The sequence below is a fragment of the Coregonus clupeaformis genome, chromosome 6, assembly GCF_020615455.1.
Source record: "Coregonus clupeaformis isolate EN_2021a chromosome 6, ASM2061545v1, whole genome shotgun sequence".
Taxonomy (NCBI): domain Eukaryota; kingdom Metazoa; phylum Chordata; class Actinopteri; order Salmoniformes; family Salmonidae; genus Coregonus; species Coregonus clupeaformis.
The window spans coordinates 27600336-27672424 of NC_059197.1; the positions used below are offsets into that span (position 1 = coordinate 27600336).

Below are 72089 nucleotides of genomic sequence, written 5' to 3' on the forward strand. Positions count from 1 at the left end.
GTTTGTTGTGGTGCCATATGCGTAAAAAATTTTTTGCATGGATTTAATGGTGCTCCGTGGGATGTTCAAAGTTTCTGATTTTTTTTTATAACCCAATGCTGATCTGTACTTCTCCACAACTTTGTCCCTGACCTGTTTGGAGAGGTCCTTGGTCTTCATGGTGCCGCTTGCTTGGTGGTGCCCCTTGCTTAGTGGTGTTACAGACTCTGGGGCCTTTCAGAACAGGTGTATACAGTGGGGAGAACAAGTATTTGATACACTGCCGATTTTGCAAGTTTTCCTACTTACAAAGCGTGTAGAGGTCTGTAATTTTTATCATAGGTACACTTCAACTGTGAGCGACGGAATCTAAAACAAAAATCCAGAAAATCACATTGTATGATTTTTAAGTAATTAATTTGCATTTTATTGCATGACATAAGTATTTGATACATCAGAAAAGCATAACTTAATATTTGGTACAGAAACCTTTGTTTGCAATTACAGAGATCATACATTTCCTGTAGGTCTTGACCAGGTTTGCACACACTGCAGCAGGGATTTTGGTCCACTCCTCCAAACAGACCTTCTCCAGATCCATCAGGTTTCGGGGCTGTCACTGGGCAATACAGACTTTCAGCTCCCTCCAAAGATTTTCTATTCGGTTCAGGTCTGGAGACTGGCTAGGCCACTCCAGGACCTTGAGATGCTTCTTACAGAGCCTCTCCTTAGTTGCCCTGGCTGTGTGTTTCGGGTCGTTGTCATGCTGGAAGACCCAGCCACAACCAATCTTCAATGCTCTTACTGAGGGAAGGAGGTTGTTGGCCAAGATCTCGCGATACATGGCCCCATCCATCCTCCCCTCAATACGGTGCAGTCGTCCTGTCCCCTATGCAGAAAAGCATCCCCAAAGAATGATGTTTCCACCTCCATGCTTCACGGTTGGGATGGTGTTCTTAGGGTTGTACTCATCCTTCTTCTTCCTCCAAACACGGCGAGTGGTGTTTAGACCAAAAAGCTCTATTTTTGTCTCATCAGACCACATGACCTTCTCCAATTCCTCCTCTGGATCATCCAGATGGTCATTGGCAAACTTCAGACGGGCCTGGACATGCGCTGGCTTGAGCAGGGGGACCTTGCTGTGCGCTGCAGGATTTTAATCCATGACGGCGTAGTGTGTTACTAATGGTTTTCTTTGAGACTGTGGTCCCAGCTCTCTTCAGGTCATTGACCAGGTCCTGCCGTGTAGTTCTGGGCTGATCACTCACCTTCCTCATGATCATTGATGCCCCACGAGGTGAGATCTTGCATGGAGCCCCAGACTGAGGGTGATTGACCGTCATCTTGAACATTTTCTAATAATTGCTTCAACAGTTGTTGCCTTCTCACCAAGCTGCTTGCCTATTGTGCAGGTCTACAATTTTATCCCTGATGTCCTTACACAGCTCTCTGGTCTTGGCCATTGTGGAGAGGTTGGAGTCTGTTTGATTGAGTGTGTGGACAGGTGTCTTTTATACAGGTAACGAGTTCAAACAGGTGCAGTTAATACAGGTAATGAGTGGAGAACAGGAGGGCTTCTTAAAGAAAAACTAACAGGTCTGTGAGAGCCGGAATTATTACTGGTTGGTAGGTGATCAAATACTTATGTCATGCAATAAAATGCAGTGTGTGCAAACCTGGTCAAGACCTACAGGAAACGTATGATCACTGTAATTGCAAACAAAGGTTTCTGTACCAAATATTAAGTTCTGCTTTTCTGATGTATCAAATACTTATGTCATGCAATAAAATGCAAATTAATTACTTTAAAATCATACAATGTGATTTTCTGGATTTTTGTTTTAGATTCCGTCGCTCACAGTTGAAGTGTACCTATGATAAAAATTACAGACCTCTACACGCTTTGTAAGTAGGAAAACTTGCAAAATCGGCAGTGTTTCAAATACTTGTTCTCCCCACTGTATATACTGAGATCATGTGACACTTAGATTGCACACAGGTGTACTTTATTTAACTAATTATGTGACTTCTGAAGGTAATTGGTTGCACCAGATCTTATTTAGGGGCTTCATAGCAAAGGGGGTTAATACATATGCACGCACCACTTTTCCGTTATTTATTTTTTAGAATATTTTGAAACAAGTTATTTTTTTCATTTCACTTCACCAATTTGGACTATTTTGTGTATGTCCATTACATGAAATCCAAATAAAAATCCATTTAAATTACAGGTTTTAATGCAACAAAATAGGAAAAACGCCAAGGGGGGTGAATGTGGTCCTCTGTAGCTCAGCTGGTAGAGCACGGCGCTTATAACGCCAAGGTAGTGGGTTCGATCCCCGGGACCACCCATACACAAAAAAAATGTATGCACGCATGACTGTAAGTCGCTTTGGATAAAAGCGTCTGCTAAATGGCATATTATTATTATAATACTTTTGCAAGGCACTGTAGTGGTCATATGAGTATGTGTTATTACAGTTAAAGAGCCTAGCCAACAACTTACACACATCTGTCAACTTTTTGGCAAATCTAAGATAGGTTGCAGGCCTATATACAGTAGCTAGCCAGCAAACACACCACTACCATACAACATTGTTTCAATGTTGACTCAAAGTTGCGGGCCTCAACGTGCCATTGCTACTTTGTAACAACCATTGGATAACTTTTGTGTTGCGCTGCATGAAAATTGCTCATTGTTAGCTACTGCTCCCTACTGTATGTAATTCCCAGAAAGGGAGAGGGGGGATCATCTGACTACTTGTCTCCACATCACTGACATTAAACACACGTGATGAAAACACAAAGAACACAATATTCATGTGTTATTTATTTGTGCACAGATGAATGTATACATAGTATACAAATGCAGCTGATGAAAGAACAAGTATTTTGCTATACATAATGCAAAATAAAATGCAATAGCTACAATTCCAAAGAATACAGGAACCATCTTTTAGATGGAAGATGTGGTCCCTCCGAACCAAGACTGTCAAAATAGACAACAGAATTGTATCATGGGAGTGGATTCTCAATGCTAGGTAGGTCCCTTTTCATTTACAGTGGGTCTCAATGGAATGTAGAGCAAAACAAAATGCCTTTTGTCACTTTCTTATGTATTGTAATAAACCAATTATTATTACATAATAATGTCATAACACAGGCTTTATTAGAAAAGTCAGTAGAGAGGACAAAGTATCAGAAACTGCATTGCTGATGATGTGACATGGTCTTGTAGAGTTCCTATGATAATTTACCAGCATTGCATTGAAATAGCTGAACTGAACACACTGTAACTAATAGTATTTACTTGAAACTCAAATTCTCAAATGACCATCATACATAAGGGGACAAGGAAGAATAGCAGTATCCACTCTACTGCTAGAGGTAAGAAAGCTATGCTATGTCAAGTTCATGTAGTGAATCTGAGATTTGTCTCTTGCAGTACTAAGGCTTTCCTCAAATTCATTATCCTCATCTCTTTGGCGAAAACATGAATAAAAGGAAAATTATGCATTGCACAATACAAGTACATTGTTTCTTGAAACGAATCGTTAGTTATACAGTACATACAGTCCGTTTGATTCTCTATGTCTATATATATATATATATATGGTTTCTTTCTCTCAAAATATTTAAGTGTTTGGCCAAATTTAAACTGCTTTATTGTATCACTGGATTGATTAAAATCCAATTCATAATTGGTTTGATAATTGCCAATTGCTGATAATCTTTTCAAGTGTGTAGGATATTTAATTAACAATTTTTAATAATCATAATGTGACAAATATTACTATCAACTGTTTAATCATGGAAACAGATAAAGGTATATTGTAGAGTTTTTAACAAGACCTTAGCAAATTGTTTAGATTACAATTGTAATGTAATTTTTTTTATGTTGAACTTATGTCAATGTACCTAATACATTAACAATTAACAATATTAATACAATTCCATTGTAAATACAAAAATATAATTTGAAACTAGTGCATGAACCAAACAGGTGTTCTATTTTGCAGATACAGTACTGCACTTCACATTTCATTAAGAGTATTACTGAAAAGATGGGGATGGTGAATCACAGATGAAATCCTGCTCCAATGATAATCCAGTGACTGATTTGAAGTTGATTGAGTCTCTTGTGTCAAATATAGTAAATAGTCTATAGACCTATATAGACTGTACCTAGACCAGCGCTATGTGTTTTTTACTCTTTGTCTCACTAGAGGTAGAATGGCTGTGGCTGTGCCCAAAATCGTTCTTGCCCACTGCCTACTAAAATAATAAACTATGTACTAACCTTACTATATACTATTTAGAACATACTGTTTGTTACAAATGTCTGCAGTAAGCAACAGATATCAACATACTAGGCAAACCATACTGAGAGGGTGTCATCTAATGCATAGGCAGGTTGTTCCCTGCCTTTCGTTCATTTTGGTACAGCCCTTCCCCTTTTCTGATTATCAGCTGTTGTCAAACACATGTGGATCTAATAAACACAATAATCTTCCTCAATAGTGTGCAGCGTATTCATATTATATTAAAAGCTGAAAAAAGTATGGCATCCTGGCATTAAAAACACTCAATATTTGAAATGTCACATACAATAAAACGTTCTATTTTCGCATACTCAAAAACCCTACTATTTAGGACACAAGTACGAGTATTCGGGCACTGCCAGTAACTCCAACTCAACTGAAATTGTCCCACAGTTTGTACCTCTACCACTTGCTTTCCCTTAGCTGTTTCAAATACCATTTCGTCATCACAACAATGCCATGCACTACGGGAGTCCGTCAGAACCCAATAGGACAGCGAATGGGTTTTCTTTTCAAGAGCATCACTGGAACAACACAAAGAATCAGCAGACCTAGAACTTCTCTAACATGACTGCACTGTGCAGAAATCTAGTTCCTGTGGCTTCTTCATGCCAGAGCAGTGCTCTCTGGGTAGGTGCATGCCAGTCTGAGTGGTGCAACGCAGCGGCCGCCGTTTGAAGCCCCTCCCACATGTCTTAGAGCACAAAGACCACTGGCCTATGTCCCACATGGGACAGGGGTCCCCACATACCCTGGTGGCACCCGGCCTCTGTAAGCCATCACAGTCCGTGGCTGTTTTGCCCTCTGGGTCCGTACACTGAACCAGTCTACTCTGGAGCCCGTTCCCACAGGTCACGGTGCACTCTTCCCAGGCCCCCGTCGACCACATGTTTGGGGGCATGGACTTGTGCGACGGCCCCTTCAGCTCCACCTTGTTGCTGTCCATCAGGACGCTGTTCTGCGAGTGGCTCCTCTCCACTTTCTTCAGGATCTTCACCTCCTTGTGGTGCTCCCGGGCCAGGTAGAAGGAGTAGCGGACCCGGGGCGGGGTCATCTTCCCCACCGAGAGGACCTCCACGGTCAGGGCTTCCTGGAGAGGCCTGGTGGCCTGGAGGATCTCCACAGCACTAGTGGTGCCGCTGTAGCGCAGCAGGCTGCCCTTCACAATGATGTCCCGCTCCACCGCTGACACCACGTAGTTCCCGTTCAGAAGGTATTTGCCGTGTTGGTTCTTCACCGCTAGGTAGTTGTTGTCGTTAACCAAGCCCCTGTAGCCACGCTGTCGGATGTCGATGTTGGACGCTCCCACGGGCAACATCACCACAAAGTTGTAGCCATGTCTGAAAAAAATATGGTGACATAAATTATGGTGACATAAAGTACCAGATTCTTGCATGCACTGAGAACAGCAGAATGTGTGCAGGTCACTTACATGGGTTTGGTGAACAATCCGGACACTTTCTTGCAGCTTTGGTTGTCCCCTCCACACACACCACACTTGTCATACTTCTTATTGGAGCTGAGCTTGCCGTCGCAGCCCGCCTTGATACATTTCCCTTGGACACACACTGCAGAGGTGTCGGGAGAACAGAGTGTTCCATCAACAACCTGTAGGTGTGAGTAGGGAAATATATTAGTGAGAGAGAGAGACAGAGAGAGAGGAAGCGAGAGAAAGAGTGCTTGTGTGTGTGTGTGTGTGTGTGTGTGTGTGTGTGTGTATGCGTGCGAGCGAGCGTGTGCGTGAGTGAGTGAGAGTGTGTGTGTGTGCAGGACACTAACTTGTCCTTCGGAAAAGTAGGACTGATTTTTTACTTGTCCGAAAGCTCAAGTCACTTGGTCTGTAACACAATGGGACAAAAAGGTAACTGGAAATAGTGTTGTATGATGCAAGGAACCACTTTACAAAATAAAATGTATTATTATCATTATTATGCCTATTAGCATACAGAAAATCTGACAAAAATGTAGGCTACCGTCTGCCTATTGGCTTCTTTGCAGATTCAATACTGTCTCAAAATACAACAGTGCCCCTTTAAGGCACCCATTCATCAACTGCATGTCGGCCATTTGCAGTGTGCCAGTGGAAAGTTTTTAGGGACATCGGATTTGACAAAGACATTAATACATGCTAATTGCTAAATAGTTAACTATCGACATAACTAGCCAGGATACACGATATGTGGTGAATTGGCTATCTAGTTAGCCTGCAGTCTATCATTATTTGATAGGCTAGGGCCTCTCACTGGCACACATGCAGGTGATGCGCACACCATGTCTTTTCCAGGACTTCCATGACCGTACAAACTCTGTTTGCTGACCAAAAATATGTTATAACTATGTGAATATTACACAAATTAGTAAGGAATATAAATATGTGCAGGCGCAACTACACTCTGCTCTGTGCTTTGATCTCAAATCAATCAATCAATCAATCAATTTTATTTTATATAGCCCTTCTTACATCAGCTAATATCTCGAAGTGCTGTACAGAAACCCAGCCTAAAATGAATGATAAATGCTTGCAACGGGGAATGATTGAAAGACCGCTCCTGTCAATGCAATACAATCCTACTCGATGCGCTCTGCAGAAATTGGGAGAACAGCAATACTTCACATGCAGAGGACAATGATCCAATTCTGATCCAATTCTGATTGGAATAATTGTTAGATATTGTGATTTTTGTGTGAATTTTTTACTTACTCAAATCTATATTATTGTTGGCCAACAATATTTTTTACTTGTACCGGAAAAGCGTTAATGTCGAGCCCTGGTATTTGTGCGTGCACGCATGTGTAAGAGAGAGAGAGAGAGAGAGAGGAAACAGAGAGAGATTCCATTCTAAAAGACCACAAATGGATCCACACTTTTTTTTTTTTTACCCCCAATTGCGATCTTTGCTGCAACTTCCCAATAGGCTCAGGAGAGGTGAAGGTTGAGTCATGCGTCCTCCGAAACATGACCCGCCAAACCGCGCTTCATGACCCGCCAAACCGCGCTTCTTAACACCCGCCCGCACCAACGTATCAGAGGAAACACTGTTCAACTGACGACCGAAGTCAGCCTGCAGGTGCCCAGCCCGTGATGAGCACCTACATCCGTGCACCTACTCTGTGTCTCGGGCTAAGGCACTGCATCTCAGTGCTTGAGGCGTCACTACAGACCCCCTGGTTTGATTCCAGGCTGTATCACAACCGGCCGTGATTGGGAGTCCCATAGGGTGGCGCACAATTGGCCCAGCGTCGTACGGGTTTGGCCGGTGTAGGCCGTCATTGTAAATAAGAATTTGTTCTTGCCTAGTTAAATAAAGGGTAAGAAACAAAACAAAAAAACTGTTGATGTTGAGATGTGTCTGTTACTTGAACTCTGTGAAGCATTTATTTGGGCTGCAATCTGAGGTACAGTTAACTGTAATGAATTTATCCTCTGCAGCAGAGGTAACTTTGGGTCTTCCTTTCCTGTGGCGGTCCTCATGAGAGCCAGTTTCATCATAGAGCTTGATGGTTTTTGCGACTGCACTTGAAGAAACTTTCAAAGTTCTTCACATTTTCCGGATTGACTGACCTTCATGTCTTAAAGTAATGATGGACTGTTGTTTCTCTTTGCTTATTTGAGCTGTTCTTGCCATAATATGGACTTGGTCTTTTACTAAATAGGGCTATCTTCCACAAATTAACTTTTAACAAGACACACCTGTTAATTGAAATACATTCCAGGTGACTACCTCATGAAGCTGGTTGAGAGAATGCCAAGCGTGTGCAAAGCTGTCATCAAGGCAAAGGGTGGCTACTTTGACGAATCTCAAATATAAAATATATTTTGATTTGTTTAACACTTTTTTGGTTTCTACATGATTTCATGTGTTATTTCATAGTTTTGATGTCTCCACTATTATTCAACAATGTATAAAATAGTTTTAAAAAATTAAGAAAAACACTGGAATGAGTAGGTGTGTCCAAATCTTTGACTGGTACTGTAGGTATAGTTTTGTGTGTGCTCTAGGGCAACGGTGTCTAGATGGAACCTTTTTTGGAACACCATTATTTTCATCTTACTGAGATTTACTGTCAGGGCCCAGGTCTGACAGAATCTGTGCAGAAGATCTAGGTGCTGCTGTAGGCCCTCTTTGGTTGGGGACAGAAGCACCAGATCATCAACAAACAGTAGACATTTGACTTCAGATTCTAGTAGGGTGAGGCCGTGTGCTGCAGAGTGTTCTAGTGCCCTCGCCAATTCGTTGATATATATGTTGAAGAGGGTGGGGCTCAAGCTGCATCCCTGTCTCATCCCACTGCCCTGTTGAAAGAAATGTGTGTGTTTTTTGCCAATTTTAATTTGAACTGCACACTTGTTGTTTGTGTACATGGATTTTATAATGCTGTATGTTTTTCCCCCAACACCGCTTTCCATCAATTTGTATAGCAGACCCTCATGCCAAATTGAGTCAAAAGCTTTTTTGAAATCAACAAAGCATGAGAAGACTCTGCCTTTGTTTTGGTTTGTTTGTTTGTCAATTAGGGTGTGCAGGGTGAATACGTGGTCTGTCATACGATAATTTGGTAAAAAGCCAATTCGACATTTGCTCAGTAAATTGTTTTCACTGAGGAAATGTACAAGTCTGCTGTTAATGATAATGCAGAGGATTTTCCCAAGGTTGCTGTTGACGCACATCCCACAGTAGTTATTGGAATACGTGAAATGGCGCCGGAGTAGATGGCTGCCATTTCACGGGCTCCTAACCAATTGTGCTATTGTGTGTTTTTTCGCATTATTTGTAACTTATTTTGTACATAATGTTTCTGCCACCGTCTCTTATGACCGAAAAGAGCTTCTGGATATCAGGACAGCGATTACTCACCTCGTACTGGACGATTATTATTTATTTAACGAGTCGGACGTGAAGGATTTACTTCAGCCACCCGACAAGGCCCAAATCCCTGTCATTCGCATGAAGAAGAGACTGAGATATCGGGGATGTAGGTCGGGGTGCCTTGTAAGTATCCGACGGTGACTGGGTAATCTGCCTCTACCATCAGTCCTATTAACCAATGTACAATCATTGGATAATAAAATGGATGAGCTCCGATCAAGAATATCCTACCAACGGGACATTAATAACTGTAATATCTTATGTTTCACAGAGTCGTGGCTGAACGATGACATGGATAACATACAGCTGGCGGGGTTTTCGGTGCATAGGCAAGATAGAACAACAGTCAATCGATCAATAATATAATAATACTTTTAGCAAAAATGTTTATATTCAGTTTACGATCTGTAGAAACAATGAGAATAGAAAGGTTCAGAACTTTTGTAAAACATCACAGTACAGTTGAAAAATATATGGCAAATAGATATCCAATATGGATGGTGTTAAGAAATAGATGGGAGGTGTTGAATGGAGCTGAAGGATGGGACTAATAACAACAAGATAACTAATGTAAAGCATACTGTGTCCATAATAAGTATACAGGTTATAGGTTGAGAGCTTTTGTGAAAGAGCACAGTTAGAAAAATATGGCATATGTGGCATATAGAAGAATATGTTCCGGGATTCTTCCGTGGTCCTCTGTAGCTCAGCTGGTAGAGCACGGCGCTTGTAACGCCAAGGTAGTGGGTTTGATCCCCGGGACCATCCATACACAAAAAAATGTATGCACGCATGACTGTAAGTTGCTTTGGATAAAAGCGTCTGCTAAATGGCATTTTATAAGCAAACCAGATGGACATCATGAAAATGATCGGAGGAAGTTCAGGAGTAAAAACAAACAAAATATAATTATTGTAGAATTTGACTGTGTCCATAAAATATATATAGTATGTATGGGCTGGAAGTAGAGGCCTAAGCATTGTTGTTCACTAGTTTACTCCAATTGGGGAAGGGGTGGTGGGGTTGGAAAGTAATGAAGGGAAATATAATTTTAAAAAGGATATGTGTGTGTGTATGGATGTATGTATGTATGTATATATATATTTGCGAGAGAAAAAAACATATGGGGGATTGGAAGTGATGCAGACAATTACATTGATGGAAGTTACAATCTATCTGAAATATTAAAGCTGATCTACCCCCTAAAAAAACAACATAAAAAACAAAAAAAGATAGAACAGCTGCCTCCGGTAAGACAAGGGGTGGCAGTCTGTGTATATTTGTTAATAACAGCTGGTGCACGAAATCTAATATTAAGGAAGTCTCAAGGTTTTGCTCGCCTGAGGTACAGAATCTCATGATAAGCTGTAGACCACACTATTTACCAAGAGAGTTTTCATCTATATTTTTCGTAGCTGTCCATTTACCGCCACAAACCGATGCTGGCACTAAGACCGCACTCTACGAGCTGTATAAGGCCATAAGCAAACAAGAAAATGCTCATCTAGAGGCGGCGCTCCTAGTGTTCGGGGACTTTAATGCAGGGAAACTTAAATCCGTTTTACCAAATTTCTACCAGCATGTTAAATGTGCAACCAGAGGAAAAAAACTCTAGACCACCTTTACTCCACACACAGAGACGCGTACAAAGCTCTCCCTCGCCCTCCATTTGGCAAATCTGACCAGAATTCTATCCTCCTGATTCCTGCTTACAAGCAAAAACTAAAGCAGGAAGTACCAGTGACTCGCTCAATACAGAAGTGGTCAGATGACGCAGATGCTAAACTACAGGACTGTTTTGCTAGCACAGACTGGAATATGTTCCGGGATTCTTCCGATGGCATTGAGGAGTACACCACATCAGTCACTGGCTTCATCAATAAGTGCATCGATGACGTTGACCCCAAAGTGACCGTACGTACATACCCCAACCAGAAGCCATGGATTACAGGCAACATCCGCACTGAGCTAAAGGGTAGAGCTAACGCTTTCAAGGAGCGAGACTCTAACCCAGAAGCTTATAAGAAATCCTGCTATGCCCTCCGACGAACCATCAAACATGCAAAGCGTCAACACAGGACTAAGATTTAACCATACCATACCGGCTCCGACGCTCGTCAGATGTGGCAGGGCTACAAAGGGAAGCACAGCCGCGAGCTACCCAGTGACATGAGCCTACCAGACGAGCTAAATTACTTCTATGCTCGCTTCAAGGCAAGCAACACTGAAGCATGCATGAGAGCATCAGCTGTTCCGGACGACTGTGTGATCACGCTCTCCATAGCCAATGTGAGTAAGACCTTTAAACAGGTCAACATTCACAAGGCCGCAGGGCCAGACAGATTACCAGGACGTGTACTCCGAGCATGCGCTGACCAACTGGCAAGCGTCTTCACTGACATTTTCAACCTCTCCCTGTCTGAGTCTGTAATACCAACATGTTTCAAGCAGACCACCATAGTCCCTGTGCCCAAGAACACCCAGGTAACCTGCCTAAATGACTACTGACCCGTAGCACTCACGTCTGTAGCCATGAAGTGCTTTGAAAGGCTGGTCATGGCTCACATCAACACCATCATCCCAGAAAACCTAGACCCACTCCAATTTGCATACCGCCCAAACAGATCCACAGATGATGCAATCTCTATTGCACTCCACACTGCCCTTTCCCACCTGGACAAAAGGAACACCTACGTGAGAATGCCATTGACTACAGCTCAGCGTTCAACACCATAGTGCCCTCAAAGCTCATCACTAAGCTAAGGACCCTGGGACTAAACACCTCCCTCTGCAACTGGATCCTGGACTTCCTGACAGGCTGCCCCCAGGTGGTAAAGGTAGGTAACAACACATCTGCCACGCTGATCCTCAACACGGGGGCCCCTCAGGGGTGCGTGCTCAGTCCACTCCTGTACTCCCTGTTCACCCATGACTGCATGGCCAGGCATGACTCCAACACCATCATTAAGTTTGCCGACGACACAACAGTGGTAGGCCTGATCACCGACAACGATGAGACAGCCTATAGGGAGGAGGTCAGAGACTTGGCTGTGTGGTGCCAGGATAACAACCTCTACCTCAGCATGATGAAGACAAAGGAGATGATTGTGGACTACAGGAAAAGGAGGACCGAGCATGACCCCATTCTCATCGACGAGGCTGTAGTGGAGCAGGTTGAGAGCTTCAAGTTCCTTGGTGTCCACATCACCAACAAACTATCATGGTCCAAACACACCAAGACAGTCGTGAAGAGGGCACCAAGGATCAAATGGCTACCCGGACTATTTGTATTTCCCAGAAGTGGTTGGATTCTATGGATTCTTCAATTACATTGTGCTGATTTCTGACGTGCTGTTCCTTATTTTTCCGTAGTATATTTCTGTATTGTTTTAGTGATTCACCATAGTGAAGGCGTAGACTCAGGTTTTCTGGGTCTCTATGGTTTTGGTTGGATAGGTTTCTCAATTTCTTTCTTAGGTTTTTGCATTCTTCATCAAACCATTTGTCATTGTTTTAAATGTTCTTAGGTTGTCTGCTTGATATGTTTTTAGATTTGATAGGGAAGCTGAAAGGTCCAATATAATGTTTTGGCTTTCTACTGCCAAGTTTACGCTCTCTCTCTCTCTCTCTCTCTCTCTCTCTCTCTCTCACTCTCTCTCTCTCTCACATTCTCTCTCTCTCTCTCTCACATTCTCTCTCTCTCTCTTTCTTTCTGTCTCTCTCACATTCTCTCTCTCACACACATCCTCTCTCTTTCTCTCTCTCTCTCTCTCTCTCTCTCTCTCTCTCTCTCTCACATTCTCTCTCACATTCTCTCTCTCTCTCTCTCTCTCTCTCTCTCTCTGTCGTTCTCTCTCTTTGCCGTGACTGGTACCTCTGCACTCTCTCACTCTACACTTCCCTATATCAGAGAGATAGATACTGTAATCAAGCTGACTGCCATTCCGCTTCACACACTTCATAGAAAACATGACTTATGCCTTAGTTTGGTTACAATGGTTGTAGCCTACAACATTGCGTTTAACTCTTCATTGACAGTGCCACCTGTCATTAGATCACCAAATGTGAGACAGACAGTGTTTGTTGTCTAACACTTTACTTGACACCCAGCGTCATAACATGTTATGACACGATCATAACAATGTCATAATATGTCATAACAGCTGACATAACTTGTCATAACCTGTTATAATATGGCCATAACACTTTCATAACACATATATTTAGACCTGTTGTGACATATATTGCGTTATTTTATGGCTATTTATGACACCTACATAAGAGTGTCAAAACCCACAAAACCTACCATTCCATTACACCATAGCCTACATGTCAACAGTATGTTTATGTTTATTTATTTTTTAAATAGACAATGTTAAAATATCATTGTAATTGCATACACATTGATGTCAGACATGCACCGAGCCCAATGCTCTGGGATGAACGCAGGAGTAGATTTCAGGAGCAGGACAAGACACCCTCTTTGTGACTGATGACTGATATAAGGGCATGTATGTGATAGGCCTATCTGACTTATATGATTATGATGGTCATAATGCTTCTTGACAGTGTCATAAAGTGTATTTTCTACAAGTTATTTAAAATATGATGTAAAAACATGACTGTAAATAATTCATTCCAACAAAGGATTTAAGAAGCAAACTTTCAAACGAAAGCAAACTTCTTGGCAGGGAAAAACCCCCACATTAGAATACATTTGAGTTTTGACACTCTTATGTAGGTGTCATAACCAGCCATAAAATAACACAATATATTTCACAACAGGTGTAAATATGTGTCATGACAGTGTTATGACCATATTATGACAGGTTATGACAAGTTATGTCAGCTGTTATGACATATTATGACATATTATGACACTGGGTGTCAAGTAAAGTGTTACCGTTTGTTGTTTGTTGGTGGAATCTGTTGTTGCAGGTCAGGAGAAGTGTATTTCTCAACAGCCTTTCTCAACATTCTTCAGCAGGTTGCTACTGCAGTCTGCAGGTACTCACCTTTGGAGCAAGGACATAGAAGTAGCCTGTTCCGTTGGCCCTGCAGATGAGCTTGCACTTGTCCTTGGGTGACACTCCAGAGTATTTGGGGACCCACACCACAGACGCTGAGAGCCTGTTGGTGTTGAGGCTGAATCCGTTGAACGCCTCGCACTGCTCCTCACGGAAGCTTTTGCCTATGGATTGTATGCTTATTAGTAACGTGGATCCATACGAGTACACATCTGTAAAAAAAATGTTGGTCATCCTTTAATGAAGCAACTTATAAAGGCTTTATAGGACATTCATAAAGTCTTCATGAGCACTACATACACGCTTGACCAAAAAAGTAAACAAAAAGTAAAATAAATATTGTCAGATAGGTGCAGTGAAACGTGTTGATTACATCTGGTGTTTTGCCAATTGTGACATTATCTTTTGCCACTGTTCATATAACATGACATTTGCTTATTAATTATTTCTGAAGCTTCTATATAAGCTTTATCAAGGACTTACGGCTTTCTTTAACACTTCAAATTGTAATTTTAAAGTGGGACCTTTGTTTCACACTCAGGTTTCATTTAGCGTATTTTTACATATTAGCATGTCAGCAAATCTAATTGATTGTGGTAAGGAAGCAAAATGCTTCCAGTTTTCGAAATAATGTAATTAAGGATTATTTAAAACTTCACAATGAATTCTACCTGATTCTGGGCAGGCGTCCAAATTGCAGGAGCGATGCTTCACACGGAGTCCTTGGCAGTATTTTCCCCCATATTCTGGAACAGGGTTGTTACAGTCTCTATTGGCCAGATGAACTCCTCCTCCACAGGTTCTGGAACACGACCCATACACACCCCATGCCCCCCATCCACCATCCACCTGTAGGAGAACTACACACATTTAGAAGCTGAACTCTAAATTACCAGGATAACCTATAGTTACATTGTAGTATACATTTAGAAATATAGTTTCCAGTACATATTATTAAGATATCAATGTTTTATTGTTGTTAGATTGTGACATCATTGTATTCATTGTGAGATCAGTCTCTATCAACATCTATATAAATAATAACTAAGCAGATCAGAACACTGGCAGTGAGTGTGTTCACCTTGGTCTTAGTGGTGTTGTTCTTGTCGGTGCACACCCCTCGGAAGCAGAGCTTACTGTTGCCACAGCTGGTGCCATCGGCCCAGGGGAAATGACGTGTCTGGCAGACCAGCTGGCCTCTGGCCTTGCCCGTGCACCACAGCTTGGAGCAGTGCTGCATGTAGGGACAGGGCTTGGAGCCCGTACCGAAGGCCAACTCACACTGGCGGTGGAGGCTGTAGTTGGTGCCTGGGAGGCTCTCAGGCAGAGCCAGCAGCTTTTGGGGCTGATCCAGAAGACAGTCCCCTTTTGAAGAAAAACAACCACAGAGTCAAGATATCAGCCAGGCTAAATAGATTTTTATGGTTTATATCTGCTCAAGAGTGACAGGTGTTGTCATATGAAGCAATATCTCTGCGCTGTTATTCAACATTCCTTTGCAGTTGAACAAAGCAGTCTTCACTCCTCTTAATCAGTTTTTTCAAGATTTGTAAACCATTACGTAATCATGTTTTCCAGCCCAAATAAGTGTAAATACCTGTGCAAGAAATGTTTGTATTTTTTTTAAACATTAAACAAGCGTTGGAGCTCTATATATGTCTCAGTCAGCTAATGCAGATGTTGAACAGGGACAGTATTTGGCATGAGAGGCCCATGAACTCCAGTGCTATTACTGCTAATTTGCATGGCCCCGTTCAAGAACTCCAATAGTACAAACTGTTTAGAGTTGCTGCAAGGGTGAGAACAAAGTCTGATCTTTTTCAAGGGGGGGTGGGGGGCATATATACATTTATATGACAGCTATAATTTACACAGGCAGAACTCACACGCACACGCACATTGTATGACAGCTGCAATTGACAGAGACCGAGCTGAGTGGCTGACTGACCGTGGCCTCTGTCCAGGAAGTCTGTAATGATGGCTGCACTGCACACAGACCAGGGGTTGGCATGGTCGATCTGGATTAGCGTGGGGGACATCATGTGGTTGTCCTTGAGCTTCCCAAACACCTCCTTGCAGGCGTTCACATTGTCATGGGGCATGTTGAAGACATGGCCTGAAGGACAGAAAAAATAGCACAAGGAGGAAATATGACCAGGACAACTAGAAAATCTGAAAAAATTGAATATTGGTTTGGGAGTGCTTGGTTCATTTCATCATCATCTCATCATCATCAACGTCATTTTCATCCATGTCAATCATCATCAACAAATTCCAATAATGTTCTAATTCATTCCAAGGAGGGCCGAGTGTCTGCGGGTTTTGACACCCATGTACTAATTAGAGGATGATTTAAAAAATAGGAAAAATCCCATCTCTGCTCAACAAACGATTGAGACCTTGCTACTGTCGAGCGGTGGTTTGGTTGCAGATATTTCCCTCTTTTATTAAGTTTGCAATATCCATTTGTTTTTCTCAGCCTGCAGTAGCTCACGGCGCTAGCCTGGCCTGGTACCAGCTGCTTATGTTTGTAATGAAGACCACTGACAGTGGAACATAATCACAGATTCTTTGGAACGAGGACAAGGAGAGTCAAGGAGGTTTACTAGTCTTCTTCACTGCAACTGTTCCCGGCAGGTGAACTCGTGACTAAAGTTTGATCACGATTCTCTTCAAAATCATATAGCCTACAACTATACTATATGTTGTAGGGCTATTATGTCTGTTATACACTATGTTGTGAAATGTAATTTATTCACTTGAACTCCATCCATTCCACTCCAAATATCAAACCAACCACTTTTCACAATGTTGTCATAGGTTATGAAGTATAATATTCACAGGCAGTAGAAGGAAAATAACAATTTTCTTTAATGGAAAAAAAAGAAAACAGTAAGATGGTACTGAGGACTTTGTTTCCAACAACAAGTCAAGTCATCTCATGCCACACGTAAATGACGACTTCACAAATGGATGTAAAATATGACAGAGTCCTTTTTTAAAGGAAATTGTATAATTAGTTGATGGAAATGTGCACCTTAAACCAGTGCCTCTCAATGGGGCCTCACATCTGCTAGTATTTCCCCATCTGTTTTCAGGCTTTACTCCCTTTTCACAGCCCCACATGGATGATTGAAAACACTTGATCGCAACTGTCACTTTTTGTCTCATTAATAATACCAGCCTTGATAAAAATGGCTTTAGTGGTAATGAGACTGTTGGACAGAATGACAACCATTTCACTGGATCAAAGGAAGAAGGCGAGAAAAGTTCAAGAGTTTTCAACGGGCCCTAGTCCTTTTTTCCCCACCCATGTCTGACAGATTAAAATTGGTAATCGAATTATGCACGTGCACATGGGGAGTCAAGGACCCCCCAGGGCAGTTCACACATGGGCAGATTATGTATGCTCTTTGGTCCAATTTACAACATCTCATTTCCATGGAGATTGATGAACTGTGCAGTACATCCACAACAACAGACTACAATTGAATTAGTTAACACCACATGACATCATCAACACCTATCATCTTTTCTGCAAGACATGCATAATGCTTACAAGTTCACTCTTGCATTAACATAATAACATCAAAGTCTACTTGGGCATTGACATATTATTTATTAGCTGTGAACATCGAAGACGACGAGATGCCCAATGAAGAGCTCCGTGGCCTGTTTGTCAGATGTTTCTACCTCCCTGCCTGGCTGTTCCATCTATACTCCCTCCTCTCAAGATACTACCTTTCTGAACTGCCTGTCATCTAAAGCTGCGAAAGACCATCACCCAAGAACTGCCAGATCCCTCAATTTGTTTTGTAAATGTTTTTGTTTGTTTTGTTTTTAAAGAGACATTGATTCTACTTGTAATGAAAAGCACTATATAAAATAAATATTGTATTATTATTATTATTTAGTCTTCACACGCTATCTAGAACCTATAAGGGTTCTTCGACTGTCCCCATAGATCAAATCACCACAATGTCACAATAGCAAGCACATTTTATTCTGGTTTGTAAATGCCGAGTTCTGTGTATGGTTGGTTCTCTGCATGGCTCTGCTCTGTATTTACAATCAGTATTGTACAATGTAGTTGACAGTATGGTAGGGGGCCAGCAAAATTGTCGCTATTTTAACAAATGGAACAGGTTCAAATGATCAGCGCTTACTATTTTTTGGTATTCAATTGCCTGGACCAATGTATGTATATGAAAACAGGGGGGCAGGTAGCCTATTGCCTAGAGTGTTGGGCCAGTAACCAAAAGTTAGTTTGAATCCCGAAGCAGACAAGGTGAAAAACCTGTCGATCTGCCCTTGAGCAAGACACTTAACCACCGTCAAAAATGGCTGATCCGTGACCCCACTTTCAGGGGGAGTTGGAATGTACGAAAAACACACTTGTGCAAGTTACCCTCTTGTACATGCAGTGAAACAGGACATATATAAGCACCACTATTTGAGTATCTGCAGTATTATAAGCAAAGTCAATGTAGAGTGAGTCATTTTACAGCGTTTTCCTTCTTTCTCAGATTTTAAACATGTTCTGATCTTAATAATTGTTGGTATATAGATGGTCTGGACCTTAAATAAAAACAATATAAAATAAATCCACACTCTCTCACACACACACTCCTAGAGTATATTATACAGTATAAGCAAATCCAATGCAAGTCAATGGAGAGTGAGGCCTGCTGCAGCATTCTCCCTCTTTCTCTTTCTCTCTCACAAACACACGTGTATACACACATACCACAGACATACAGTGGGGAAAAAAAGTATTTAGTCAGCCACCAATTGTGCAAGTTCTCCCACATAAAAAGATGAGAGAGGCCTGTAATTTTCATCATAGGTACACGTCAACTATGACAGACAAATTGAGAAAAGAAAATCCAGAAAATCACATTGTAGGATTTTTAATGAATTTATTTGCAAATTATGGTGGAAAATAAGTATTTGGTCACCTACAAACAAGCAAGATTTCTGGCTCTCACAGACCAGTAACTTCTTCTTTAAGAGGCTCCTCTGTCCTCCACTCATTACCTGTATTAATGGCATCTGTTTGAACTTGTTATCAGTATAAAAGACACCTGTCCACAACCTCAAACAGTCACACTCCAAACTCCACTATGGCCAAGACCAAAGAGCTGTCAAAGGACACCAGAAACAAAATTGTAGACCTGCACCAGGCTGGGAAGACTGAATCTGCAATAGGTAAGCAGCTTGGTTTGAAGAAATCAACTGTGGGAGCAATTATTAGGAAATGGAAGACATACAAGACCACTGATAATCTCCCTCGATCTGGGGCTCCACGGAAGATCTCACCCCGTGGGGTCAAAATGATCACAAGAACGGTGAGCAAAAATCCCAGAACCACACGGGGGACCTAGTGAATGACCTGCAGAGAGCTGGGACCAAAGTAACAAAGCCTACCATCAGTAACACTACGCGCCAGGGACTCAAATCCTGCAGTGCTAGACGTGTCCCCCTGCTTAAGCCAGTACATGTCCAGGCCCGTCTGAAGTTTGCTAGAGTGCATCCAGAAGAGGATTGGGAGAAAAGTCATATGGTCAGATGAAACCAAAATAGAACTTTTTGGTAAAAACTCAACTTGTCGTGTTTGGAGGACAAAGAATGCTGAGTTGCATCCAAAGAACACCATACCTACTGTGAAGCATGGGAGTGAAAACATCATACTTTGGGGCTGTTTTTCTGCAAAGGGACCAGGACGACTGATCCGTGTAAAGGAAAAATGAATGGGGCCATGTATCGTGAGATTTTGAGTGAAAACCTCCTTCCATCAGCAAGGGCATTGAAGATGAAACGTGGCTGGGTCTTTCAGCATGACAATGATCCCAAACACACCACCCGGCAACGAGAGTGGCTTCGTAGAAGCATTTCAAGGTCCTGGAGTCTCCAGATCTCAACCCCATAGAAAATCTTTGGAGGGAGTTGAAAGTCCGTGTTGCCCAGCGACAGCCCCAAAACATCACTGCTCTAGAGGAGATCTGCATGGAGGAATGGGCCAAAATACCAGCAACAGTGTGTGAAAACCTTGTGAAGACTTACAGAAAACGTTTGACCAGGGACGGCTTGTTCAATAGGGCGATATGGGCGACGCACTGCCAAACGGGAAAAGGAATCTAATCAATTATATCACGGCAACAGCAGTTATCAGTGTTCACGTCTGATCTGCCAGCCACTAAATGTCAAATCAGGCTAAAGTCGTGCTTCAAATGGCCCGCCCGTTTTTGGGCGATTTCCAGTCAGGTTGAAAATCGCCCAGAAGTCTCTCATAGCCTGTCATGTAAAATCTATTTTTTCACATTTCAAAGCTTTCAATACATTCTCTATGGGTGTCTGTGGGCATGCACTTACGCGCTTTCGTCATACGTGACTAACGTTGAACGTAACTAAGACAATGGCAGCTAGCAGCGTCTATGTTGCGACCTGCAGTGTGGCGTTATTTTATGTTTTTAATTTGTAGACTTAGTTTACAAACATTCTGCAAACATTCTGCTTTGGACTGATCTTCGGTTTTGGACTGATCTTGTTGATCGTGTACATACCCGCTACGAACGGACTAAATAATGAAAACGCTGCTGGCAGCGGAATCCCAATACAGCTGGGAGACTTGGCTGGACTTCCCGGACAGAGAGGTGGAGCCGGCCACCTTCACCCTGGTCAGAGCGGACCGCGATCCTGGTAAGAGAGCGACTCTGTACCCCGACATTGAACTGCTTTCTGTGTCATTGAACCTTACTATTGTTGATAAAACAAGTTTACTGGAGAACAGAGAAAAAGTAGAGACTTTTGGACAAGGTGGATAATTGTATAATATAAGGCAGTTTATTCAGAGGTAAAGATATCCTGGAATCGCGTGCACGGACCCGTTCGTCAAACTCGTAGGGAGTTTATCAGAAGAGCCCCTAAACATTTGTGCTGACATTTTATACAATAAAATGAAGTAGGTTGAATCTAGTAGTTCTGATCTTCTGATTGGTCCTGATGAGTTGGGCGATGTCACCTCCAGGCTAGTGTCACTGTTGCATTGGCTCTGAGTCGGGTTCTCTGTCTTCAGATGTTCAGCCTAAGAGAAGAGGATTTGTGTGTGTGTGTTTGTTATCAGTGTGTGTGTGTGTGTGTGTGTGTTTGTTATCAGTGATGATGTGTGTGTGTGTGTGTGTGTGTTTATCAGTGATGATGTGTGTGTGTGTGTGTGTGTGTGTGTGTGTGTGGGTGTGTGTGTGTCCTCAGGGCAAGAACTCGTGAGTTGGAAGAACTGAGAGACCTATGGCGTGGGTGTTATCCTTAGCCACCTGCTGACAAGGCTGACAAGATAGGACTCTTGTTCATTGTATTGAATACAAAGGCCCAACATAAAATGGGTCATGCACAAGATTTTAGTCAGACCAAGCTATAACATTATATATTTACTACGACAGTACATTCAACCAAAAGCTAATATAACAAAGGCATCAGAGATTATTTATAATCTGTCACAGAAACTGGAATCCATCTCCCCAGATCAGTCAATAAATGCTTCTGGTATTGACTTATATGCTGCCCCTGTCTTCATGTTGTTGCTGGACATATCTTTTTTAAAATGTGTGTAGGTCACCTAAATCATCAGAAAAATTGCCCCTCCTGAGAATTTTTTCAGGAGCCGCCACTGCGTTTGACCTGTGTCATTGCCAACAAAGGGTATATAACAAAGTATTGAGAAACTTTTGATATTGACCAAATACTTATTTTCCACCATAATTTGCAAATAAATTAATTAAAAATCCTACAATGTGATTTTCTGGAATATTTTTTCTCATTTTGTCTGTCATAGTTGACGTGTACCTATGATGAAAATTACAGGCCTCTCTCATCTTTTTAAGTGGGAGAACTTGCACAATTGGTGGCTGACTAAATACTTTTTTTCCCCACTGTACATACACACACACAGGTGTGCATGGATGTTTCATGGTAGGGTGGGGTATGCAAAATCGGTCACCTTTGTGCACTTTCTGACCACTTCTACCATGGGCAAACATGTATGGAAGGTGTCATTCAAATCACAAAGGGTGCAGTCAAAAGTGATTAAATTCATAATATGAACGACCCACACTTATTCCACAGCAAAAGGTCAAAAATAATAGGACGATACAGTGTATTTGGAAAGTATTCAGACCCCTTAACTTTTTCCACATTTTGTTACGTTACAGCCTTATTGTAAAATGTTTTTTTTTTTCATCAATATACACACAATACCCCATAATGACGAAGCAAAAACAGGTTTTTAGACATTTTTGCAAATGTATTAAACAGAAATATCACATTTACATAAGTACTCAGACCCTTTACTCAGTACTTTGATGAAGCACCTTGGGCAGCGATTACAGCTTCGAGTCTTCTTGGGTATGAAGCTACAAGCTATGCACACCTGTATTTGGGGAGTTTCTCCAATTCTTCTCTGCAGATCCTCTCAAGATCTGTCAAGTTGGATGGGCAGCGTCGCTGCACAGCTATTTCCAGGTCTCTCCAGAGATGTTAGATCGGGTTCAAGTCCGGGCTCTGGCTGGGCCACTCAAGGACATTCAGAGACTTGTCCTGAAGCCACTCCTGCGCTGTCTTGGCTGTGTGCCAGGGTCATTGTCCTGTAGGAAGATTAACCTTCACCCCAGTCCGAGGTCCTGAGCGCTCCGGAGCAGGTTTTCATCAAGGATCTCTCTGTACTTTGCTCCGTTCATCTTTCCCTCTCTCCTGACTAGTCTCCCAGTCCCTGATGCTGAAAAACATTCCCACTGCATAATAATGCCACCACCATGCTTCACCATAGGGATGGTGCCAGGTTTCCTCCAGACGTGACGCTTGGCATTCAGGCCAAAGGGTTCAATCTTGGTTTCATCAGACCAGATAATCTTGTTTCTCTTGGTCTGAGAGTCTTTAGGTGCCTTTTGGCAAACTCCATGCGGGCTGTCATGTGCCTTTTACTGAGAAGTGGCTTTCGTCTAGCCACTCTACCATAAAGGTCTGATTGGTGGAGTGCTGCAGAGATGGTTGTCCTTCTGAAAGTTCCCCCATCTCCACAGAGGAACTCTGGAGCTCTGTCAGAGTGACCATCGGGTTCTTGGTCACCTCCCTGACCAAGGCCCTTCTCCCACGATTGCTCAGTTTGGCCGGGCGGGCAGCACTAGGAAGAGTCTTGGTGGTTCCAAACTTCTTCCATTTAAGAATGATGGAGGCCACTGTGTTCTTGGGGACCTTCAATGCTGCAGACATTTTTTGGTACCCTTCCACAGATCTGTGCCTCGACACAATCCTGTCTCGGAGTTAAGGTGTTCCCTATTATTTATTTTTAATACATTTGAAAAAGATTCTAAAAACCAGTTTTGCTTTGTCATTATGGGGTATTGTGTGTCGATTGATGAGGAAAAACATTAATTTAATCAATTTTAGAATAAGGCTGTAACGTAACAACATGTGGAAAAAGTCAAGAGGTCTGAATACTTTCCTGATTATGTATATATATATATATATATATATATATATATATATATATATATATATATATATATATATATACAGTGGGGAGAACAAGTATTTGATACACTGCCGATTTTGCAGGTTTTCCTACTTACAAAGCATGTAGAGGTCTGTAATTTTTATCATAGGTACACTTCAACTGTGAGAGACGGAATCCAGAAAATCACATTGTATGATTTTTAAGTAATTCATTGCATTTTATTGCATGACATAAGTATTTGATCACCTACCAACCAGTAAGAATTCCGGCTCTCACAGACCTGTTAGTTTTTCTTTAAGCCCTCCTGTTCTCCACTCATTACCTGTATTAACTGCACCTGTTTGAACTTGTTACCTGTATAAAAGAGACCTGTCCACACACTCAATCAAACAGACTCCAACCTCTCCACAATGGCCAAGACCAGAGAGCTGTGTAAGGACATCAGGGATAAAATTGTAGACCTGCACAAGGCTGGGATGGGCTACAGGACAATAGGCAAGCAGCTTGGTGAGAAGGCAACAACTGTTAGCGCAATTATTAGAAAATGGAAGAAGTTCAAGATGACGGTCAATCACCCTCGGTCTGGGGCTCCATGCAAGATCTCACCTCGTGGGGCATCAATGATCATGAGGAAGGTGAGGGATCAGCCCAGAACTACACGGCAGGACCTGGTCAATGACCTGAAGAGAGCTGGGACCACAGTCTCAAAGAAAATCATTAGTAACACACTACGCCATCATGGATTAAAATCCTGCAGCGCACGCAAGGTCCCCCTGCTCAAGCCAGCGCATGTCCAGGCCCTTCTGAAGTTTGCCAATGACCATCTGGATGATCCAGAGGAGGAATGGGAGAAGGTCATGTGGTCTGATGAGACAAAAATATATATTTTTGGTCTAAACTCCACTCGCCGTGTTTGGAGTAAGAAGAAGGATGAGTACAACCCCAAGAACACCATCCCAACCGTGAAGCATGGAGGTGGAAACATCATTCTTTGGGGATGCTTTTCTGCAAAGGGGACAGGACGACTGCACCGTATTGAGGGGAGGATGGATGGGGCCATGTATCGCGAGATCTTGGCCAACAACCTCCTTCCCTCAGTAAGAGCATTGAAGATGGGTTGTGGCTGGGTCTTCCAGCATGAAAACGACCCGAAACACACAGCCAGGGCAACTAAGGAGTGGCTCCGTAAGAAGCATCTCAAGGTCCTGGAGTGGCCTAGCCTGTCTCCAGACCTGAACCCAATAGAAAATATTTGGAGGGAGCTGAAAGTCCGTATTGCCCAGCGACAGCCCCGAAACCTGAAAGATATGGAGAAGGTATGGAGGAGTGGGCCAAAATCCCTGCTGCAGTGTGTGCAAACCTGGTCAAGACCTACAGGAAACGTATGATCTCTGTAATTGCAAACAAAGGTTTCTGTACCAAATATTAATTTCTGCTTTTCTGATGTATCAAATACTTATGTCATGCAATAAAATGCAAATTAATTACTTAAAAATCATACAATGTGATTTTCTGGATTTTTGTTTTAGATTCCGTCTCTCACAGTTGAAGTGTACCTATGATAAAAATTACAGACCTCTACATGCTTTGTAAGTAGGAAAACCTGCAAAATCGGCAGTGTATCAAATACTTGTTCTCCCCACTGTATATATATATATATATATATATATATATATATATATAGTACCAGTCAAAAGTTTGGACACACCTACTCATTCAAGGGTTTTCTTTATTTTTACTATTTTCTACATTGTAGAACAATAGTGAAGACATCAAAACTATGAATTTACACATATGGAATCATGTAGTAACCAAAAAGTGTTAAACAAATCATAATATATTTTATATTTGAGATTCTTCAAAGTAGCCACCCTTTGCCTTGATGACAGCTTTGCACACTCTTGGCATTCTCTCAACCAGCTTCACCTGGAATTATTTTCCAACAGTCTTGAAGGAGTTCCCACATATGCTGAGCAATTTTCCTTCGCTCTGCGGTCCAACTCATCCCAAACCATCTCAATTGGGTTGAGGTTGAGTGAATGCGGAGGTCAGGTCATTTGATCCAGCACTCCATCACTCTCCTTCTTATTCAAATAGCCCTTACGCAGCCTCGTGTTGGGTCATTGTCCTGTTGAAAAACAAATGATAGTCCCACAAAGCGCAAACCAAATGGGATGGCGTATCGCTGCAGAATGCTGTGGTAGCCATGCTGGTTAAGTGTGCCTTGAATTCTAAATAAATCACAGACAGTGTCACCAGCAAAGCACCCCCACACCATCACACCTCCTCCTCCATGCTTCACGGTGGGTACCACACATGCGGAGATCATGCGTTCACCTACTCTGTGTCTCACAAAGACATGTCGGTTGGAACCAAAAATCTAAAATTTGGACTCATCAGACCAAAGGACAGATTTCCACCGGTCTAATGTCCATTCCTCATGTTTCTTGAACCAAGCAAGTCTCTTCTTATTATTGGTGTCCTTTAGTAGTGGTTTCTTTGCAGCAATTTGACCATGAAGGCCTGATTCACACAGTCTCCTCTGAACAGTTGATGTTGAGATGTGTCTGTTACTTGAACTCTGTGAAGCATTTATTTGGTCTGCAATTTCTGAGGTTGGTAACTCTAATGAACTTATCCTCTACAGCAGAGGTAACTCTGGGTCTTCCTTTCCTGTGGCGGTCCTCATGAGAGCCAGTTTCATCATCGTGCTTGATGGTTTAAAGAAACATTCAAAGTTCTTGAAATGTTCCGTATTGACTGACCTTTATGTCTTAAAGTAATGATGGTCTGTCATTTCCCTTTGCTTATTTGAGCTGTTCTTGCCATAATATGGACTTGGTCTTTTACCAAATATGGCTATCTTCTGTATACCAACCCTACCTTGTCACAACCCAACTGATTGGCTCAAACGCATTAAGAAGGAAATAAATTCCACAAATTAACTTTTAAGAAGGCACACCTGTTAATTGAAATGCATTCCAGGTGACTACCTCATGAAGCTGGTTGAGAGAATGCCAAGAGTGTGCAAAGCTGTCATCAAGGCAAAGGGTGGCTACTTTGAACAATCTCAAATATAAAATATATTATGATTTGTTTAACACTTTTTTGGTTACTACATGATTCCATATGTGTTAATTCATAGTTTTGATGTCTTCACTATTATTCTACAATGTAGAAAATAGTAAAAATAAAGAAAAACCCTGGAATGAATTGTTGTGTCCAAACTTTTGACTGGTACTGTATATATATATATATATATATATATATATATATATATATATATATATATATATATATATATATATACCTACCTAATATTGAGTTGCACCCCCTTTTGCCCTCAGAACAGCATCAATTAATTGGGGCATGGACTTTATAAGCTGTTGAAAACGTTCCACAGGGATACTGGCCCATGTTGACTCCAATGCTTCCCAGAGTTGTGTCAAATTGGCTGGATGTTCTTTGGGTGGTGGACCATTCTTGATACACACAGAAAACTGTTGAGCATGAGAAATCGAGCAGTGTTGCATTTCTTGACTCAAACCGGTGTGTCTGGCATCTACTACCATACCCCGTTCAAAGGCACTTAAATATTTTGTCTTACCCATTCACCCTCTGAATGGCACACATACAGTTGAAGTCGGAAGTTTACATACACTTAGGTTGGAGTCACTAAAACTTGTTTTTCAACCACTCCACAAATGTCTTGTTAACAAACTATAGTTTTGGCAAGTCAGTTAGGACATCTACTTTGTGCATGACACAAGTAATTTATCCAACAATTGTTTACAGACAGATTATTTCACTTATAATTCACTGTATCACAATTCCAGTGGGTCAGATGTGTATATACACTAAGTTGACGGTGCCTTTAAACAGCTTGGAAAATTCCAGAAAATGATGTCATGGCTTTAGAAGCTTCTGATAGGCTAATTGACATAATTTGAGTCAATTGGACGTGTGCCTGTGGATGTATCTCAAGGCCTACTTTCAAACTCAGTGCCTCTTTGCTTGACATCATGGGAAAATCAAAAGAAATCAGCCAAGACCTCAGAAAAAAATGGTAGACCTCCACAAGTCTGGTTCATCCTTGGGAACAATTTCCAAACGCCTGAAGGTACCACGTTCATCTGTACAAACAATAGTACGCAAGTAGAAACACCATGGGACCACGCAGCCGTCATACCGCTCAGGAAGGAGACGCGTTCTGTCTCCTAGAGATGAACGTACTTTAGTGCGAAAAGTGCAAATCAATCCCAGAACAACAGCAAAGGACCTTGTGAAGATGCTGGAGGAAACAGGTACAAAAGTATCTATATCCAAACGAGTCCTATATCGACATAACCTGAAAGGCTGCTCAGCAAGGAAGAAGCCACTGCTCCAAAACCGCCATAAAAAAGACAGACTACGGTTTGCAACTGCACATGAGGACAAAGATCGTACTTTTTGGAGAAATGTCCTCTGGTCTGATGAAACAAAGATAGAACTGTTAGGCCTCCTGTAGCTCAGTTGGTAGAGCATGGCGCTTGAAATGCCAGGGTTGTGGGTTCGATTCCCACGGGGGGCCAGTATGAAAAATGTATGCACTCACTTAACTGTAAGTCGCTCTGGATAAGAGCGTCTGCTAAATGACTAAAATGTAAAATGTAAATAATGACCATTGTTATGTTTGGAGGAAAAAAGGGGTGCTTGCAAGCCGAAGAACACCATCCCAACCGTGAAGCACGGGGGTGGCAGCATCATGCTGTGGGGGTGCTTTGCTGCAGGAGGGACTGGTGCACTTCACAAAATGGATGGCATCATGAGGAAAGAAAATTATTTGGAGATATTGAAGCAACATCTCAAGACATCAGTCAGGAAGTTAAAGCTTGGTCGCAAATGGGTCTTCCAAATGGACAATGACCCCAAGCATACTTCCAAAGTTGTGGCAAAATGGCTTAAGTACAACAAAGTCAAGGTATTGGAGTGGCCATCACAAAGCCCTGACCTCAATCCTATAGAAAATTTGTGGGCAGAACTGAAAAAGCGTGTGCGAGCAAGGAGGCCTACAAGCCTGACTCAGTTACACCAGCTCTGTCAGGAGGAATGGGCCAAAATTCATCCAATTTATTTTAGGAAGCTTGTGAAAGCCAACCCAAAACGTTTGACCCAAGTTAAACAATTTAAAGGCAATGCTACCAAATACTATTTGAGGGTATGTAAACTTCTGACCCACTGGGAATGTGATGAAAGAAATAAAAGCTGAAATAAGTCATTCTCTCTACTATTATTCTGACATTTCACATTCTTAAAATAAAGTGGTGATCCTAACTGACCTAAGACAGGGAATTTTTACTAGGATTAAATGTCAGGAATTGTGAAAAACTGAGTTTAAATGTATTTGGCTAAGGTGTATGTAAACTTCCGACTTCAACTGTACACAATCCATGTCTGAATTGTCTCAAGGCTTAAAAATCCTTCTTTAACCTGTTTCCTCCCGTTTATCTACACTGATTGAAGTGGATTGAACAGGTGACATCATTAACGGATCTTAGCTTTCTCCTGGATTCACCTGGTCAGTCTATGTCATGGAAAGAGCAGGTATTCCTAATGTTTTATACACTCAGTGTATAGTACAATAAAAACTGACATTGTAGACAAACGCTTTGGCCAATTTTAGATTTGTCCATCTGTAAGCTTAGAGAAAAAGTGTACCAAATTAAATGTTAAATTTCCGTTATGGAAATGAATGGGTTAATAACAAGGGAGTAGTGTTAATGATTTTAAAAACATTTTAGAAAATTGAATATATTCATTATTCATTCAACAATTTAGCTAGTCCGGCAATGGTCTGCATATTGTTTCCTATGCGTTCATCAGTCTAGCTTTCCGACGCTCACAACCAGGAACTAACAGAACAGCTTTGTTTATAAACATTCTGATTTGGTCTATAGGAGAACCCTTTGAAGAACCATTTTTGGTTCCAGGTAAAACCCTTTTGGGTCCAGGTAGAACACTTTTGGGATCCATGTAGAACCCTTTCCACAGAGGGTTCTACATGGAACCCAAAAGGGTTCTACCTGGAACCAAAAAGGGCTCTCCTATGGGGACAGCCGAAGAACCCTTTTGGAATCCTTTTTTTCTAAGCGTGTTCTAGTAGATCTGATCTGAATGATACCGATAATAGACAAGTAAGAGTGCTCTTCACTCACCCAGTTCATGAGCAGTGGTGAAGGACGAAGGGAGACCATCATCCTCGATGACAGAGCAGCTTCTCTTCGGATCACACATAGTGCCCACGTCTGCCATGCCTAAGGTGTCACAGGTAGTGGCTCCACACAAGTCCTGTTGAAGGAGACAAATGAAATGTGATCATCTGGACAATGTGATGAGATGGGGAGGTGTGTTGGTGTGTAATGTAATTTGTCTTACGTGTAAAAGTGTGTTGTTATTGCATTGCATATCCACCATCTTTTGGTAGATATTAAAGCAGAAAACACTAACAATCCGGTCCATTGTTCTGGTTGGGCCCATTTCTTTATATCTCTCTCTCTCCCTCTCTCTCTCTGATGTGCAAACAATCTGGCCCAGTGAACTAACCCTTTAATCCACAAGATGCTTAGGGAATGTTACAGCTGTCAGAGAAGTACAATTGCACTGCCACGTGTCTGTCTGACAACGGAACTGATTAAAAGGTATTGTACTTGACCATTGTACAACGCTTTCAAATACAAGTTTATTTTATTTGAGTCTGAGAATTCTTATCCGATATAACTGCATTTTTCATTCATACAAGCACATTAACACCATGCTTCTAGCCTACAATATTCAATTCAATAACCCCCTTCCCCAATAAAGTCAATAAACTCTCTTTATCCCAATAGGGTTATTGTATAGGTCAAGGCATCTTCGCCATATAAGTGTGATCATGTTACAGGAGGGGGTCGCAGTTCCGGATCGACCCACTAGGTGTCATCCTCAGACAACCTTAGGCACCTCCTCACTCACTGTCTGGACTAATCAGTATCCTATTGGTGTTACCTGTGTCTACCTGTTCACCTGTATATTCATGCCCTCACTTAACTGTGTTCCCTTGCTCAGTTTTCTCTGTTAGTTTCTCTATGTCTAGCAGTACTACTCAGTGTCTGATCTGAGATCTATGTACAGGTACTTGAGAAGTGTTCTCCCTGTTTCGTTATTTGTTTCCGTCTTAGGTAGTATTTCATATTTTGGCTGTCAGTCGGTTTTTGGAGACTTATTTGCTCCGCCTTTCTTTTATCGTGATAAGTCCGTTATTTTGGATACTGGCTTCGGGACCACCAGTAAAGATCCTTGTTTCACCATCTCTGCCTACTGCCTACTGTATATCCTGCACCGCACCTGGGTCACACCTCACCCCAACCCTTACAGGATCATTTTACACCACTTTGATCACAGTTGGACAGAATCAGTCTCAGAATAAAATGTTATGCATGTTGCTATGCACTCGAAGAGAACCAATGCATCAGATTGCTCCCAGCCAAGCTAGGCTTAATGGAAAACAGACAGACTGGCTGAGTCCAGGCTGAGAGGCAGGTCTAAAGGCTCACAGCTAGAAGTGAGTGGATCATCACAGAGAAATGGATACTTCCCATTCCACCATATGAGTGTGTAAAATCCTAGCTCTGGTTCAGGGCGTTAATGCTAACGATGAGCCTTCCGTTAGCAAGCTGCACTGAAGCCCTGGACCAGAGCTAGTGCAAATCCTGCCTGGCCTGTTCTACCTGTGGCATTTCTCAACTTAGTGACATGGTGCTAACATGGGTTGGGATCATAGAGAATGATAGAGGCCTCTAGTGGCCAAAAGGCAGTTTTAGCATGGGCAGCGCCATTGAGGGCTTCCACCATGTTTCCGCCAATTTAAAGTAGTCAAAGTAGTCAAATGGGTGGAGATTCCTATGGGTTGTAGCCTCAATGGCGGTGCCCATGCTGTCACAGATGCTATAATGGCACAGACATAAAGATGAGTCCTCTATCTATCTCTATGGTTGGGATGGAAAAATAGGTGACCGGCTATAGCCACTTTCCTGAAAGATGTGAAACAGTCTTTGTTCATATAGTTAACTCTTGTTCCATGAGCATGTTTTTTGGCTCAGTGATCCTAATAGTGTGGACTTTTATGCTAAATCTTCTGCAACATGATTCATGATAGGAAAAAGGAGGGTCGACTTTTAAGATGTGAAGACAGATGTGATGCTTGTCAGCTGTGCAGTTGCAAACAATGTTTTCATTTTTTTCTCGTAGAGATGCATAGAGTACAAATTAGAATTGGAAGTGGAATTTTAGTTTACTTCCTTTATTGAAAAGGAATTGACACCCAAACCCTACCTTGTCTTAGCATTATCAGGCTACATGTAACACACAGAGATGTGTCTATAAAAGAGCACTTAGTATTGTATTTGCAGATAATGTATTGGGTGACATAATGAGATAATTATTCCAAATGGAAATAATTGAGGATTGCATGGAAGCTAATCTGCAAGCAAACATCAAAAAGAGTTGACACCTGGCTGCATCTCACCACTCCTTACCTGTTTGGTGAATAGAATTGCAGTGTCCCAGTATTCAGGGTGCTTGTCATTGTATTTGTTTAAATGTTTCTGCCAAGAACAGAAACTGCGCAGAGTGAGGGCAGCATTGGTGGAAATCTTGGGTCCTTTCTCTGCTTCGTTAATCACCAAGAAGCCCACTACCACTATGTTTATGGAGTTCATGATGCTGGGGTGCTTGTACAGCCTCGCAGCAACAGACATCAGTGTCAACAGGTAATGTTTCAAGTCATCCCCGTGGAATTTGGCCATAGACTCATCAGCCACGACGAGAACCTCCACAAACCTAGGGATGGAGGCAAACCTTTTGGATCTACCCAGGCTCTTCAATACAGTTTCAGTCAGGCTGTCCAGCTCCAGTCCTTTCATGTGTTTATATTTCTCAAAAGACCCTGAAATGTTTTGGGTCAAACCAGGTCCTACTCCACACCTATTCGTGGTGGAATTACCGCTGGAGTCTCTGTCCGGTCCCCGGCGGCGTATGACATGGGTTCTTCTCTCAGTATTCACTGTATATACTCCTCCTGCCCTCTCGTTCCCAAGCTGATTGATGAAATATTCCATGCCCTGGTAAGAAAAGGAGCCTTGTAAGCCTTTGCAGAGGCTCAGCGCAGCATACGATTCCTGTTCTGCGTTGACATCACCAGAGTAGAAGCAGTGGCTCAGGTCTGTGTTTGCAGAGGAATTTGATGCTAAGGAGCCGCTGTGAGGAGGGATGTTGGGCGAAATAAATGTAGAATCCGGTAAAAGGTTGAGATAAAATTCTTGACTGAAAGCCGTTATTTTAAAAACAACTAGTTGGTCATTCCTTCTCTCCTCCGTCTGTCGAATAGTATGTCTTTCTAAATGTTTATGATCAAATCGAACAGGTACGCAAAAATCTATTTCCATGCAATAGTTCAATTTAGCATAAAATAGAACATCCATAAAAATAAACAGAGAGCCAATAAACATAGACATCTTTGCAATACAAAAACTATTATTTATCGATAAATCCGCCACTGTCCTTCGTGGTACCACGTCTGCATGTGATCCAATGCTCTGTCACAGAGCCGCAGTTGAGCGTCCTCAAAGGACGAAAGACCAAAATATTTGATCCATTCCCATCTTGAACCAGACTATTGAGGCCAGCCTGCTCTTTGGACTTGGTGAGTTTGACTCTCTAGAGTCATGTTTATAAACATCGGGAACTGTCAACGGAAAGGTCTGGGAAAAGCTCATTGGACATAGTCTACCCCCTTGGTTTATGCTTTGAACCGCAGCCACTTGTAGCGCTCTAAATATTATTATCACATGTGGCACGAGCTAAACTGTCTCCTCCCACTATCGGAACCAAAAGTGCGTCTCTGACGCAATGGGTTGAACACTCATCACCAACCACAAAGTAGCCTACTAAAGTACACTTTTGGTTAAAAAAAATTCAGGCCAATTGTACGGTGTGAGTTATAGATTCAGCTGAAACTAATATGACTTAATCCGGCATTACTAATCGATTGATTAAGATCTAATCTTATTCAAACGAATTATCGTACAAGGTAACTAGGCTTAATTACCTAACAGTTCAAACTCAATGCGTAATGCAAATACACCCAAGAAATATTGAGAAATAGCCTAATAATATTTCCAACAAATGTCCAACAAAAATCACTTCTGTTGCTCTAATCTGTTCCAGTTGGAAATAGGCTATAGCTTAAAAAAGAGCGACACCTGTTGCGCCTGCAGTAGAGTGCGCATCTCTGGTCATTCCCGCGCGTAAAGGGCATCTAATTATTTGGTAATCCAATACTACCACCTTGTGGTTGAAATCCTTACCTAAAATAACCTACTTTTTATATAGCGCTAACGTGTCCCTTTGCCAATGCCACTTCGAAGATTATAAGAGCCCTACGTAATATCGGCGTTCATTGGTTACATTATCTGACATTTTTGACTCTCTTATGATAAAGGGCAAAGGGACATGTTAGCGCTATATAAAAAGTAGGTTATTTTAGATAAGGTTCTGTGGAAGCATTTCAACCACAAGGTGGTAGTATTGGATTACAAAATAATGAGATGCCCTTTGCGCGCGAGAATGACCAGAGATGCGCAAGATAAGAGTCTTATCTCTTAAACAGAACTCTCTAATGTATTCCATGACATTCCTTTATCGTTGATTTATTCGACTGATGAGGACCATGGTCGTGGTGGGTATGCTATAGCCTACTTATGGGAGTCGCTTGGGGGTCACTGCACTGTCAGTCACTCAAAGTAACTGACCGAGCCCTTCAATTATAGTATGGGTGTCCAGGTTGCAGCGTCCTGTGCTGTAGGCCTATGCGGAGTTAATATTAGTTTCAGGGTTGTCAAACTACAGCTACTTCAGAAGGGGGGAGTCTCGGTCTCTTCTCATTGGATCCGTTTTATCCAAGGGTTTCTCATGAGGTACGAGTGGGAGGAGAATTTGAGGCAACAAGTGGTATAAAAAAAATCCGCTTCTGTCCAGGGAAGACAAGAAGTATAAATACCTCCGCTGCTCCTAGTATTAAGTGGTGCTGCCGAGCGGTAGAACAGTATTTTAGCTCTGCTATAATAGCAATGAAGATTACACTATTAAACTAAAAATAGCAAACATTCTCGACACAGACTGACTGTGGATTTTTGTTACATTATACTGATGAAAAAATATTTTAGTTGTGAGGTTGCTAAGACTAAAAATAGCTAAGTGACTCAAGATTTTCTACCGACTACAGACACTATCAATTGACGAGTTGAGCTGCGTATGGGCTTGGTCCGGAATTTTGGTTGAAAGGTTGTCTTTGTTTTAATGATTTTTTGAGTGCAATTTCCTTTGCTGAAGATGTTTTCAAAGCGGTTTTTCGTTTTACTAGTCCTGTGCGTAATCGACAAATCACTTTCTAAATTGTTTGCATCCGAGGAAATTGTACCTGTCAGGATAAATGAAAGAAGCAGCAGTCGTTTTTGGAAACGAAGTGAAGAACTGCCGAGGTTTAGACTCAGTGCCTTTGGCCGAGATTTCACTTTGAATTTAAGCCCAGATAACAGTTTCTTATCTACTACACTGACAATTCAACGCATCAAAGCAAAAGATCTCTACACTTTACGCAGCGCCTCAGGTGCCCATGGCAGACACACTTCATCTGATGCTGAAACTGAAACGGACTTTCACAACTTGATAAACAAGACACAGGAGATGGAAAGAGATTTGAGAAGCTGTTTTTACTCTGGGACTGTGGACTCCAACCAAGATTCTGTTGTTGCGGTCAGTCTCTGTTATGGCATCCTTGGATCGTTTGTTACAGACGGGGTTGAGTATTTAATTGAGCCCAAAGTGCTCGGCTCAGGGAGAAGGGAGAGGTCCACTGAACAGTTACATTTGATCAAAAGAAGAACACCCACAGAAGCACCACATGACACTCAAACTGTCTTTGATCAACTGAGTGAGGAGAGTCGTGAAAAAGCTGACAAGGAAAGTTTTAAGCATGAGGAAAAAGATCCTGAGAGACAATTACGAGGGAAACGCTTTGTATCAGCACCACGATTTATTGAGACGCTGGTGGTTGCAGACGCGTCCATGACACATTTCTATGGAGACGAGATAAAGGTAGGATATATTCGATTATTCGATTACTATAGCCCATGCTGATTCAATTATTTGATTGCATTTAACAAAAATGAAAGTGCCAAATTCTGCATTGATAATTTACAACACTAGAATTGGAAAGACACACTTTCCACAGAATTGGAAAGACACAATTGGAAGTTGTTTCCACATAATTTCAACCAAAAACAATCAATGTGATGAAGTTGAATCAACGTGTAAAACTGATTGGATTTGCAAAAAGTTATCAATGTAAGGGCATTTCCTATTTTTATTCACCCAACCTTTAACATAAAACCAATGACATGGTGACATTTGTGGTTGATTTCACGTTGAATTCACTGTTAGTTACAACTCAACCAAATGTAAATCAAAACTAGATGTTGAACTGACATTGTGCCCAGTGGGAAGTTTTCTTAACAGGCTAGTTCAAGATTGAAATTTAATCCAACTCCCAATGTGGAAACACCCACAGTCAAAATGTTTAAAAAAAAAACTAATTTGTGTTTAAATTGAAAATAATTATAGCCTATATTTTGGGTGCAGAAACAATGGTTTTGCTCTGCTCTGTCATGCAAAACTAGGCTCTCCACACTTGCTGTTTAGCTGATATGCATGGAGTAAACTAAGTTGGAGTAATGAGGTCATTTAAAAAGTAAGAGTGCATAGAGAGTAATGATGGGATTGGGAAACCTCTGATAAGGTCAGGCAGGAGAATTATGCTTTGGCAGTAATTTCGTTCCGCATTCCTTATGACTTAGCTACTAAATCATCACCATTAAACAATGTTGGGGTCATGCAAGTGATAAAGAGCATGTGAGCATTATACGTTTTTAAAGATACTTCCTATTTAAAAAAATATAAAATAATTGTAATTCCAGTCTGGCAGTTATTTCACTCACTTAGTTTTTTCCCTCCAGTTTTAGCCTAAATCATCATCACCAGTGTTGCCTTGTAAGCCTCCCTAATATCTAACTGCCTGTGTCCTCCCTTTCTCCAGCACTATATCCTTACCTTGGTCTCTGTGGCTGCCCAGCTTTACAAACATCCCAGTATCAAGAACTCTGTCCACATGGTGGTGGTGAAGATGGTGGTGGTGGAAGACGAGGAGGTTGGACCGTCACTCTCCAATAACGGGGGAGTCGCTCTGCGGAATTTCTGTGCCTGGCAACAACAGTTCAACCCGGCCAGCCAGAGGCATCCTGAGCACTACGACACTGCTCTACTTTTCACCCGAGAGGTGAGCACTGCCTGCCCCATATGTATACTGTTACACATTACATCAATGTCACAGGATATCCCTAACCCCTTATTCTATAACCATATTACCAAATGGTTTGGAGAGTTAATGAAATAATGTAAGCAAACAGTGATATATTTGATTATGTATCCTCTAATGAAATACAATTGGCTGTCTTATGTCCATGAATCAGATCAGATGAGCTTTGAAACCTATAGGGCTGAAGGCTCTCCTATGAGCTATTTTTAGAATGGTTACAAATCAGCCTTGAGTGACAAGACATCCCTTAAAATGGCCAAGGTATGTGTGTAATGTTGCTGCCCTGAATTTGACCTGCCAAAGAATGTGTGCCACATGCCTCGCCATAAGAGAAACCAAAAACTTGAGACTTAAATTGGAAGTAGTTTGCACATGCTGTCTCCCATGAGTGATGCTTCTGCAAAACAAGGTGTAGACGTGCTGAGTTGAATTCAGCATGTCGCTCTATGTCCAGATGTCCTTTGAATCATGTACGGTTATGTCTTGTGTTTTGGGTCATAGGCCCCAGGAAACATTTATCTCAGTCACAGAGAGCCAGCCTGACATGTGAAGGGAAAATGTTGAGGCATGTCGTTGAAATATATCTCTGATACCACACCATTAATTTCCCCACATCATAGATCTGCTTCTGTCTGCCAGGAATATTTATTTGCTTCATTTAATGATGGAAACATTGACAAACAAGTTTTTTTGGCATGTGCTCTCAAGTGAAAAGAGAAAAAAACAACCAGGGACAAATAGAAACGCTGTCTAAAGATTCATTGTTTGAAACCACTGCTGTCTGTCTTCCAGGATATCTGTGGACATCAGAGTTGTGACACCCTAGGGGTTGCTGATGTGGGAACCATGTGCGATCCAAAAAGGAGTTGCTCTGTCATTGAGGATAATGGACTTCAAGCAGCTTTCACTGCTGCCCATGAACTTGGTATGACTTGTGCATTAAAAAATTTAAACTTTCTCAAACTTCTATATTGACCATATATAAAGATACTATAGGTCTACATACATTTTGCCTCTTGTCAAAAAGGGTCCGCTAAATGCACAGAAATATTGTCCACAAATAACTTCATTTGGACAGAATGAGGCACACACATGAGCCAAAAGCTTATGGAAAAGGTTGTTAGCCTACAACTAATAATTGTGTGGTTTAATGAGATAAGAACTTGATATGAACCATACAGTCCACCCCCAAGCCTAATGTAGATATAAACTATTAGCAACTTTACTTCCATAGCGTACCTTAAATAGTATTAATTTAATTTGAATGGGTGTTCAGGGTCCCTCTTTCATCCCATGATCGGTACTGAATACTGATACAGTATTGTTCTCCTTTAGGCCATGTGCTGAGTATGCCACACGACGACTCCAAGAATTGCGAGAGGATGTTTGGGAATCTGGGCGGCCATCACCTGATGGCCCCTCTGTTCGTTCACCTCAACAAGACTTTCCCCTGGTCACCTTGCAGCGCTCTCTACATCACAGAGTTCTTTGACAACGGACACGGTATGTCATGCTGATAAACAACACTGACAACTCTGATGTAGAAAACTTATTTGGTAAGACTTTCTATGAGGAAAGTGTTAGAAAGTGTTTATTTTTATTGAACGTTTTTAATTGACTTGATATTACAAGAATTTTTTTTTACATCTATTGTACTTGTTTTATTCTACTGCATGTATATCACAGCATCTGAATACTGTGTGTTGAGGTCAGAAGGCTGGACGTGAATGAAATCAGATAATTAAATTTAAAAAACTCAGCAGTTGCTGGTAGCGCCATTTTTACTAGAGCCTTCTAGGTCTGTTTTTACTAGAGCCTTCTAGTTTAAACCACTCTGTTATGAGGGCCCAGTTTTCACTTCTGTATTTTATTTTACAATATCTACCCACTTAAACAAATTATGGCCTCTGACAACGACAATAAATACTCTTACAGGAGAAGTTACTTATTGTAAGCCATTATGAAGGCTCATAATGCTTATAACAAGATATAAAGCATTATACCTGCAGGCTTCAATCAATCAATCAATCAATCAAATGTTATTTATAAAGCCCTTTTTACATCAGCAGATGTCACAAAGTGCTATACAGAAACCCAGCCTAAAACCCCAAACAGCAAGCAATGCAGATGTAGAAGCACGGTGGCTAGGAAAAACTCCCTAGAAAGGCAGAAACCTAGGAAGAAACCTAGAGAAGAACCAGGCTCTGAGGGGTGGCCAGTCCCCTTCTGGCTGTGCCGGGTGGGGATTATAACAGTACATGGCCATTAAGGCCAGATTTTTCCCCAAGATGTTCAAACGTTCATAGATGACCAGCAGGGTCAAATAATAATCACAGTGGTTGTAGAGGTTGCAACAGGTCAGTACATCAGGAGTAAATGTCACTTGGCTTTTCATAGCCGGGCATTTAGAGGTTGAAATAGCAGGTGCGGTAGAGAGAGACAGTTAAAAACAGCAGGTCTGGGACAAGGTAGTACGTCCGGTGAACAGGAAAGGGTTCACAAGTGTTCACAATGTTAACTCCACCTGTAGTTTCTCACCTCTGCTTTGCTTATGTGCAAAGATTATCTGCAGTTGCACTACAAAATCTCAAAATGGAGATGCATTGGAGACATGCAGAATGCAGAGATGCAGAATCCAAGATGGCGTAGCAGTGCGGTCGTGTACTCTGTGTGTGTCCGTGTAAATAGCCTGTTCTTTGTATATTTTTGTATTTTTCGTACATATTTCCCTATCACACTTTTCATCCTTCTACTAAATATACTTTCCTGCAACCCGCCTCACTCAATGTGGAACGGATTCTATTATTGACTTACCTTTTATCTAGAATCTCCAGTTGAAACTAGCTAGCCAGCTAACTAGCTACTTGCTATTAACCACCGTTAGCGGTTTTCACCTAGAACATCGGATTTTCTGCCGGAATAACTGAATCACTGGACATTAACACCGGATCGCAACTAGCTAGCCGCAACCGAATGGATGTTGCTCTTGGCTAATCACCACTGCCCCCGAAGCAAGCACCAGTTAGCCTTGAGCTAGCCTCGAGCCAGGCCCATATCCCGGCTATCTACCTCTCTGTCTACCGGACGGGAGTAGCCAGCTAACTAGCTACTTGCTATTAGCCACCGTTAGCGGTTTTTCACCATTGTCCGTGGCCTGCACTACCTAGCCTGGACTATTATCGGCCAGTCTGCACTGTCTGCACAGCGCGTTATCGACCCAGAACATATCGATTTTTCTGCCGGAATCACTGAATCACTGGACCTTTAACACCGGATCATCGCAACTAGCTAGCTGCAACCAAATGGATGTTGTTGTTGGCTAATCAGCCTTGAGCTAGCCTCGAGTCAGGCCCATCTCCCGGCTATCTACCTCTCTGTCAACCGGACGGGACCTCCTAGAGTCGACATGGAGCCCCGCCGATCCATCACGACTGGTCTGCCGACGTAATCGTCTGTGGTTTCAACAGGCTTCCCGTTGCGACGACCATGAAGATCCATCTGCTAGCCCCGGCCCGCTAGCACAAGCAAACAACAGCCGTGCTTCCTGCTAGCCTGTGCTGTAGCACCAATTCGAACTGCTCTCGTACTCACATATTGCTGTTCACTGGACCTTATGATCACTCAGCTGCACAGCTGATGCCTGCTGGACTGTTCCTTTACATGGTACCCTGTCCTGTTTATCTGTTTAGCCTCAGCCCAAACGTTCATCACCATTACCAGTTGTTGTATTAGCTCTCTCGAATAACACCTGTGATTGCTTTATGCCTCTCTCCCATATCAATATGCCTTGCCTATTGCTGTTCCAGTTAGTTCTTATTATACACTTTCACTGTAGAGCCCCAAGTCCCTCTCAAACTGCCTCAAATAGCTCCTTTGTTCCACCCCCCATACACGCGGAGACCGGCTCAATCGGTGCCTCCAGTGATGCTATCTCTTTCATTGTTACCCAACGCTTAGGTTTACCTCCACTGTACTCCTATCCTTCCATATCCTTGTCTGTACATAATGCCCTGAATCTATTCTACAACGCCAGGAAATCTGCCCCCTTTATTCTCTGTACCCAACGCACTAGAAGACCAGTTCTTAAAGCCTTTAGCCGTATCCTTATTCTAGTCCTCCTCTGTTCCTCTGGTGATGTAGAGGTTAACCCTGCAGCCCCCAGTATCACTCCTACTCCCCAGGAGCTATCATGCTGCCAAACATGCCCTCGTAAAACTGACTATCCTACCGATCCTTGACTTCGGCGATGTCATTTACAAAATAGCCTCCAACACTCTACTCAGCAAATTGGATGTAGTCTATCACAGTGCCATCCGTTTTGTCTCCAAAGCCCCATATACTACCCACCACTGTGACCTGTACGCTCTTGTTGGCTGGTCCTCACTACATATTAGTCGCCAAACCCACTGGCTCCAGGCCATCTATAAATCACTGCTAGGCAAATCCCCGCCTTATCTTAGCTCATTGGTCACCATAGCAACACCCACCCGTAGTATGCGCTCCAGCAGGTATATCTCACTGGTCATCCCCAAAGCCAACACCTCCTTTGGCCGCCATTCCTTCCAGTTCTCTGCTGCCAATGACTGGAACAAATTGCAAAAATCTCTGAAGCTGGAGACACTTATCTCCCTCACTAACTTTAAGCATCAGTTGTCAGAGCACCTTACCGATCACTGCACCTGTACACAGCCCATCTGAAATTAGCCCGCCCAACTACCTCATCCCTATATTGTTATTTATTTTGCTCATTTGTACCCCAGTATCTCTATTTGCACATCATCTCTTGCACATCTATCATTCCAGTGTTAATACTAATTGTAATTATTTTGCACTATAGCCTATTTATTGCCTTACCTCCATAACTTGCTACATTTGCACACACTGTATATATACTTATTTCTGTTGTATTTTTTACTTTGTTTTGTTTTACCCCATATGTAACTCTGTGTTGTTGTTTTTATCGCACTGCTTTGCTTTATCTTGGCCAGGTCGCAGTTGTAAATGGGAACTTGTTCTCAACTGGCTTACCTGGTTAAATAAAGGTGAAATATATATATATATTTTTAAACATCCTAAGGAAATTAGAGATTGGCTGCCAGATTGTTTGTGGTTACTACTTATAGCTGAAATTGGGCGTGAAGGACAATGTGTTTGTTATTTGAAGAGATTAATATTATTTTGTAACATTTAATCAAGACCTTCCTTTCCTCTGAGTCATACATACAGAGAAGGTTTCGGTTCTCACAAGCCAAAAGTAACAGCTGTTACAAGCCAATATGGTCTTTATCAGTTAGTCAGTGATTCCAAAGAGAGTGTATGTAGCTAAGAATGTTGTCTGATCACTTGGTCAAGAACAACATCACACTAAAGCTGTAACGCCCTGACGTATGGAACTCTTGTATGTTGAGTCAGGGTGTGGAAATCTATGTGATGTATTCTATGTTTAGGATCTAGGTATTTTGTTTCTATGTTTGGCTGGGTGTGATTCCCAATCAGAGACAGCTGTCGCTCGTTGTCTCTGATTGGGGATTATACTTAAGTAGCCTGTTTGCCTACCTTTGTTGTGGGATCTTGTTCCTGTGTTAGGCTTGGATTGTGTATAGCCTTGGGCTTCACGTTACGTTGTTTATTGAATAATAAACATGTTCGCATACCACGCTGCAGCTTGGTCTGACCCGTCTCTCAACGTTCGTGACAAAAGCTCATTGAATATTTCTCCAAATAAGAGATCATGGGTTTGAGAAGCTTTACCAACTGTCCAGAATGTGATTGTGTGAAGACTCCAACAAAGTCAGCTTCAAGTCTCCACATTATATAACCTTTAGATTTTTTTAAACAGAACTCTTGTGTGTTGAATCACAGGCGACTGCCTTTTGGATCCACCGGAGAGCATCTTACCGTTACCCGGTGAACTCCCAGGCACCACATACAGTCTCGACCGCCAGTGCCAGCAGATGTTTGGGGAGGAGTTTGTGCACTGCCCCAACACTTCTGACAGTGACATCTGCAGCCAGCTGTGGTGCAGGGAGGAGGGCAAGCCCCACTGCACCACCAATAACGGCAGCCTTCACTGGGCAGATGGCACCATGTGCGCCACCAACAGGAGCTGTCTGCACGGTGCATGCATGGCAGCCCACGAGGTCATGCAGCCAAAGGTAAGCCCTAGTTTTTCTCAGAAAAGGGGAGGATTTTGACACAAACTCTGTCTCAGAATGCCCTGTTAGTTACTATATGTTTATTCATGTTTCTGTGATAGAGTATTTCCTTCCTGCATTGTAAGGAAGAATGTACTTTTGAAAGTACAAGCTCTTTAGCATGTGTCAATAAACTCGATTTATAAATTGACATGCTGGCAGTTAATATACTTTTTGCTCACCCACTAGTAAAAGCTTGTGAAAACACACCTACATGCACACAGTTTACTTTAGTCTTGCCAAGTGCGCCATGGGTTCCGCAAGTGGTGATACATAGGGCAGGAATGTGGGAGACAGCAGAAGCGTGCCACACTGACGGACAGATTTACCCAAATCATGGCATGCCAAGAGACGCCGAGGCCCCAGCCTAGACTGTGGGTGAGTTGGACGGCTCATGTTATCATGGCACTCAATACTCACTCTGTTTCGTTTTGGCTTTACCACAGGTGGTTGTGGATGGCGGCTGGGGCGCGTGGGGACCATCGCAACTGTGCTCCAGGACATGTGGAGGGGGTGTGGAGTTCTCCTACAGGGAGTGCACAGATCCCGTGCCCCAGAATGGCGGCAAGTACTGCGAGGGCCAGAGAGTCCAGTACCAGTCCTGCAACACCCAGGCGTGTAAGAATAATGATGGTAAGGAATATTTTGTCTAGGCACTTGCACTACAGAATTTCGCTTTATTTATATAGTGGTGAGCTATAGTGGTGTTTTTAACCTAGATTTTTCAATAAATGTGTCTGCTTTGATATTAGTTTGATGGATAATTTGTTTCCCTTTGTCATTTTCTCCAACCTTAGGGAAGAGTTTTAGAGAGGAGCAGTGTGAGAAGTACAACAGCTTCAACTATCTTGACATTCTTGGGAACATGAAGCAATGGATTCCAAAGTACGCTGGTGTGTCGCCCCGGGACAGGTGTAAACTCTTCTGCAGGGCCAAAGGCAGCAGTGAATTCAAAGTCTTTGAAGCCAAGGTACATTCACTAAAAATCATCTGTAGAATGTTGGCCACTGTAAATAAATAGCTTGCCATCACTGTTTGGTGAATCACAGTGTTAAGTAAATTGAGACCTCAAGTTTGCATTTGTGCTCCATAGGTTGTCGACGGCACCACATGTGGTCCCGACACTACGTCTGTCTGTGTACAAGGCCAATGTGTCAAGGCGGGCTGTGACCAAGAGATCGGTTCAAACAAGAGGCTTGACAAGTGTGGCTTGTGTGGTGGGAATGGCCTCAGTTGCAGGAAGATCACTGGTTCATACAACAAAGTCACGTGAGTATACCTAAATATTCCAATTCCAATTATGGTAACAGGCATGTATGACCCTAATATAATGTCACAGCTATTATTGTCTTATAATGATCCAGACTAAATAACAGTCAAATTTAGAAAGCATTATTGGTTGATTGTCTTTTGTGCTGCTGATGTGATTACAGCTGTAATGAGACATTTGCTTTTTTCTTTCAGTTACGGATATAGCGACATTGTGACCATACCTGTTGGGGCTACCAATATTGACATCAAACAGCGAAGCCATAGAAACATCAAACATGATGGAAACTACCTGGCGATCAAGCGAGAGAGCGGTGGCTACATACTGAATGGTAACTTCTCTGTATCCACTGTGGAACAGGATATCCCTGTTCTCGGGGCTGTGCTGAAGTACAGTGGCTCATCCACCACCTTGGAGAGAATCCAGAGCTTCAGACAACTGAGGGAGGCCGTCACCATCCAGTTGCTGGCCACTGCTGGGGAGGCATTTCCACCCAAGGTCAAATACACATTCTTTATCCCCAAAGATGTGTATTTCACTAAATCCAAAGAGAGAAAGGCTTCATTGCATATGATCCAGGCTTTCGGTGTGCCCCAGTGGCATTTGGGCGAATGGTCAGAGTGCTCCAAGAGCTGCAGCTCCGGGTGGTCCCGAAGGAACGTTGAATGCAGAGACAACGCTGGTTTCCATTCCAATACCTGCGATAAGGACCTGAAACCCACAGATATCAGACCCTGTGCTGATCTGCCGTGCCCCATCTGGCAAATGGGGCCTTGGTCATCCTGTTCACGAACTTGTGGCCAGGGGGAACGCAGACGCAGTGTTGTCTGTATAGACTACACCGGCAAGACTGTAGAGTCGGAGAAGTGTGACGCTAACAAGCAACCTGCGCCAGTGTCGGGAGAGTGTGTTTACCAAGAGTGCTAGCGAGGAGACATGAAGACAGAGAAAACTTTGGGAGGGGTAGTGTAGTGGACTCTTAACCACCTTGACCTGACCGTGCTTTAGAGAAAAGCAGGGAAACCCTAGTTTGGAAATGAAGAGTGCACTAACTAACCCGGACAAGTCACAGGACACTTGCCTGTGACTTGATGTTTTACAACCACTAGAGAAGTTTGAACCAATAGAGATCTAGCTACCTCAGGATGTACATGTTTTGTTAAAATAAAAAAAGGTACTGTGTGCGAATTATTATTCTCTCCTAAAAGCTATTACTTTGCATAAAACCTACTGACAAACACCATTGCGGTTAAATATACCTCAATTTCCAGCATATAACCCATAACTATACAGTACAGAGTCAATAAATGAACTGGGCTAATAAAGTTAGTCTAAAGGCATACTATTCCTACCATAACATGTGACATTATCATTGCAAGACAACAACTTACAGTGCTTATTATTTTGAGTAAAAGGGGTTTGTGTAAAACATTTGTTTAGGTACACAAGATGGAAAACTTTGTAAAATACCTTTCTTGTGGATACCTTGCTTGTGGTTTGCTCTTTTGTGTCATTTCCTTGGATAAAATGGTATTTTCTAAATGTGAAATTGTGTTTACTGCCTGTAAAAACGTGTCAGAAAATCTATCAAATATATCTGCTATCTTGTTATTGGTTAATGATTTGTGGTACTGATATGCTTAAAGATTAAAATGTAAGTTCACCCATAATCATTCAAATGACTAGGTCTGCCATTGACTAATCTCTCGTGGACAAACTATGTAACTTAATCTGATGCAATTACGCAAGATTTTTGTTCTGGGTTTCCGAGATTAGCCATTGACAGACACTAAATCGAAGAATATACTTTGTAACAAAAAAGCAACCAGCATATTTAGTAGTAAGAATGAACCAGACATTTTAGTGTTCCTAAAAAATGTTTTACATTAGAGTTTGAGTGTACACTTTCTTTGTGTCAAATTTAGTTTAGCATAGACAATGGTCAGGAATCTGATCTGAGGTAAATCAGTGTAACAGGGACTTTTCCTCTGTTCTGTATCTTTATGTAGTGTTTTAAAGGAATTCTATGGCTACAGAGAATTGGAAGTACAACCAAATTCAATATAAACACATTATGTGTGAAATGGTATCTATTTGCATAAAGAACAACACCTTTAATTGTAATAATTTCATAGTTGATAAAAAAAAAATATTATTCATAATGCGAAGAATGCTCTATTGTTTGTCAGATGTCTGTTTGATTTCTCATTCCTGTTTTGTATGTCATAAAACAAAAAAAGCAAAATATGATATACCTTCAATGAAGGACCATACTATATTATTATTATTATTGTAGCTTCCTTTCAAAGCTATTTATTTTTGTAAAGTTTTTACCTTGGACATGAAATTATAACATTTTCAGATGCTGCTGTCTTTGAGATTTATGTCTACAATAAAATGGTAAAATACATCACATTTTACTATATGCTGTAAAAATTTAGTTGTCTATTTTGTTACCCGTTTTGGAAAGTTAAAGACCCACTTTAGCTATGTTTGGCTTACAACAGGCCTGCTTCTCCTTCCACTGCAGTCTGCTGGTTAAACACAAATGGCATAGCAGTGCGGTCGTGTATTATGTTGTGTCCTCGTGTAAATAGCCTTTCTTTTTGTGTGTCTTTTTTCATATATATTTCTCTATCTCACTTTCCATCCTTAACTAAATATACTTTTCTGCAACCCGCCTCACCCAATGTGGAACGGATTCTATTATTTCTTCATACCTTTTATCAAGAGCCCACGGCTGAAACTTGCTATTAGCTATTGCTATTAGCCACCGTTAGCGGTCTTCACCACTGTCCATGGCCTGCACTACCTACCAGCCAGCTCTAGCCTGGACAATTATCGGCCCGTCTGCACAGCGTGCTATCGACCCAGAGCATTTAGGATTTTCTGCCGAAATCACTGAATCACTGGACCTTAACACCGGATCATCAGAACTATCTAGCTGCAACTGAATTTTATTTTTATTTTTTTATTTTTTATTTCACCTTTATTTAACCAGGTAAGCCAGTTGAGAACAAGTTCTCATTTACAACTGCAACCTGGCCAAGATAAAGCAAAGCAGTGCGATAAAAACAACAACACAGAGTTACATATGGGGTAAACAAAACATAAAGTCAAAAATACAACAGAAAATATATATACAGTGTGTGCGAATGTAGTAAGTTATGGAGGTAAGGTAATAAATAAGCCATAGTGCAATGTTGTTGTTTGCTAATCACCACTAATCACCACTTGTCCCGAAGCTAGCACCAGTTAGCCTTGAGCTAGCCTCGAGCCAGGCCCATCTCCCGGCTATCCACCTCTCTGTCAACCGGACGGGACCTCCTAGTGTCGACACGGAGCCCCGCCGATCCATCACGACTGGTCTGCCGACGTAATCGTCTGATGTGGTTTTAACAGGCTTCCCGTTGCGATGACCACGAAGATCCATCTGCTAGCACCGGCCCGCTAGCACGCGCAATCAACAGCCGTGCCTCCTGCTCGCCTGTGCTGTAGCAGCCTACGAACTGCTCCCGGACTTACCTATTGCTGTTCACTGGACCTTATGATCACTCAGCTACACATCTGATGCCCGCTGGACTGTTCCTTTACACGGTACCCCATCCTGTTTATCTGTTTAGCCTCAGCCCAAACTTTCGTCGCCATTACCAGTTGTTGTCTTAGCCCTCTCGAATAACACCTGTGATTGCGTTATGCCACTCTCCCATGTCAATATGCCTAGCCTATTGCTGTGTGGGTTAGTTGTTATTGTACTATTTCAATGTAAATCCCCCAGTCCCGCTCAACCTGCCTCAGATAGCTTCTTTGTCCCACCCCCCCCATACACACGGAGACCGGCTCAATCGGTGCCTCCAGTGATGCTATCTCTTTCATCGTTACCCAATGCTTAGGTGTACCTCCACTGTACTCATATCCTTCCATATCCTTGTCTGTACATAATGCCCTGAATCTATTCTACAACGGCCAGAAATCTGGCCTGTTTATTCTCTGTACCCAACGCACTAGAAGACCAGTTCTTAAAGCCTTTAGCCGTATACTTATTATATTCCTCCTCTGTTCCTCTGGTGATGTAGAGGTTAACCCAGGCCCTGTAGCCCCCAGTATCTCTCCTACTCCCCAGGCGCTATCATTTGTTGACTTCTGTAACCGTAAAAGCCTTGCTTTCTTGCATGTTAACATCAGAAGCCTCCTCCCCAAGTTTGAGTTATTCACTGCGTTAGCACACTCTGCCAACCCTGATGTTCTAGCAGTGTCTGAATCCTGGCTTAGGAAGGCCACCAAACATTCAGAAATGTCCATCCCGAGCTACAACATTTTCCGCCAAAGGGGGCGGAGTTGCAATGTACTGTAGACATAGCCTGCAGAGCTCTATCATACTATCCAGGTCTGTGCCCAAACAGTTTGAGCTTCTACTTCTAAAAATCCACCTTTCCAGAAATAAGTCTCTCACTGTTGCCACTTGCTACAGACGACCCTCAGCCCCCAGTTGTGCCCTGGACACCATATGTGAATTGCTTGCCCCCCATCTATCCTCAGAGTTCGTACTGCTTGGTGACCTAAACTGGGATATGTTTAACACCCCTGCCATCCTACAATCTAAACTAGATGCCCTCAATCTCAAACAAATTATCAAGGAACCTACCAGGTACAACCCTAAATCCGTAAACATGGGCACCCTCATAGATATCATCCTGACTAATTTACCCTCTAAATACACCTCCGCTGTCTTCAACCAGGATTTCAGCGATTACTGCCTCATTGCCTGCGTCCGTAATGGGTCCGCGGTCAAACGACCACCCCATCACTGGCAAACGCTCCCAAAAAACACTTCAGCGAGCAGGCCTTTCTAATTGACCTGGCCCGGGTATCCTGGATGGATATTGACCTCATTCCGTCAGTAGAGGATGCCTGGATGTTCTTCAAAAGTGCTTTCCTCTCCATCTTAAATAAGCATGCCCCATTCAAAGAATTCAGAACTAAGAACAGATATAGCCCCTGGTTCACCCCAGACTTGACTGCCCTTGACCCGCAAAAAAACATCATGTGGCATTAGCATCGAACAGCCCCCGCGATATGCAACTTTTCAGGGAAGTCAGGAACCAATATACACAATCAGTTAGGAAAGCAAAGGCTAGCTTTTTCAAACAGAAATTTGCATCCTGTAGCACTAACTCCAAAAAGTTTTGGGACACTGTATAGTCCATGGAGAATAAAAGCACCTCCTCCCAGCTACCACTGCACTGAGGCTAGGAAACACTATCACCACCGATAAATCTACGATAATCGAGAATTTCAATAAGCATTTTGCTACGGCTGGCCATGCTTTCCACCTGGTTACCCCTACCCCGGCCACCAGCTCTGCACCCTCCGCTGCAACTTGCCCATGCCCCCCCCCCCACTTCTCCTACACCCAAATTCAGATAGCTGATGTCCTGAAAGAGCTGCAAAATCTGGACCCCTACAAATCTGCTGGGCTAGACAATCTGGACCCTTTCTTTCTAAAATTAGCTGCCGAAATTGTCGCAACCCCTATTACTAGCCTGTTCAATCTCTCTTTCGTATCGTCTGAGATCCCCAGAGATCGGCGCCAAACCCACTGGCTCCAGGTCATCTATAAATCTCTTCTAGGCAAATCCCTGCCTTATCTTAGCTCATTGGTCACCATAGCAACACCCACCCGTAGTATGCTCTCCAGCAGGTACAGTGAGGGAAAAAAGTATTTGATCCCCTGCTGATTTTGTATGTTTGCCCACTGACAAAGACATGATCAGTCTATAATTTTAATGGTAGGTTTATTTGAACAGTGAGAGACAGAATAACAATAAAAAAATCCAGAAAAACGCATGTCAAAAATGTTATGAATTGATTTGCATTTTAATGAGGGAAATAAGTATTTGACCCCTCTGCAAAACATGACTTAGTACTTGGTGGCAAAACCCTTCTTGGCAATCACAGAGGTCAGACGTTTCTTGTAGTTGGCCACCAGGTTTGCACACATCTCAGGAGGGATTTTGTTCCACTCCTCTTTGCAGATCTTCTCCAAGTCATTAAGGTTTCGAGGCTGACGTTTGGCAACTCGAACCTTCAGCTCCCTCCACAGATTTTCTATGGGATGAATGTCTTATAGATTAAGGCTAGGACACTCCAGGACCTTAATGTGCTTCTTCTTGAGCCACTCCTTTGTTGCCTTGGCCGTGTGTTTTGGGTCATTGTCATGCTGGAATACCCATCCACGACCCATTTTCAATGCCCTGGCTGAGGGAAGGAGGTTCTCACCCAAGATTTGACGGTACATGGCCCCGTCCATCGTCCCTTTGACGTGGTGAAGTTATCCTGTCCCCTTAGCAGAAAAACACCCCCAAAGCATAATGTTTCCACCTCCACGTTTGACGGTGGGGATGGTGTTCTTGGGGTCATAGGCAGCATTCCTCCTCCTCCAAACACGGCGAGTTGAGTTGATGCCAAAGAGCTCGATTTTGGTCTCATCTGATCACAACACTTTCACCCAGTTCTCCTCTGAATCATTCAGATGTTCATTGGCAAACTTCAGATGGCCCTGTATATGTGCTTTCTTGAGCAGGGGGACCTTGCGGGCGCTGCAGGATTTCAGTCCTTCACGGCGTAGTGTGTTACCAATTGTTTTCTTGGTGACTATGGTCCCAGCTGCCTTGAGATCATTAACAAGATCCTCCCGTGTAGTTCTGGGCTGATTCCTCACCGTTCTCATGATCATTGCAACTCCATGAGGTGAGATCTTGCATGGAGCCCCAGGCCGAGAGAGATTGACAGTTCTTTTGTGTTTCTTCCATTTGCGAATAATCGCACCAACTGTTGTCACCTTCTCACCAAGCTGCTTGGCGATGGTCTTGTAGCCCATTCCAGCCTTGTGTAGGTCTACAATCTTGTCCCTGACATCGTTGGAGAGCTCTTTGGTCTTGGCCATGGTGGAGAGTTTGGAATCTGATTGATTGATTGCTTCTGTGGACAGGTGTCTTTTATACAGGTAACAAGCTGAGATTAGGAGCACTCCCTTTAAGAGTGTGCTCCTAATCTCAGCTCGTTAACTGTATAAAAGACACCTGGGAGCCAGAAATCTTTCTGATTGAGAGGGGGTCAAATACTTATTTCCCTCATTAAAATGCAAATCAATTTATAACATTTTTGACGTGCGTTTTTCTGGATTATTTTGTTGTTATTCTGTCTCTCACTGTTCAAATAGACCTACCATTAAAATTATAGACTGATCATTTCTTTGTCAGTGGGCAAACGTACAAAATCAGCAGGGGATCAAATACTTTTTTCCCTCACTGTATCACTGGTCATCCCCAAAGCCAACACCTCCTTTGGCCGCCATTCCTTCCAGTTCTCTGCTGCAAATGACTGGAACGAACTACAAAAATCTGTGAAGCTGGAGACACTTATCTCCCTCATTAACTTTAAGCATCAGTTGTCAGAGCAGCTTACCGATCACTGTACCTGTACACAGCCCATCTGTAATTAGCCCACCCAACTACCTCATCCCCATATTGTTATTTACATTGTTATTTATTTTGCTCATTTGCACCCCAGTATCTCTATTTCATCTTCTGCACATCTATCACTCCAGTGTTAATACTCAATTGTAATTATTTTGCACTATGGCCTATTTATTGCCTTACCTCCATTACTTACTACATTTGCAAACACTGTATATAGATTTTCTATTTTCTATTGTGTTATTGACTGTACGTTTTTGTTTATTCCATATGTAACTCTGTGTTGTTGTTGTTTTTATCGCACTGCTTTGTTTTATCTTGGCCAGGTCGCTGTTGTAAATGAGAATTTGTTCTCAACTGGCTTACCTGGTTAAATAAAGGTGAAATAAAAATAAAAATAAACAGAGAATAAAAATACAAATATGTGCACACATTGAACAATCTTCCCATTAGATGGACATACACATCAGACAATGAAAGTGCGTTTAAAATTATTCTTGGTCCATCATTTCTGTTCTTCTTGCTAGCATTTATGGGCTTATTGTATTACATGCAAACAGTTGATCAGTTAGCTTTCAGAGGTACCGTAGCCTATATGAAAGGAACCTTTTGACAGCATGATCCTCATCCAAACAGAAGAATTCAGAGGCAAATGGACTATCTCCAGTATCATCCAATAGAATGGTCCAGAACTGTGTCTGCAGACTCTTGACCACAGTATAACAATAACACATTCAGAGATGAACCTGCAGCTGTGCCTGCAGAAATTATAGCTAATTGCTTTGGAAACATGAGAAATCAAATTCATTTTTTTTCCCATTATCATTTCCAAACAAAAATGTTTGGGGCACAGCTCATGGATTCTGCTCATGAATTCTTAGTGCAATTCAACGCGATGCTAGTAGGTGTCCCACTGGGCACACACTGGTTGAATCAATGTTGGACCAATGCAAAATAGACATTGAATTTACGTTTTTGCCCAGTGGGTTAGCTACATAATATGATAGGGTAAGAAAAGAAGTGTTACTGGTGGCCTAGTAAGCTACAAAGCAACCTCGTCAACGGGTTTGGACCTCTTGGTGTTACAGTTAAGGTGTTGGACTTACAGAGACCCGTGTTCAAATCTCAGTTAGCCTACGGGTTAAGGGCCTTACATGCAGGGAGCTGCAAACCCTGGCGAAGCCACCTACAGTTTATAAAAAATCTTGAAAACTCTGGTGGCAACACGGGTGGCGAGCGGCAAAGTTAAAATGTGTGTGGCAGAGAATAATTACCCAAACAAAGAGGTGTAATGGGTTCACACTCAAAAAGATGTCTCATAAAGCTTACTTTGTTATTCAAAGCTTTTAATTATTTTCACTGCACCAGGGATAGCCTTCTTCAGTGTGTAGGTACAATTTTATTTTAATTCAAAACAGCATTTGTAAAGAACAACAGATGAGCAGCAGGTGCCTCTAATCAGGGTTGCCACTCACCTGCCAATCAGGGATGTGGCTTTTCTGATCTACCTGCATACAAATTAGTCACAAAGAAATAGAGAATTATAGGGTATGAGAGAAAAATTACCCACCAGTAGTCAAAACACTACAGCTTTACTGCACAGGCCTTTCAATAGTACGTTTTTACTACTTGTTTGTATAGTGAATAAGTAGTCACAACACTACAGCCAGACTACACTGACATTTCAGTAGTGATCAGTAGAGTTTTGCAGCTCGTGGATTCCTGTGCTCAAGGCCACAGAAGAAGACAAAACCAGAAGTAGTTGGTTGTTGTTACCTAGATAATGTTTGACAATCCTGTATGTAATCATCTTTCATAGCCATTATGCTGGCACCATCTGTAAGTTTAACTTTCCTTTATGTTTTATGAACACTTTTATGTCGTTGTTTTGCCGTTTATATAACTATTTACTACATCAAAAAGATTGCTAGCCAAAATGGTCTTAGCCGTTAGCCGTTGTCATAGAAATGTACATGTATTGTGTTTAGCCTAGCTGTTTGTTAGCCCCATTGAAATTGAGCTATGTAGCCTCTGAACACAGTGACCTCCATCATTCTTAAATGGAAGAAGTTTGGAACCACCAAGACTCTTCCTAGAGCTGGCCACCCAGCAAAACTGAGCAATCGGGGGAGAAGGGCCTTGGTGAGGGAGGTGACCAAGAACATGATGTTCACTCTGACAGAGCTCCAGAGTTCCTCTGTGGAGATGGGAGAACCTTCTAGAAAGACAATCATCTCTGCAGCACTCCACCAATCAGGCCTTTATGGTAGCGTGGCCAGGCGGAACCCACTCCTCAGTAAATGGCACATGACAGCCCGCTTGGCGTTTGCCAAATGGCCCCTTCAGGTCTCTCAGACCATGAGAAACCAGATTCTCTGGTCTGATGAAACCAAGGTTGAACTCTTTGGCCTGAATGCCAAGCGTCATGTCTGGAGGAAACCAGGCACCATCCCTACGGTGAAGCATGGTGGTGGCATTATCATACTGTGGGGATGTTTTTCAGCGCCAGGGACTGGTAGACTAGTCAGGATGGAGGGAAAGATGAACGGAGCAAAGTACAGAGAGATCCTTGCTGAAAACCTGCACCAGAGCGCTCAGGACCTCAGACTGGGGTGAAGGTTCACCTTCCAACAGGACAACGACCCTAAGCACACAGCCAAGACAACGCAAGAGTGGCTTCCGGACAAGTCTCTGAATGTCCTTGAGTGGCCCAGCCAGAGCCCAGACTTGAACCCGATCGAACATCTCTGGAGAGACCTGAAAATAGCTGTGCAGCGACGCTCCCCATCCAACCTGACAGAGCTTGACAGGATTTGCAGAGAATGGGAGAAACTCCCCAAATACAGGTGTGCCAAGCTTGTAGCGTCATACCCAAGAAGACTTGAGGCTGTAATCGCTGCCAAAGGTGCTTCAACACAGTACTGAGTAAAGGGTCTGAATACTTATGTAAATGTGATATTTCCAGTTTTTTTTTATACATTTGCTAAATTTTCTAAAAAACAGTTTTTGCTTTGTCATTATGGGGTATTGTGTGTAGATTGATGAGGGGGAATTTTTTTAAAATCAATTTTAGAATAAGGCTGTAACGTAACAAAATGTGGAAAACGTCCAGGGGTCTGAATACTTTCTGTATGCACTGTATGTAGGAAATGAAAAAGGATCAGAAGCAATTCAGTAGTGATCAGCAGTGACACAACACTACACACAGAGATAGCAGTAGTAATTCAATCGGGATTGAGTAGGCTTACAGCAGTAATGTGTAGTCATTGTGTAGTAATTCAATAGAGAATGTGTAGGAATGTCTGGGTTTTAAGTAGTAGATCCCCAAAAGCTCAGTGGTTACACAGTAGTCATTAAGGAAGAATTATGTAGTGAAACGTCCCAATTTATCACTCATTACTACTTAAATTACTACTGGTTTACTACACATCTCAATAGCAATCATGTAGTAAAACCATGAGATATTGTGTAGTAGTGATGAGTAGTAATTCAGTAGTACTTTTTCAAGAGGGTCGGGCGAAGGCAGCTGTAGTAGTCTCACATACTCGATTGCCCTCACTGAGCATTCTCGCATTCGCACCAAACGCAGATAGGCAAGCTCCTACAAGGCCATCCCACCGCAGCCACCAGTGTAACAAGTCAGATAGTGGTGTAGGCCTAATATGGGGACGATCCATGTGGTGCAGAAGTGAGAGCACTAATCCTGAGCCAGCGCCACAAAAGCCCAGGCATTGGGTAAAGGTGGTTAAAACAAACCAATGAGAGCTCCCGTTGGACAATTAACTAATCATGTGATAGAAATTACGTGTATTTAAACCCCTTTATTTTTTGTGTGTGTGTATTTCAGGAGGCAGCACACAGGACATGATGCAGTCTAGTGTGCATATGGCTACTGAGGCTTGTTAGTTGAACTGTTTAAAGAAAATGGACACCTGCCTCCTAAGCTACATCACCTTCTGTATCTCCTTTTTGTCTGTTGGTCAATGTTTAACTTGTATTGGTTTCAAACGTGTTCCTGAGCCAGAGAATGGCCACTGTAACTGAAATTAGGAAAAGTACATTCTGAACTAAATGTAACCATGCCTTATACTTATTAAATGTTGGAAAATTGCCTGTGCTTGGTCTGTACTTTGCACTGCCTGCTCAACCCAGCTCGAAAAGAACCTGCCACTTTTCCACCCCGTGATTACAACAACCATATTTAGCTACATTAATTGCGTTAGAGATCCGTCAGACATGAATTTTACCAAATCAAATGTTGCCTTCTGTAATTGGAGTTGCGCGTTGCATTATGGGACACGAATAAAGCGCAAAAAGGATTTGCACAGGGAGGTTAGCTAAAGAACCTCAACGAAACGGTAAAAAAAAAAAACGTTTTTAAAACAACTTGTGCTATCGACCGCTCCAATTATTAATGAAAATCTCAAATTTATCTGTGTTTGGCCAACGAATGGTTCCCAAACACAAGGAATTCCAAAGAACGGGCTAAATCGGCAAGGACAACAACCAGACAGCTTGCAAACTAGGCTGCTGCACGCCCAGCTGTGGTGTGTTTACATCGGCCTCATTTGACTCAACAACCCGAGGCCGATCAAGTCGAACAACAGACCGAATCACACACACTGTTCTATCGACTGAAGGTATATTTTGTTGCATATTAACTAGATCTCTGAACACTCGTAGCTAACTAGGTGTTGAAAATTGGTGTGTATTTGTAGTTTACTAGCCAGTCAAGTGAGACGTTTTTTCAATTAACGTTATGTTACATTAGCTAGCTAGTTTACGTAACTAGCTAGCTGGTGGCTTGTCCAAACCTTTGTAATTGTTCATAGCCAGCTAACTAACTATTTGTTTTAACTTTTTACATATCTTTCTTTGTTAGCTAACTAGCTTGTTCGCCGTGTAGTTAGCTAGCCAACTAGCTCGCAACTTGTCCTTACTTGCAGAATGCAAAACACTTAGCATTTTCACTTGTAAAACATTAATTAGGTTCAATTGAGCCTCCGCCCCCTTTGCCTGTCCAAATTTGGATGAGTTCTATTAGCGATTTGTGTTGCACGTGATTTGGTTTGTAAGAACTAACAAGTTCATTACAGCAGCTAACAACGTAGTTAGGTATTTTCGTCAGTATGATGATGAAATCCCAAGAACGTTAGTGGATTCAGTTCAAGTAGGGGAATAACGTTGTATAAATAATGTTTTATTTCATAATGCATGCTACTAGGCCTAGCTACTCGTCAATTGTGTTTTAGCTCGATTTTGTTCTGTTTCTACAGTGCATTATCTAGGCCTATTAATGGACACTTCACCTGGAAAAACGTTAGGCTAGTTCTTGAAAACTAAATCCTGAATGCTCGAGTCGGGGTTTGGATTAGTTTAGCCCACACTCATCTCCTCCACTGCAGCTAAAATCAGTGGTGTACGTCTAATTTGCGTTGCCTTTTTTGGGCCAACAGCCTGAGAGTATTTTCCTTTCTTTTTTTTCTTAGTGAGAGTGGCAAGCTCTCCCAAAGAGAGCCCCTTCAGGAGAGAGTTTTGTTTGATGGAAAATCTCATGCCTCAGATCAGCCACATGTCTGAGAGAGAGGCAGCTGCACTTGTAGTGGACTCCACATGAATTTGGCTTTCACCATGATGCTTTGATTGTTGTTACATAACTTGCCATTTTATCCAACACGCTGTCTACCTCTCTCTTCCTCCCTCCACCCTCTCACTGCCGCTCTCTTTCATAGTAACTTCTTGGAAGAAACCAAACTCGACCTTTTGAGGTTAAATTGATATGATTTTATACAATGACATCATTTGTTTGAACAATTTGGCTGTGGGTTTTCATTGGAATGTAGGATAATGTAAGCAGCACTTCAGTTGTCCTCAACCATCAACAAGGAAAAACTTGTAGCAGAAATAAAATGCAGATTGTTTGGTGTTAGGTTAAGTTTGTTTTGAGATTTGTTTATCTTCTTTCTAAACCATTGCAAGAGCTGTAAATACATTGTCTCTGGCTTTGAATATCCACACTGTTTTCTGCTAGTAGCACATTTGTACATTTGATTTTTTTGGGACGCAACTTGATGTTGACAGACCCGAAATCAGAGTTTCAGTGGGTTTCTAAATGTCAAGAGGGACGTTTCTCTTGGTTCTGCACTCCTTCATTGCCGTTTTTGTTTGTGTATTTCTTCCTCCACTCTGTTAAGTCCATGTCGTGAGACCAAATTAAAGTCACACAAGACAATAGACGGTTTCTTAGGTTAAACTGAGCTCCTCTAATCTTATCATCTGACAGCATAGGTGTACTACAGTATGTGGTAGTTTTTTTCAATACCATGACTGGGTTTATATTCAGGTTGTCCTTTGTTGGTTTAGTATAGCCATTGTATTTCATTATCCTTATGGATGTTAAACATTACATTGACTTTATAGCAAAGGCCCAATGTAGGCCAACATTGTAGGCTAATTTTCCACTCTTCCTGTAGGTGAACGCCCTCCAGAGTAAGTACACTAAGACAAAGATGGGAGTCAAAACCTTTACCCACAGTTCCCCCACGCACAGTCAAGAGATGCTGGAAAAGCTAAACGCTCTGCGCAACGAGGGCCACCTCTGCGACGTCACCATACGGGTCCAGGACAAGTTGTTTCTGGCGCACAAGGTGGTGCTGGCCTGCTGCAGCGAGTTTTTCCGCTCCAAACTAGTGGGCAGGCCTGAGGAGGAGGACAAGTTTGTGTTGGACTTGCACCACGTTACGGTGAGCGGCTTCACCCCTCTGCTGGAGTACGCTTACACCTCCACCCTCTCCATCAGCACAGAGAACATCATCGACGTTTTAGCCGCTGCCAGTTACATGCAGATGTTCGCCGTGGCGAGCACATGCTCGCAATTCATGAAGTCCAGCATCCTCTGGAGCGCCGGGATCATGGGGCAGGAGAAACCGCAGGAGTCGGCTCTCGGCGAGAGCGCTTCCTCCCACTGCGCCTTGACCCCATTGGACAGCAGCCTGTCGCCTATATCGTCTGACTGCAGCATGATGGAGAGGAACATCCCTGTGTGTCGCGAGTCGCGCCGCAAACGTAAGAGCTTTATAATGATGTCCCCAGAGAGCCCACTCAAATGCACCTCACAGATCACCTCGCCGCAGATGCCCAACCCATCGCCCTCCTCCTTCTCTGAGACCGCCACCCAGCCTGTGGACTCTTCCCTGGCCTTCCCGTGGACCTTCCCCTTCGGTATCGACCGGAGGTTCCACCCGGATAAGCAGCCCAAGCTTCCTGAGAGCCCTCACCGTCTGGAACAGGCAGGGCCCTCGGATGTGAGCCGCCGGCTGAACGACTTTCTCACCTGTGAAAGCACCATCAAGGCGCCGTTGTCACTGGCGGGCACCGAGGAGGACGTGCGTGTGAAGGTGGAGAGGCTGAGTGACGAGGAGGTCCAGGAGACATCGTCGCAGCTCGTCAGCGCTTCCCAGAGTTCCCTGAGCGACCAGCAGACAGTGCCCTGCAGTGAACAGGTCCAGGAGGACCTCCTCATCAGCCCGCAGTCCTCCTCCATAGGTATGGGTCTCTCATAAACAGACAATACACTCCAGATGTTTTCAGACCTCAACAGTAGTGTTATGTCAATGTGAGACCTTATCCCACGCCAATGGTTGTGTGTATATAGCTATATGCATCAACCCCAAATGAATGGAAGAGCTAGGCCTAAACATAATCTGGTGTGCATATCTTTTCCATTCATTTTGGATTGCGGCATGTAGCTGGGCCTACATAATGGATGACCTAGGATGTGGACTTATCTCAATACAAGACAACCAACTTTCTTTTCTCTTTACACTTTTTGGGAGTGTAATTTCCCTCAATTTAAAGGGCTAATCTGCAGTTGCTACATACTTTTTTTGGCTTATAAATTAATGATATTTAGGACCTACCCATTGATTCTTGAAGAATATAACTTATAAATGCCTCATGAACTTTGTTCAACTGTCGTACCCCATCAGAACCCAAAATATAATATTGTTTTACTCAAAGTAACAAAGTAGGCCTAAATATATACAAACACTGTATAGCCTCAACATGTTTAAAACTATAATTTTGATATCATGGATGGTCAATCCTTGCATCGAATAGCTCTGTCTATGAATTTGAGTGGCTATTTTTCTCCAGCCCTATTCCTCAGCTGTTTTCCCAAACAGTGGCGGGGAGACACTTTATTGTTTCTACTGCGGATTGCCACTTTAAAGCTATTCAGTCTTTGCATTGGATCTGTGTATGGGTTCGATCCCGAACCATGTCTTATGGAAATCAGACTGAGAAAGAGCTAGTAACTGGTGGAAATTATATTTGTTCTTTGTTTTGGCATAGGTTCGATAGATGAGGGAGTCACAGAAGGGTTGCCCTCAAAGCAAAGTACATCCAATGCTGGAGGTCATACTGAGGATGATGAAAGGTAACAATATGATTGGTTAAAGACTTAGTAGAATGGATGGTATGGAAAAGTGGAGATATACATTTTACATTTTAGTCATTTAGCAGACTCTCTTATCCAGAGCGACTTATAGTTAGTGAGTGCATAAATTTTTTCATACTGGTCCCCCGTGGGAATCGAACCCACAACCCTGGCGTTGCAAGCGCCATGCTCTACCAACTGAGCTACACGGGCGGCCAGTCTCTATATATGTGTATATATATACACACACACACACACACTGCTCAAAAAAATAAAGGGAACACTTAAACAACACATCCTAGATCTGAATGAATGAAATAATCTTATTAAATACTTTTTTCTTTACATAGTTGAATGTGCTGACAACAAAATCACACAAAAATTATCAATGGAAATCAAATGTATCAACCCATGGATGTCTGGATTTGGAGTCACCCTCAAAATTAAAGTGGAAAACCACACTACAGGCTGATCCAACTTTGATGTAATGTCGTTAAAACAAGTCAAAATGAGGCTCAGTAGTGTGTGTGGCCTCCACGTGCCTGTATGACCTCCCTACAACGCCTGGGCATGCTCCTGATGAGGTGGCGGATGGTCTCCTGAGGGATCTCCTCCTAGACCTGGACTAAAGCATCCGCCAACTCCTGGACAGTCTGTGGTGCAACGTGGCATTGGTGAATGGAGCGAGACATGATGTCCCAGATGTGCTCAATTGGATTCAGGTCTGGGGAAGGGGCGGGCCAGTCCATAGCATCAATGCCTTCCTCTTGCAGAAACGGCTGACACACTCCAGCCACATGAGGTCTAGCATTGTCTTGCATTAGGAGGAACCCAGGGCCAACCGCACCAGCATATGGTCTCACAAGGGGTCTGAGGATCTCATCTCGGTACCTAATGGCAGTCAGGCAACCTCTGGCGAGCACATGGAGGGCTGTGCGGCCCCCCAAAGAAATGCCATCCCACACCATGACTGACCCACCGCCAAACCGGTCATGCTGGAGGATGTTGCAGGCAGCAGAACATTCTCCACGGCGTCTCCAGACTCTGTCACATGTGCTCAGTGTGAACCTGCTTTCATCTGTGAAGAGCACAGGGCGCCAGTGGCGAATTTGCCAATCTTGGTGTTCTCTGGCAAATGCCAAACGTCCTGCATGGTGTTGGGTTGTAAGCACAACCCCCACCTGTGGACGTCGGGCCCTCATACCACCCTCATGGAGTCTGTTTCTGACCGTTTGAGCAGACACATGCACATTTGTGGCCTGCTAGAGGTCATTTTGCAGGGCTCTGGCAGTGCTCCTCCTGCTCCTCCTTGCACAAAGGCGGAGGTAGCAGTTCTGCTGCTGGGTTGTTGCCCTCCTACGGCCTCCTCCACGTCTCCTGATGTACTGGCCTGTCTCCTGGTAGCGCCTCCATGCTCTGGACACTACGCTGACAGACACAGCAAACCTTCTTGCCACAGCTCGCATTGATGTGCCATCCTGGATGAGCTGCACTACCTGAGCCACTTGTGTGGGTTGTAGACTCCGTCTCATGCTACCACTAGAGTGAAAGCACCGTCAGCATTCAAAAGTGACCAAAACATCAGCCAGGAAGCATAGGAACTGAGAAGTGGTCTGTGGTCACCACCTGCAGAACCACTTCTTTATTGGGGGTGTCTTGCTAATTGCCTATAATTTCCACCTGTTGTCTATTCCATTTGCACAACAGCATGTGAAATTTATTGTCAATCAGTGTTGCTTCCTAAGTGGACAGTTTGATTTCACAGAAGTGTGATTGACTTGGAGTAACATTGTGTTGTTTAAGTGTTCCCTTTATTTTTATGAGCAGTATATATATATATATATATATATATTAGTACCAGTCAAAAGTTGACACACCTACTCATTCCAGGGTTTTTCTTTATTTTTACTATTTTCTACATTGTAGAATAATCGTGAAGACATCAAAACTATGAAATAACACATATGGAATCATGTAGTAACCAAAAAAGTGTTAAACAAATCAAAATATATTTTATATTTGAGATTCTTCAAATAGCCACCCTTTGCCTTGATGACAGCTTTGCACACTCTTGGCATTCTCTCAACCAGCTTCACCTGGAATGCTTTTCCAACCGTCTTGAAGGAGTTCCCACATTTGCTGAGCACTTGTTGGCTGCTTTTCCTTCACTCTGCGGTCCGACTCATCCCAAACCATCTCAATTGGGTTGAGGTCGGGGGATTGTGGGGGCCAGGTGATCTGATGCAGCACTCCATCACTCTCCTTCTTGGTAAAATAGCCCTTACACAGCCTGGAGGTGTTTTGGGTCATTGTCCTGTTGAAAAACAAATGATAGTCCCACTAAGCCCAAACCAGATGGGATGGCGTATCGCTGCAGAATGCAGTGGTAGCCATGCTGGTTAAGTGTGCCTTGAATTCTAAATAAATCACACAGTGTCACCAGCAAAGCCCCCCCCACACCATAACACCTCATCCATGCTTTACGGTGGGAAATACACATGCAGAGATCATACGTTCACCCACACGTGTCTCACAAAGTCATGGCGGTTGGAACGAAAAATCTCCAATTTGGACTCCAGACCAAAGGACTAATTTCCACCGGTCTAATGTCCATTGCTCGTGTTTCTTGGCCCAAGCAAGTCTATTCTTCTTATTGGTGTCCTTATTGTGGTCCTCTGTAGCTCAGCTGGTAGAGCATGGCGCTTGTAACGCCAGGGTAGTGTGTTCGATCCCTGGGACCACCCATACACAAAAAATTTTGCACGCATGACTGTAAGTCGCTTTGGATGAAAGCCTCTGCTAAATGGCATTATTATTATTGTTATTATTATTATTATTATTATTATTATTATTATTATTATAGTAGTAGTTTCTTTGCAGCAATTCGACCAATGAAGGCCTGATTCACACAGTCTCCTCTGAACAGTTGAGGTTGAGATGTGTCTGTTACTTGAACTCTGTGAAGCATTTATTCGGGCTGCAATTTCTGAGGCTGGTAACTCTAATGAACTTATTCTCTGCAGCAGAGGTAACTCTGGGTCTTCCATTCCTGTGGCGGTCCTCATGAGAGCCAGTTTCATCATAGCGCTTGATGGTTTTTGCGACTGCACTTGAAGAAACTTTCAAAGTTCTAGAAAAATGTTCCGCATTGACTGACCTTAATGTCTTAAAGTAATGATGGACTGTCCTTTCTCTTTGCTTATTTGAGCTGTCTTGCCATAATATGGACTTGGTCTTTTACCAAATAGGGCTATCTTCTGTATACCCCCCCTACCTTGTCACAACACAACTGATTGGCTCAAACGCATTAAGAAGGAAATAAATTCCACAAATTAACTTTTAACAAGACACTCTTGTTAATTGAAATGCATTTCAGGTGACTACCTCATGAAGCTGGTTGAGAGAATGCCAAGAGTGTGTAAAGCTGTCATCAAGGCAAAGGGTGGCTATTTGAAGAATCTCAAATATAAAATATATTTTGATTTGTTGAACACTTTTTTTGGTTACTCCATGATTCCATATGTGTTATTTCATAGTTTTGATGTCTTCACGATTATTCTACAATGTAGAAAATAGTAAAAATAAAGAAAAACCCTTGAATGAGTAGGTGTGTCCAAACATCTGACTGGTAGTATATGTACGTGGAAATATCATGATCCCCTACCCTGGTTTTCAACCCCACTCTTTTGGAAGGTTTGATAACCTTGAGATTTTCTTTTGTTCAAGCTAATCTTGCATTTATGATGATCCATTTTGCCTTCCAACTGGTGTGGAAACCTTGAGGTCTTGATGTTTTTAAGCACCACATCCTCTTTCTTGTTTCTCAGATTAGAAAGCCTCCAGTACCCTTACCACTTATACATAAGCCCTTCCACCCGCCCTGGCACTAACGGGCCTGACAGACCTTTCCAGTGCCCCACGTGTGGCGTCCGATTCACCCGCATACAGAACTTGAAGCAGCATATGCTCATCCACTCTGGTAGGTATTTCCACACATCCACTATGCAGTTGGACAGGGCTGTGTAGACTAACTACTGCACTGCGACCTCTAGCAGGTATCTGTTATGTTGTATCTGTTTTATGTCATAGGTACCCATCTGGAAAGTAGCTCATGTGTCTTGTACTGTATTTACATTGCCCCCTACAGTAGTTCCATGCGTCCTCTGTCCACCTGATGATAGGAGCCGGAGATTAATGGTATGAATGGCTCTTTTAATGGTTTGACTCATGGCACACTGTGGAGAAGGATGAAGGGCATTCCAGGGAACATTGATTTAGGAAACACTTGAGGCTTAGTGTCTCGCCTCGGCTGACATCGGAAAAACACACTCATCAAGTGCACACGCGCACACATGCCCAAACTCATGCTTGACGACAGTGAAACATTATAACAGGAAATGATGTCAACCAAATATCGACACAGATCTCAACTTGACCCTTAACCTTCACAAACAAGCAGTGCTGAGTTCAATGAGATCGAGTGTTGTTGTTTCAACGTTTCCAGCCCTTGATACAAAAAGTTTGATTTTGGAGTGTAATGTCCCATTATTGTCTCCTATAAGCTTGAAGCATGAAGTTGTCCAAAAGTAATCAGGCTTGCATGTGGGCAGTCCCATTTGTGCAGCCATGTACGGTTACAGCATGTGGAAAGTAACTAACTATAGGCTGCAGGCAATGACTCCACATTATGTCCCAACAAATAATGGGATAATGGTCTCTGGTACTCTAAACTTCAGACACACACTGCTCACATTCATCAATAAGACCACCAAAGTATTCATTGGGGTTCTATCCCCCTGCCAATATACACATCTACTAGACCCAATTATGAAATATATAGTGGAGTATTCCATCAAAGCAAGAGGAGGGGGGGGGGGGTGCCCTCTGCCCTGTAGCTGTGTCCAGAGGTTTTTCACTACTGTAGCTCCTGTGTGGTATTATTATTCTAAACTGGCCAGTCAAGTATACCGTAGAGTAGGGCTGACTATCTGGTTGAAAAGACTTCATGGGGCTCAAGTCTTTTTCTTCATGGTCATTTAAGCTCGACCCATAGTGTTGTATGCAGTTCACGTCTGCTTAACTGAACCTACTCTGGCTCTGCGCAATGGGCTTCATTGGAAATTGTTGTGAAGGTACGCCTAAAAAAAGAGCCGTCGAGGTATTTTGATATTTCTCATTGAAAAAGTTCTGGCTTAATCTTAAAGTCGTGGCACGTTTACGAGGGCCATAAATAACTGAGTCAACGGAAGCCCTTTTTGTTGTATTCCACGGCCACTGAGTTCTACGGAAATAATTACTCCTGTGCCAACTCTATCTCCCTTCATATTGTTCCCCTGGTCCTTTCGGCTCAAATGCTTGTTGCGACCATGTGTGTCAATGAACCATGTGTGACATTGGAGACTGGATGCCTCTGTCACAGTTTCTTTGGTGTGCATGCACACTATACCATAGGTCATGCAATTATGATTTCTACTTGTTTCTGTAGCTATTACGCTGACACATTTTACACATCTATTTTTAACACTTACACTTTACTTTTTTGTGATACATTTTTAACACTGACATCTTTTTTTGTTTTGTTGTAGTTTTAACATTGACAGTTCTAAAGATCAATGTCATAATGCAGAATTCATAGTTAATCTATTGTGGTGATTCTAATGTGCAACACAAGTAATCTTTCTCTTCCTCCTCTTCTCAACAGGCATTAAGCCCTTCCAGTGTGATCGCTGTGGGAAAAAGTTCACACGGGCCTACTCCCTAAAGATGCACCGGCTGAAGCACGAAGGTAAACGCTGTTTCCGGTGCCAGATTTGTAGTGCCACATTCACGTCCTTCGGCGAATATAAGCACCACATGAGGGTCTCCCGCCACATAATCCGCAAGCCCCGGATTTACGAGTGCAAAACGTGCGGCGCCATGTTTACCAACTCTGGCAATTTAATTGTACACCTGCGGAGTCTGAACCATGAGGCATCTGAACTAGCAAACTACTTCCAGAGCAGGTGAGGAGTCCTGGGAAGTTGTCCCTTCATTTACTCAGCTTAACGTAACACGGGAAATAAGCAAAAAATACAAATAAATCTCCCATAGTGGCCTTGTTCAGAGAGAAATACTATTTCAAGCTTTTCAGAATTGGTTCATTACACAGGCCCAACTAACTGTTGCACACTAAGCATACCGTAAAACTTACAGTACAACACATCTCAGTCATGCTGAATATGTGGTTCAAAGTAGTCTTTTTGCCACTTTCCTCATAATCCCTACATAGTCGGCAATATATATATATATGTGCCTTCAGAAAGTATTCAGACCCCTTGACTTTTTCCACATTTTGTTACGTTACAGCCTTATTCTAAAATTGATTAAATAAAAAAGAATCCTCATCAATCTACACACAATACCCCATAATGACAAAGTGAAAACTGGTTTTTAGATTTGTTTTATTTACATAAGTATTCAGACCCTTCGCTATGAGACTTGGAATTGAGCTCAGGTGCATCCTGTTTCCATTGATCATCCTTGAGATGTTTCTACAACTTGATTGATGGCCACCTGTAGTAAATTCAATTGATTGGACATGATTTGGAAAGGTACACAACTGTCTATAAAAGTTCCCACAGTTGACAGTGCATGTCAGAGCAAAAACCAAGCCATGAGGTTGAAGGAACTGTCCTTAGAGGTCTGAGACAGGATTGTGTCGAGGCACAGATCTGGGAAAGTGTCCCAAAACATTTCTGCAGCATTGAAGGTCCCCAAGAACACAGTGACCTCCATCATTCTTAAATGGAAGAAGTTTGGAACCACCAATACTCTTCCTAGAGCTGGCCGCCCGGCCAAACTGAGCAATCGGGGGAGAAGGGCCTTGGTCAGGGAGGTGACCAAGAACCCGATGGTCACTGTGACAGAGCTCTAGGGTTCCTGTGTGGAGATGGGAGAACCTTCCAGAAGGACAACCATCTCTGCAGTATTCCACCAATCAGGCCTTTATGGTAAAGTGGCCAGGCGGAAGCCACTCTTCAGTAAAAGGCACATGACAGCCCACTTGGAGTTGCCAAAAGGCACCTAAAGGACTCTGACCATGAGAAACAAGATTCTCTGGTCTGATGAAACCAAGATTGAAGTCTTTGGCCTGAATGCCAAGCGTCACGTCTTGAGGAAACCTGGCACCATCCCTGAGGTGAAGCATGGTGGTGGCAGCATCAAGCTGTGGGGATTTTATTCAGTGGCAGGGACTGGGAGACTAGTCAGGATCGAGGGAAAGATGAACGGAGCAAAGTACAGAGACAACCTTGATGAAAACCTGCTCCAGAGCGCTCAGAACCTCAGACTGGGCAGGAGGTTCACCTTCCAACGGGACAACGACCCTAAGCACACAGCCAAGACAACGCAAGAGTGGCTTCGGGACAAGTCTCTGAATGTCCTATTATTGAGTGGCCAGAGCCCGGACTTGAATCCAAACTAACATCTCTGGAGAGACCTGAAAATAGCTGTGCAGCGACGCTCCCCATCCAACCTGACAGAGCTTGAGAAGCTCTGCAGAGAAGAATGGGAGAAACTCCCCAAATAGAGGTGTGCCAAGCTTGTAACGTCATACCCAAGAAGACTCTAGGCTGTAGTCGCTGCCGAAGGTGCTTCAACAAAGTACTGAGTAAAGGGTCTGAATTCTTATGTAAATGTGATATTTCAGTTATTTTTTTGTCATAAATTAGCTAACATTTCTAAAAACCCATTTTTGCTTTGTCATTATGGGGTATTGTGTGTAGATTGAGGAAAAAAACAATTTAATCAATTTTAGAATAAGGCTGTTACGTAACAAAATGTGGAAAAAGTCAAGGGGTCTGAATACTTTCCGAAGCTCAAGGGTAATGTAGCGTTGACTATTACATTAGTCACTATTGTGTATTTTGTTGTCCAATTTCTTAATTGAACCATTCCATGCTGTTGTCTTTGGGTTGCTAGCCTTTGGGAAACATACAGTATCAAATTATACGTACTAGGGGCTTTTAATCCTTGCGTCTTGCAACAATTTTGATAAATTACATAACCTATTTCTGTCAGAATGCATTTTGCTTTTCCATATAGGAATTTCACTCGGTTCAATGGCTTTCATTCAAATGTATAGCTCATAGTACTTAATGTACTTCTACATAAAGCAGACATGGGCTCATATATTCTAGACTTTTCCACTTCTTAATCAACTCAAGCCCTCACAGGTTGGTTGGGCTCAAATGGGCCATTGACTTTTTAAAATGTTGTAGTATAATGTCTACGCCTGAGACCATAACACTGTATGGAAAATTCTTTGGCGCTCCAGTTTGATTCGCAAAAAACAGATCAGGCCTCACACAGCCCTCACATAAAAGATATGTCACTGTATTATTTTTCAAGAAAATGGGCCGATTTTTCCATCCGTTTTTCATATTGCCTTTAACTTCCACCCTATTTACTGTGTAGTCTACTTCATATAGGAGGTTTAGGAGACACTTTTATCAACAGCCTTCTCTCGTCTGTTATGTCTCCACATGGTCCCAGTGATTTCCTCATGCCCGACTACCTGAGACAAGTGCAGGAGGAGGAGACTCTGGGGCAGTACGAGCTGGTGGAGCATGGCTTCGAAGGCAACAACTTGTCTGTCCAGATGGCGGTCATCTCCCAGGTCTCCTCCACCCAGAATTGCGAGAGCAGCACCTTCCCCCTGGACCCCTTATCCCTGAAGGACGAAAACGTGTCGGAGGAGCCAAAGACAAACGGCAGTAGCAGCTCCCCGGACGGCTCGGAGGAGGAGAACGCCCACATCAAAGAGCTGGCTTCCATTACGATTGAGTGACCATCACCTAATTGTCCCCCTCATCCCCCCCCTTCCAATCCAAAGCCCTGACTTTGGAAAGTGCCTGAGATTGCTCTTCTTTAACAAGCACCACTAGAATTAGAGGTCTTAACTTTGCTAACAGTGTCAAATAGTTTATTTACTTATTGGGTTATTGTTTTTGTGTAATGGTAGTTCATATGATAGACGCTGTCTGTCTTCTTGAGTGCCGTCGCTTTGGGCAAACTGTTAGTGTTGCTAAATATTATTTGATAATCAAATGCTACGTTGGATTTTGCCGTGATTCATGTCAGAGGTGTGTATGTATTCCTTTGTGAATAGGAACACAGTACATTTAAACCTTTTTTAAATATTTTCAAAAAAAAGTTTGAGAACTTGAAATTGCATCTCACTTTAGCTACTTGACTTGTATTGGGTGTTAATTGAGGTATCTACTGGTGGCTTAGACTCTCAAAGGCATGGCAGCATTTTATTTCATACGTGAAGTCGGTCGTTAAATCATCGAGAGACGCAATGCAACGGCTGCGCTTTCCGATATCTGGAACAGCTAGGCTAAGTTCAAATGTGAAGTTGAAGTGTAGTTAATTTGTCAGACCTTAATTAGGAATACTTGTCCCTAACAGTTCTTGTGTGATGGAAGTCTCTATACTGACATATTTGTAATATGTCAGCTGTGTGACAAAAAACGAGTGTCACTATAACTACAATTGTTAAATGTCAAATTTTTTGGGTCACCACCGTGACGTAGAAGTAATATGTCACCGTAAGTGACATATAACTAAAATGTCAGCTTTGGTGACATATAACTACTATGCTTCAATGTCACTATTTTGACATATTATAATGAAACCATGTTGCATTCGGTGGTAGGAATATTCCTACCTAAATTTACACAGACTGTTTACTTTGGACATGACATTTCAGAAGCTAGTGTCTTGACTGTGGGTGACGTTATTCGGACAAACCTTGTACTAATCAAGTGGTCAGCACATTAGAATTTGTAGCTGGGTGCCTTGCTTTTACTGTGAGTTGAGTTTTGTAATTCAATGTATATGGAGCCAGGAGCGGTCTTCAATAACATGGCCAACGTGACATTTCTTTGTATCATTAAGTGTGATCGATAGATATTTTCATCTTCATGGTGTTTTAGGTTCACCTTGAGAGTTTCCTGTTTCAGGTACAGGTTCATTTTCTTTCACTGCTTTTCAACAGAAATCTTGCCCTAGCTTGGACACCTGTTACATTGTTATGGTCTCAGGCGTAGCCTGTTACATTGAGCCATCACTAGTCAGTTGCACATCACCATGCCTTTATAATAAGGTGGTGATACTCAATTGATTTAAATGCTACTGATATTTATTTTTTCATGAAGTGTTCCATGCCATTAAGTGTAGTCCTTAACAATTCACTTAATCATGGTAGTCCAGCAAAAAAACTAAAGGACTTTTGCGTGCCAATGAAATGCAAAAAGAATAACTCCAATGGTAACATTTGTTGGTATTGAATTCTTGACATCACAACCAGGAATTTCTGGAATTTGAGATTGGACTAGTAGATCCTAAAAATATGACCAGGAAAATAAGAATTTGATGACATGATGAATCTGTTATGTTGGGTTCAGAGAAGTAACATCATAGTGTGTTTTACAATCATAGAATGGGTGCTCAGAGATGTCTTATGATTATGTCTCGTGCCATCCAATCAACCGTTCCTTAAAGATGTGGCATTTAGCCTAACTACCCTATGTCTGGGTAACAATCAAGCTCTCCTAATGGACCAAGTGTTCCCAATCCCGTTGGGGTTGGCGTATCTACCATTTTAATCTATCCTTGCTGTTGACATTATAAAGTAATGCGGTAATCACACTTGGTTTCCCCATGCTATTGAAATATTGTGCACAGGAAATGTCATTTTGGCTCCAATAGACACCATCATACTGTGCGTTGGAGAAACTATAGCCTTATATAGGACCTTGCATAGATTCAACCTGCACAATTTAAAATCTTTAGACATTTTCTTTTTTCTCACGTTTGAACATTTTAGCGCTTAATTAAGCTTGTGTTTTGTGTGTGTTTGTTTCTGTGTGTATTCATATACCTTTTTCATAAAGAAATGCTGCTGTTTGTTGAAACTTAAAGTGCCCAAATATTTTTGGTGAACCTATTGTGTGCAATAAATGGACAAGCTGTTGGGTTCTAAGTTTATATTTTATGTCTGAATAATGAAAGAAAAGAATGTACTGTTTTCGTATTGTTGTGTACTTAAAATGTGACAAATTAACTAAAGAAAAATAAGTGAGAATCCACTCAATCTGTGAAATCATGAACAAAGCTTACATTTTGATATTTTATTTTATTTTGTTATTATTTTTAAATTTCTCCTAGGATTGTGAAATGAACGTTAATTTGAAAGTCCTGTGAATCTGAGAGCATGTGCTTTCTTCTGTTTCCTGTTCAATAAGGCCTTGTTGAGGTGAGGGGTGTTAGACCTCAGCACATATCAGCTTTTTGTTCTTCATTTTTCTCCAACTAAAGTTTTTTACAGATATTAGCATGTAGCTTCTTTTATGTGCAACGTTTAAAACATTTATTGATTATATATGCCTTTTCAATGTATACATGATATACATTTCCTGGTTCATATTGATTGCTGAAAATATGAAAAAACGGTAGCTCTTAGTTATACATTATATATTTTTGTGACTTTTTGTATTACGATTGCTGTTTTATGAG

At 42.4% G+C, this 72089-nt stretch overlaps 3 protein-coding genes and 1 non-coding gene across 6 annotated transcripts in view; 3 read left to right on the forward strand and 1 right to left on the reverse strand.

The window, feature by feature from the left end:
• Window positions 1-2816: 2816 nt before the first annotated feature.
• On the reverse strand, window positions 2817-36969 carry LOC121567614 (A disintegrin and metalloproteinase with thrombospondin motifs 15-like). 2 transcript variants are annotated; one of them, XM_041877798.1, is made up of 8 exons: window positions 36887-36969; window positions 29899-30031; window positions 16145-16312; window positions 15278-15561; window positions 14868-15045; window positions 14185-14360; window positions 5734-5909; window positions 2817-5641 (listed from the first exon to the last, which is right to left on the reverse strand). In XM_041877798.1, the coding sequence occupies exons 2-8, from the start codon at window positions 29993-29995 to the stop codon at window positions 4864-4866; spliced, it is 1857 nt and encodes a 618-aa protein (XP_041733732.1). In that variant the 5' UTR covers window positions 29996-30031; window positions 36887-36969; the 3' UTR covers window positions 2817-4863. The 2 variants fall into 2 exon arrangements, with proteins under 2 accessions (XP_041733732.1, XP_041733731.1); XM_041877797.1 differs by lacking the exon at window positions 36887-36969 and adding an exon at window positions 32257-33503.
• On the forward strand, window positions 28200-28275 carry trnas-uga. The gene has a single exon. It is a non-coding gene; the product is annotated as a tRNA-Ser (tRNA).
• LOC121567615 (A disintegrin and metalloproteinase with thrombospondin motifs 8-like) lies at window positions 34822-47016 on the forward strand. The gene is made up of 9 exons (XM_041877799.1): window positions 34822-35875; window positions 36873-37112; window positions 37944-38076; window positions 38487-38654; window positions 43014-43306; window positions 43792-43978; window positions 44143-44315; window positions 44439-44614; window positions 44810-47016. Exons 1-9 carry the CDS (start codon window positions 35111-35113, stop codon window positions 45540-45542), a joined length of 2868 nt encoding a protein of 955 aa, XP_041733733.1. The 5' UTR covers window positions 34822-35110; the 3' UTR covers window positions 45543-47016.
• Window positions 47017-56396: 9380 nt separating this feature from the next.
• LOC121567617 (zinc finger and BTB domain-containing protein 44-like) overlaps window positions 56397-72089 on the forward strand; it is a 16184-nt gene continuing 491 nt past the window's right edge. Inside the window, exons 1-6 of one of the 2 annotated variants that reach the window (XM_041877801.2) lie at window positions 56397-56733; window positions 58567-59638; window positions 60446-60530; window positions 64358-64509; window positions 66232-66532; window positions 69063-72089. The exon at window positions 69063-72089 is cut by the window's right edge and continues 491 nt beyond it. In XM_041877801.2, the coding sequence (XP_041733735.2) occupies window positions 58603-59638; window positions 60446-60530; window positions 64358-64509; window positions 66232-66532; window positions 69063-69357 (1869 nt within the window). In that variant the 5' untranslated portion in view covers window positions 56397-56733; window positions 58567-58602 and the 3' untranslated portion in view covers window positions 69358-72089. The remainder of the gene's footprint in view (window positions 56734-58566; window positions 59639-60445; window positions 60531-64357; window positions 64510-66231; window positions 66533-69062) is intronic. The other variant, XM_045219726.1, reaches the window with a different exon arrangement.

Excerpts from the sequence above, each read along its gene's own strand:
- LOC121567614 (XM_041877797.1), bottom strand. The coding sequence starts at position 33,234 with ATGTCTATGTTTATTGGCTCTCTGTTTATTTTTATGGATGTTCTATTT. Across the intron at positions 16,313-29,898 it reads CACCACTGCTCATGAACTGG|GCCATGTCTTCAACATGCCC; the intron begins GTGAGTGAAGAG and ends TCTGTCCTTCAG. Across the intron at positions 5,642-5,733 it reads GGATTGTTCACCAAACCCAT|ACATGGCTACAACTTTGTGG; the intron begins GTAAGTGACCTG and ends TATTTTTTTCAG.
- LOC121567615 (XM_041877799.1), top strand. The coding sequence starts at position 35,111 with ATGTTTTCAAAGCGGTTTTTCGTTTTACTAGTCCTGTGCGTAATCGAC. Across the intron at positions 35,876-36,872 it reads TCTATGGAGACGAGATAAAG|CACTATATCCTTACCTTGGT; the intron begins GTAGGATATATT and ends CCCTTTCTCCAG. Across the intron at positions 43,307-43,791 it reads ACGAGGTCATGCAGCCAAAG|GTGGTTGTGGATGGCGGCTG; the intron begins GTAAGCCCTAGT and ends GCTTTACCACAG.